The sequence below is a fragment of the Somniosus microcephalus genome, chromosome 6, assembly GCF_052327205.1.
Source record: "Somniosus microcephalus isolate GS21.2 chromosome 6, FLI_Smic_1.0, whole genome shotgun sequence".
Lineage (NCBI taxonomy): Eukaryota > Metazoa > Chordata > Chondrichthyes > Squaliformes > Somniosidae > Somniosus > Somniosus microcephalus.
Window position 1 is genome coordinate 12,824,738 of NC_140992.1, and position 72,089 is coordinate 12,896,826.

The 72,089-nt window shown below is 43.9% G+C and overlaps 2 protein-coding genes across 2 annotated transcripts in view; both read right to left on the reverse strand.

The window, feature by feature from the left end:
* Positions 1-12,669: 12,669 nt before the first annotated feature.
* Positions 12,670-30,365, reverse strand: LOC147115470 (extracellular calcium-sensing receptor-like). The gene is made up of 6 exons (XM_085989425.1): positions 30,157-30,365; positions 28,676-28,967; positions 26,144-26,977; positions 25,629-25,856; positions 13,681-13,804; positions 12,670-13,585 (listed from the first exon to the last, which is right to left on the reverse strand). Exons 1-6 carry the CDS (start codon positions 30,363-30,365, stop codon positions 12,672-12,674), a joined length of 2,601 nt encoding a protein of 866 aa, XP_085845551.1. The 3' UTR covers positions 12,670-12,671.
* A 39,103-nt stretch (positions 30,366-69,468) lies between these two features.
* The window catches only part of LOC147115471 (extracellular calcium-sensing receptor-like), an 18,230-nt gene continuing 15,609 nt past the window's right edge, over positions 69,469-72,089 (reverse strand). Inside the window, exons 4-5 of the mRNA XM_085989426.1 lie at positions 70,878-71,001; positions 69,469-70,460 (exon numbers count right to left, since the gene is read on the reverse strand). Of these exons, the coding sequence (XP_085845552.1) occupies positions 69,547-70,460; positions 70,878-71,001 (1,038 nt within the window). The 3' untranslated portion in view covers positions 69,469-69,546. The remainder of the gene's footprint in view (positions 70,461-70,877; positions 71,002-72,089) is intronic.

A 72,089-nucleotide genomic window follows, 5' to 3' on the forward strand; every position in this document is an offset into this window, starting at 1 on the left:
ACCCGTTGCCATGGAGATGAGGGCCACTCCCATGGGTGTAGAGGGGCCTGTGGTGGTGCATTTTGGACTTTCTGGCATCCTGAGCAGCTCTTGGTCAGGTCCTCAATTTGTTTATCAATTCCCGGCCACCACACATAAGCCCTGGCTAGGATTTTCATTTTTACCCCTCCCAGATGACCCTCATGAAGCTCATTGAGCATTCTGTCTCTCAACTTGGGTGGAATTACCACTTGGGATCCACACATCAAAGTGCCCCAGCACACTGACAGCTGTTTTCTCCTTGGCGAGAATGCTGGCAACAGTGAGTCACCATGTGCTGGCCATCCCTTCACCATCAAATCATAGACCCGAGAGAATGTCGGGTCATTTCGGGTTTCCTTCTCTATACTTGAGTTTGTAACAGGTAGACATTCGACTATGGTCACATGGAATATCTCAACAGGGTCCACTGCAGGTGCTTCCTCTACCATAGGCAACGGTAGGTGTGACAGCCCATCAGCGTTTCCATGCTGTTTCGTACCCTTGTACCCTATGTCGTACTGATGTGCCCCTAGAAAAAGTGACCATCTTTGCAGCCGTTGCGCTGTCATCACCCGAACGCCCTTCTTTGGGTTATAAATGGAGACCAGGGGCTGATGATCAGTCAGTAGGGTGAATTTCTGCCCGTGCAGATAGTGATTGAACTTCTTCACCCCCCACACCAGGCTGAGGGCCTCCCTGTCAATCTGGGCATAGTTACGCTCGGCTGAGGTTAACAAGCACGACGCAAAGGCTCTTGGCCTCTCTGAACCGTCAAGGAATTTGTGTGACAGCACCGCTCCAATGTCATAGGGAGACGCATCACATGCCACCCGAATCGGTAGTGTTGGGTTGTAGTGGGCCAATACTTCTTTTGAAGTGATTAGGCATTTACATTTCTGAAAGGCATGCTTACACTCATCACTCCACTCCCATGTTACTCCAGTTTGCAGCAGGGCGTTCAGTGGGTGCAGAATTGTAGATAGATTCGGCAAGAACTTATGGTAGTAGTTCACCAACCCGAGAAATGACCTCAGTTGCGACACATTTTCCGGTGCTGGAGCCTTGACTACAGCCTCAATCTTGTCTGGCGACTTATGCAACCCTTCCTCATCAATCATGTGGCCACAAAACGAGATTTGTCTCCTGAAGAACTCGCATTTGGGGCGGTTGGCTCATAGCCCATATTCCTGCAATCTAGTGAGCACCTGCTCCAGGTTGGCAAGGTGTTCACTGTCATTTTCGCCCGTAACCAGGATGTCGTCCAAATAGCACTGGGTCCCCAGGATCCCTTGCAGGACTTGTTCCATCGCCCTCTGCCAAATAGCCGGGGCTGATGCTACCCCAAATACCAGTCGATTGTACTGGTAAAGGCCTTTGTGAGTGTTTATCGTGAGGTATTTCCTAGATGCTTCTTCCACCTCCATTTGTAGATACGCTTGGGCCAGATCAATCTTTGTAAAGCGTTTCCCTCCAGATAGTGAGGTGAAAATATCTTCTATCCGTGGAAGTGGATATTGTACTGTGTGCAGGACTGGGTTCACAGTTACCTTGAAGTCCCCACAGATGCGAACCTTCTTCAGCTCCCCAGGCGTGCTGCTCAATGATTTCTTCATTACAGGAATGATGGGTGTGGCCCACTCGCTCCAGTACACCTTGGACAGCACACCCGAATGCTCCAGACTCTCCAGTTCTGCTTCAACGGCTGGGCGGATCGGGTACGGTACCGGTCTGGCCTTAAAAATTTCTGGGTTTGCGTTATCTTCGATTTTTATCATTGCCTTTCCCAAGTCCTTGTTGGAACACCTCTTTTGCATCAGTTAGAATTTTTGACAGTCGTCCAGGTGTGATGTCATCATCCTTTTTGTCAGTCACAGTTAGTGCCTGAATGGAATGCCAATCCAATTGTATTTTTTGGATCCATTCACGTCCGAATAATGGTGGTCCTCCATCTTGTAGTATATATAGATACAGTTTCTGTGTTTCCTTGCCGTTGTATTTAACTGGCACCCTTATTTTTCCTCTGGGGTAGACTTTTTGCCCCGTGTATGTCTTCAATACAATGGACGTGTCCTTTAAGGGTATCTGTGAGAATAGCCGCTCATAGTCTCGTCGATTCATGACAGTTAGGGCTGATCCTGTATCTAATTCCATCTTTACTAGGACCCTGCTATCATGAGGGTGACCCAAATGGTTCGGTGATCCTCCTTTGCGATCACATTGTGTAACTTTAGACAACTTAGTCTCCTGCTCCTGGAGTCATTATCACTCTCCTGATCTTCTGAACTACTGTCTGTCATTTTTTTTACTTTCTTGTACTTTTCCTTAGTAGTTCTTGTAGTGTTGGTTTTCTTTCCCGACTTGCAGACTCTTGCTATATGTCCCATTTTCCCGCATTGCCTGCATACTTTGTCCTTAAACCAGCAGTGCTTCTGATCATGGGTTGTTCTGCCGCAGCGATAGCACTTTTCTGCTCCATACGCCATTTCGTTAGTGCTGTATTCTTCTGGTTTCTGTTGTATTTCCGCAGCTCCCCGTGCTGCTACTTTGTAGGATACTGCCATGCTGAAAGCCTGTTCTAGCGTCAGGTCCTTTTCCGAAAGTAGTCGTTTCTGGGTTCCTTCACTCTGGAGCCTGCAGACAAACTTATCCCGTAAGGTGTCTGCCAGTCCTGCTCCGAACTGGCAGTGCTTCAATAACTTGCATAGTTCTGTAAGATAGTCAGCATTGTTCTCATCTTTGTGCTGGTTTCTTTTATGGAACTTGAATCTTTCTGCTATCAGCAGCGGTGTAGGGTTTAGGTGTTCCTGTAAGATATTAACAATCTCTTCAAAACTTTTCTCCATTGGTTTAGCTGGGGTAATTAAATTCCGCAATAGGCCGTACGTTCTCGCGCCCATCAAATTTATTAATACCGATGCCTTCTTTCCATTGGCCACCTCATTGGCATTGCAGTACACTTCAATTCTTTCCACATACATGGTCCAGTCTTCTACCTCATTGTCGAAAGCAGTGATACTGCCACTCTTCGGCATCTTGGGTGATTTAAAATGACACCTCCCGCACTTTTCCTTCTTCCCCAATGGAATAAAATGGCGCCTCTCGTGCTTTTCCTTCTTCCCCAATGGAATAAAATGGCGCCTCCCGCGCTTTTCCTTCTTCCCCTTGCTGCCACGCTGCTCCTAGTGTTCTACAGGGTAATGGTGGTGACCCACGGCTTCGGCGCATCTCACTTTTCCTTCCCCTCATTTTATTTTCTCTACGCTGCCCGGTCCTTGAGCACCGACCACGCCCTGTGCGCTCCACCCTCTCTCTCTTTCTTTCCTCCCGATGACGCTGCGTGGCCCTTTTGCAGAGCCGCTCGATCGAGCTCGAGCCCACCGCAGTCTGGAAGGGTCAGCGCACTACCTGCTACCAGCACGATTTGCTGGAACACCTTGACTGGGGAGCCAAGCCCAGCTCTCCACAGCCTCTCCTGCAATTCTCCGAACTCCGATGGATCCTTGGGCGGTTGCCCGCGGTCGACGCCCGTTGCTCTGACTTCGACCTCCAAGAAGCTTCTTCTCAGGGAAAGATCCCCGTGAGGTGATGTAGTACTGCAGGTGAGTTCGAACCTGCTCGTTGCCAGTGTAGTGTCCGAGTATCAATAATACACGGACTGCAGGAGACCAAATAAACAGGTATTTACTGAACAGAGGGTAAACTTAAGACTGACGTACAGAAGCCTGCTATGGCTTTTTATATAGGTGTGGTCACTGCCAGTACTGCAGTATAAATCAGTTCTTCTCTTAAAGGTACATACACAACAGTTGGTATGTCTCTTTTTTAATCGTCATTGATGATCCATCATCATGGTAAGTAAATTGATGATATTCTGTAAGCAGTCTCACAGGTATTTGTCTGATTCCCTCCTCTGTATCATCATCCTCCATGATGGGGAAATGCTCTACCTTTGCACATTGAATTCGATGGCATTGTAGATAAGGATAGTGTTTATTTATGAGTTGCTCGAGGAGGTATTTGCCTCACCCCCCTCTCGGCAAGTTTGATCAAGCTGTGTTTGAACATGTTTTTCCCTGGCATCCTGGTCTGTGGATGCTTCTACAGGTCTGATTGATATTTTAAGGTAATGTTTCATGTTTGGTTGTCCTATAATGAAGGAACAGGCCAGTTATGGCACCAGTCCTACATCTAGGGTCACCGTGATTCCATATATAATAATAGGTATCTTGTTAAAATTAATTATTTTGCTTTTGTCTTCTATGAATCCCCCTAATGATTTTTTTTTACAAATTGGGCTTCCCAAACCTGTCCACTTAGTTTTTACAATTGCAGGATTTATTACAGTGTAATCAGCTCCTGTATCAAACAAGGCTTACACTTGTGTGTTTGTGGACAAGTTTGCCAAGGCATAGGGGAATTCAAGAGGCCCTGGCTGGGTGCCAGGCCTTCAATTCTGAGATTTGTTATCCACAGGATCCTGGGCTTTGTTTGCTGCCTTATCTTTAATTATTTTAATTGATTTTTGTTCCTTCCTCTTGGGGATTTCATGATTTGCAGATCCCTGAGGGGGATTGTTGGACCGTTTACTTTCTTGATGATCCTCCCGTTGAGGTGGACATTCATTCTGCTGAGAATCTTTTTGATCCCCATTTCAGTTTTCCCGGTATCCTCCCATGGCTCTCTGATAGTTTTGGCCAGTGTAAAAGCTGTCCCCATAGGGAGTCCACTGTCCTTGACTTTCATTTCGAGGTCTAGCCCCTCTTCTATCCCATCTTTCTGGGGAGAAATCTGTCTCATATTCTGGGCGAGTTGGGGGTGTAAACCTTTTGGCCTACCCTCTTGGGGGTCCCGAGCCACGAGTTTGTGTCTGGGCGGGGTGGACTTGAGACTATACAGTCCTTGTTTCTGAGTACCAAAGGTACCTTCTCCAGTTTTTTTATCCTTAGTTTCTGATCTCATTATAGGTTTAGTTTGGGTAGACCTAAGTGGTCATGATTTAATTGGATAATGCGATTGACATTATCCCATCTTTGTTGGTTATCTCGATAATCGTTAGAGCACCCTCACAGGCAAGTTTGAGGGCTGTATTTTGATATTGATTGGCCAGGCAACCATAGACAAGGTCCCAATTATCCTGTGTAAGTACTTTGCCTAATCTGTAGGCAGCTACCAGCCCTTTATTTGTGGCTGTATTAGTGAGTATTTCCTTGATGGAACCCATTACATGCCCTCCCTGAGTCGCTGTGAGAACATAAGCATATATTTGAACCCAGTTGTTACACTGGTTTAATGGGGGAATTAAGTCTGAACTTAGTATCATTTACAGTAGTTGCCTCAGGTGTTGGGCATTCCAATCTAGGCAACAGGTTTCCAATTTATCAAGGTTAGTTAGAATCCAGCAGGTTTTTTCCAGGCTAGTGTTTCCCAGTCTACCACACATTGTGTAGATAGAGCTCAGTTTTACTTGAACTAGGGGTGCAATTTGTGGTTGCTGAGTTTGGTTTACTGGACCATTAATCATTGCACCTCCAGCATTTAGATAAGAGTGAGCTAGTGCCTGTCGGCATTGATTATAACGGATTCTAAGCTATCTATAGTTTTCTCGAAGATTGTTGTCATTTATTTCATCACGAGTTTGCCACCTTAACCGGAATGCATGGCCCCCAGGAGCATAGGCTGCTCCGGGACCTGCTATTCGGCCATGGTTGCAACCACCTTGTTGGGCACCGTTCACTAGACCTCCCAATTGTGCAGGTGTGCACCTTATCATTAAGGGATTTAGTGGATTTGGAGTATTTGTTTGATTACCCCACGGGATATTCGGTATCCCCTGGTTCTGGTGATCCACATTAAACGTGCCATGGGTTCTAATGACTCCTTCGGCATCAAAGCCTTCTATTTCAAAAATTAACACTTGGTTTTGTGGAGGTACAGGGATAGGATTATTTCCCCTAATAAAGCAATTGTTTGAATTTTCTAATAAAATGACTTGGCCAATTCTGACAGGGTTTGCAATTTCTTCAGGACCTAACCTCGGTTAGGGTTTAATTAGAACTTTATAAGAAATTTCTAGACCTGAATGTTATATTGAGGGAGTTCTGATTTAAGTTCTACAAGGCCTGATCAGGGTCTTGTCGTCTGTAGAGACTTAAATTTGGGTCTTAGTACCACTGTCAGTCAAACACTCCTCCTTTACTTAACCATCGATGAGATGGATATAAATATAAATATAAGTATAGGTTCTGTATCAACTCATTAACACACACGTTGGGTGCTAACTGAAGGGATAATTACTAGTCCTAGACCTTTTTGGGCTACCCCAGATCAGGTGTATTCCCCAGACGTTCACCTTCAACTAAAGTTAGAGATAGCTGAATTCTAAAAGATGCTTAAATGGGTCAAAAGTTCCAGATTATTTCTCTCTAAAGGAAAGGAATGACGTAAAAATGTTACCATCCTCCAGATAGCACTTTCAATTGTTTAACTAGACTGTAAACTTCTGGATATTATGAGGGTTCAGAACACCCCCCCCCGCAGAATTCTGCAACTCCTCACAAAATAATGTACAGGAATTGAGTTCGCGAGTTTAATACAGAAATACTATTTGAGATTATTTAAAACATATATAGATTTATTTAAGAGTCAACATACAGTTAACAGCTGTTGAGTCAATCACAAATTTAACAGTTCAAAATACAAATAGCTTACATTTCTTATTCTCAGGGATCCTTATTCTCAAATCTCAACATCGTACATTTTTACATTTCTATTATTCTTAATCCAGAATATCCACCAAAATCAAATTAAAATTCCTTTTTGATCCCTGAGACTCAGAGTTAAAAACTTACAGAGACTGCCTCTGAAGTTGAGAATCGCTTGCCATTCCCAGCGACTTCTGATTTTCCATCTAAAGAGCTCTATTTTTATACCTTTTTTTAGTGGTTTATCCTTTGAAGTTTTCTGCTGACATAAGCTAATTATCTCTAGTCATTCTTTGTTGAATTCTTTCTATTCTTACTGTCAATTCAACTATTAGCTTGCAGACTTCGCTCTGTTGTTTAGGTGTTACAAAACGTATCATAAAATGGCTACAACAGATTTATCTCTTTGATGTCATTTTTATCGAAGGTCATCCTTTCAATTTCTAAATCCCCACTGCTGTTTGAAAGCAGACGTCGTATCTACTAACTATTCCATTTTCAATACAAAAACCATGTGACTGCTTGGTGTCATCTACTGAAGTCATATTTTCAAAGTGTTCTGTTTGTACCTTTTATAACATGTAAATCAAAAACACTTCAACTAGGGTGTTTGTTTTCCTAGCCATCTTAGTTGGTTATATTACGGACTTATGTTTCCTGTCTTTCATTTGATGTTACTTTTAACAAAGACACATGTTTTTTTAATATTCTGTGTTTCTGTTTGAAGTGTCAGTTTTTAACACTTTACTTTGGCATTGCTATTTTGTTGGTTCCAAACTGCAGACATTCTGGAAGCTGCAACTTGCTGTTTCAATAGGGCCATTGTCTTAGTATTAACAATCAATTCCCATTTCAAAAGCTTGTGTGGTGTTTACAACTTGTGTTATCAACTGATCTTATCTCAAAAGCCTGTGTTCTGTTTGCAGCCTGTGTCGTTGAGGCTTTTTATACTTTTAAACCCAGTATGTCATGTATTAATAATATCAGAAATCTGATCATAGGATGGTGTATCTCTTGGAATATGGCTTTTTCCTTTACACCATCTCCCCCAGCAATATCCAAAACAGTAAACCTGTTGGATAGGGAGATGGACCCAGGGACACCTGCACTAGCTTTCTAGTCCATTATTCTGTCTAGCGGTCACCCATTCCCTTTCTGCCTGTGCACTCTTTACCTGCGGTGTGACCACCTTGCAAAACCTGCTATCCATGTAGATCTCAGCCTCGCGGTACTCCACAGTGACTCCAGCCACAGCTCCAAATCCAAAATGCAGATTTCGAGTAGCTGCATCTGGAGACACTTCCTGTGCACCTGTTTGTCCTGGACACCGAAAGTGTCCCTGAATTCCTACATAGCACAGGAGGAGAACTCCATGCTGCCGAGCTGCCCTGCCATGTCCTACCCTTAATGTAATCCCTTTACTTCATCTAAATTAAATAATATTAAATACACTAGGGAACTTACTTCACTTTACACATTACTTACACTAAACTAGAGACCTTACTTTTATTTTAACATCTGGACTGTGGAAATACTCACCAGGCCCTACTGACCAATCAGCTCCTTCCCTGGTTGTGACGTCACTTTAGCAGTTTTGCAGTTGTTGTTGTTCTTTGACTGCTCCTGTTCTCGGACTCTTTCCTTGGTGTAAAGTAAGAACCAATTCCTGCAGGGTGAAAAGTTAGGAAAAGCAAAGCCGAATGAAGTGAGCTCCTCCTTCCACTCCTCACCACCTCCCTCACTCAACCAACTCCAGCACTCTGTTAAAACCGCATTTAGTGTAAATCGCACTGCGAAGCCTGTTTTTATAGGCCCTTAAACAAAGGAGCTGGCTGAGCCCTGCTGCAGGAAAACCAGCTCAATCTAGTTTCCCTAATTAACTGCCTTCAGCTTCTCTGAATTGTAGGCCTTGTATATCCCTGTATCTCCCAGCTTAAGGCTGGGGAATTTAGATTTAAACAGTAATAGTAAATGTGAAACAAACAAAAGTTTCATTTTTAGAAAACAGTTAACACACCCTCACTCACCAAACTCCAGCACTCTGTTCAAACCACACTCAGCATGAACTTCACTGCAGTCAATTACAAGAGAAATGCAGAGAACAGCACGAACCATTGCACATGGCCTTCTTTGACCTCACACAGGCCTTCGATACTGTGAGAGATTATGGAGTCCTCCTCAAATTCGGCTGCCCTCAAAAGTTTATCACCATCCTCCGCCTGTTTCACAACATGCACGCTGTGATCCTGACCAACGTTTCCACCACAGACCCAATTCATGTACGGACTGGGGTCAAGCAAGTCTGTGTCATTGTACAAATGCTCGTCTCAATCTTTTTTGCATGCAATACTCCATGTCACCCTCAATAAGCTCCCCGCTGGAGTGGAGCTAAATTACAGAACAAACGGGAAACTGTTCAACCTCAGTCACATCCAGTCCAGATCCAAGGTTGTCCCATTTTCTGTTGTTGAATTACAGTATGCAGATGATGCTTGTGCCTCTGCACACTCAGAGATCAAACTCCAAACCATTGTCAAAACCTTCACTGAAGCATATGAGAGCATAGGCCTTACAGTGAACATCCATAAGACAAAGGTCCTCTACCAACCTATCCCCACTGCACAGTACTGCCCCCCTATTATCAAAATCCACGACAAGGCATTGGACAACGTGGACCACTTTCCATACCTCAGGAGCCTGCTGTCAACAAGGGCAGACGTAGATGAAGAAGTCCAACACCATCTTCAGTGTGCCAGTGCAGCCTTCAGTCGCCCGAGGAAGATAGTGTTTGAAGACCAGGACCTTAAAACCCGGCACAAAGCTCCTGGTCTACAGAGCAGTAGTGATACCCACCAACCTATATGCCTCAGAGACATGGAGCATTTACAGAAGGCACATAAAAGCACTGGAGAGGTACCACCAATGCTGTCTTCACAAGATCCTGCAAATCCATTGGCAGGATAGGCACAACAACATCAGTGTTCTCGCTCAGGCCAACATCCCCAGGATTGAAGCTTTGACCACGCTCGATCAGCTCCGCTGAATGGGTCACATCATTCGCTTGAGACTCCCAAAACAAGCACTCTACTCGGAGCTCCGACATGGCAAGAGAGCCCCAGGTGGGCAGAGGAAATGCTTCAAGGACATCTTCGAAGCCACCTTGAAAACGTGTAACATCCCCACTGACACCTGGGAATCCCTGGCCCAAGACCGCACAAAGTGGAGAAGCATCCGGGAAGGCGCCAAACACGTTGCGTCTCTTCACTGGGAGCAAGTGGAAGGAGCACACGTCAACCCAAGCACTGCAACCACCCACCCCTTCAACCACCCTCTGCCCCACCTGTGACAGAGACTGTGGGTCCTGCATTGGACTCATCAGTCACCTGAGAACTCATTTTTAATGTGGAAGCAAGTCATCCTCAGTTCCGAGGGACTGCTTAAGAAGAAGGCATTCTAAAGATCACAGGAAACTGCAGTTAAATAGGCCTTGTTTCATGCCAAGAATAGGATAACTGTGCCCTGGTAGTTAACGGGAAATACAGAGGAAACAATTGGAAGGAGTACAGAGTTAAATTCAGACGTCCACAGGCTTATATATGTAATTACTCATTAGAGACAGGAATTGTTCCCACGGGTTGGAGGGAGGTTCATGTAACAAGTCAGAAGTGGAATTTATAGGCCTGTTAGTCTAACTTCAGTTTTTGAAAGTTGTAAGAAGGGATCATTAGATGGATACTGCATGGCCACCTGCACATAGTATGGGTTGTTACGGAGTCACAATATGTCTTCTGGAAAATAAAGTTATGTTTCACCAAACTGTTTGAATTTGTGAAAAGGTAACTAAATAGATGAATGTTGACATTGGACTTGTGGAAAACTTTTGACAAGGTGGCTACACACTAGATTACTTAATAGGATAGAGTCTTGCAGGACAGATCCTGGATTGGATAAGGATTTCTTTTTTACTTGCAGGCAGGGTTTTTTTAATAATGGAAGTGATTCTGCATGGAAACTAATGGACATTTTCAGGGATCCGTGTTGGAACTGCTGCTCTTCATGATATCTATTATTAATCTAGATAAACGTTTTCCAGGCACTGCCCATAAGATCGGGAATGGCACGAAGAGCTAGTGTTAGGGAACTAAATGAGGAAAAAATACTACAATCTGATCTATATATGATGAAGCTATTTGTTGTGGTGAAAATAAATTCACATCTAAACCGTGTAAAAGTAGAAAGATGCAATTTATTATCAGAGCTCTGAGAGAAGCGTCTCAGAGCCCGCGGTCTGTGCGAGCACCTTCTCGTTCTCTCTTGGTTGGTACAGCTTTTTATTCTATTTTCATCCAATCACATTGTATTACAATAACCACCTGATCACATTGTATTTCAATAATCACCTGATCACATATGACTTATTTATTCTTTTCAGTATTAATAAAGGTTAGTTACATCTTACTATGCCTTTGGTCACAGGTCAAATTCCCATGACCCCTATATTCTGCTGTGTCTACAATTTTTAGCTAAAGCAGCATATTCTTTATCGCTTACGCAAAACACATATTCAGTCTTGTCCCACAACTGCATCTTATCTTGGTTTTGCGAAGCTTCTCACGCTGTTCTTTGTTTAGTTTTGCCTTTTTACGTAAGTCAATTTTTATTGTGATATTTCTTATCTCAACCTGGTTTCTTTTAGTTCTTATTCACTTTCACATGACCCCACTCCTTTGTCCTGATTTTAATTTTGCTGACATCACTTAAGTAGTGGTCACCTCGGCTGTCTGAATTCTGGGAGGGTTCATTTTAACCCCTTCACTGTTCTGCTTCTTATCTCTGCCCTCTGGATCATGATGTCTGGTTCTTCAAACTGCCAGACCACATTTGCTAGGCTGAGGTTCCTTTTTCCTATCTTTCCGACACTCAAAAACAACTATTGATATTCTATGCAAGCCATTTAGTTTCTTTATGTTACTAATCTAAGTTTAGCTGACACAGTTTATTAAATCTTTCTCACAGTTCAGCATTAGCTGTGTGTAGCCTGGTGGCTGTGCCTTATCTTATTCTTGTAAGGCTCCATTGTATAAAGTCCTTGAGCTGGGTAGACGTTTTATCTAGCCACCTGGCTTCTTCTCAGCTCTTAGTGATTTTGCACATGACCCCTCTCTCTTTCCTTTGTCTAAAGTAATTTGCTTGCCCTGCATTTTAAACACTGAGAGGATTTGCTTTTTAACCCTTTCACTATTCATGATGCTTAGTTGCATCAAAAAGTACTTGGGAAAACTTCGATGGACTAGCTGCTATTTTCATATGTATCCATATGATATATGAATGTTACTGAGGTTGTGTGTGGTGTTATTTTGTTACCGAGGCTGTTTGTGGGCTTGGTATCGATCTTGACTTTCTGCGATATTGTAAAGCTGGCGATCGCGAGTCTGGAGCCCGTTTTAGATCTCTCCCGATTATGATGTCCAACGGCTTTGCTTGTCAAAGTCAACCTATGAAGAATGCTCCCTAGGATAATGAACTAAGTTTTCATTAATTTCCCCGTCTTGTGTAAACTAATAAGGACCAATTTATTTTAAAACTTTTCCAATTTATAAACCAACTGAGCAAGAAGAAAATGACTCTGTCTGGAGCTAAACTGAAAACACTAGGCTAGAGGAGTATCAGCTTGTTGGAAGTGGACAGTTTGTCCTTAAGATGATCTAGAATATTTCAGCCCTATACCGGCCACTATAGCACATCACCTCCATAGTGAACACGATTCTGTACATAAATGTTTGGTACACAACTCCGTCTGTGTAACTGACAATCTACCTTAAAGAATGATGCGTTTAATAGGCAAGGTTTATGTACATTGACGGAACAATCATACAGCTCAACCATTGTATATGTACCAATAATAAGCAGTTAAGATGGAACATAGTACAGGTACAGATACAAAGAATTTCAGAGTTGCTCTGAAGGACCTTTGCCCATCATATGCTTCTTTGTGTTATTCTGCGGTTTCAGTAAGATAATATAACATTTTGGAGCAAAAATACAGACAAGCAAACCAAAGCTTGATGCCCAGATAGCAAACACTTCTACAGCCACAGTGTATTTTCCAGGAGAGCTTACATAAGCTGGAATAAAAGTTATCCAAACAGCACAGAAGATCAGCATGCTGAAAGTTATATATTTCGCGTCGTTAAAATTATCTGGAAGTTTCCGGGCAAGGAAAGCAAGCAGAAAGCAGACAGTAGACAGAAGACCAATATAGCTCGACACAAAATAAAAGGCTTTCAAAGACCCCACGTTACATTCCAAAATAATGATGTCTCTATAATAGGTACTGTTTCTCACTGGATAGGGGGGTGATACAGTTAGCCAGATAGTGCATATTAAACCTTGAATAAATGTAAGGATGAACACGCCTAACCGTTGCCGCGTTGGTCCAAACCAGTTCATCACGCTGTTGTTGGGAAGAGTTGCTTTAAAGGCTATCACAACAAGAATGGTTTTCCCCAAAATACAGGAAATAGAGAGTACAAATACAACACCAAACGCAGTACGACGCAACATGCAAGACCATCCGGAAGGTTCCCCAATAAAGGTGAGTGAGCACAGGAAGCAAAGCATTAGAGCAAAGAGAAGCAGGAAGCTTAGCTCGGAATTGTTAGCTTTAACGATAGGAGTTTCTCGATACCGGAAGAATATAGCAGCAGCAGCCAGTGTAAAGCACACTCCCAGTAAAGCGAGTGTCACTAGCACAAATCCCAGAATCTCTCCAAAGGAAAGAAATTCAATCTTCTTGGCAACACATCGATCTTTCTGTTGATTGGACCAGTATTCCAAAGGACACTTCATACAATCTCCGGAATCTGTAAAATAAAATTGTATTAGCTCCCGCTTTTTATATGAAAAGCGCTTGTGACCACTGAATCACCAAGTACACGGTAAATATGATTGAACATACCTGTCGTATTACTGATCTCACCATCGGCGCATTCTGCACAGTCAAAACAACATATCGGCTGTCCTTCCCTGTTTATTTTTCTTGTTCCAGGAGGGCAAGGTTCTGTGCAAATTGCCTGCGGAACCTAAAGCATAAGAAAACATACTTGTTATCAAATATATCGAAAATTATAATTCAAGGAAACTGAATAATTATTTTCAACTCCTCGCTTCTGGGGCTTTTAGTAGACATATATTTATTAGATAGAATTAAATAGTATATGTTAGTATTGACAACACAGCAATCGGCCATTTGGCCCAACACATGCAAGCCGATGCTTAGAACATAAGAACATAAGGAATAGGAGCAGGAGTAGGCCATTCGGCCCTTCGAGCCTGCTCCGCTATTCAATGAGATCATGGCTGATCTTCTGCCTCAACTTCATTCACCGACCCTATCGCCATATCCCTTGATGCCCTTATTGTCAGAAATCTATCGACTGCTGTTTTGAATATAGCCAATGACTGAGCCTCCACAGCCCTCTGGGGTAGAGAATTCCAAAGTATCACCACCCTCTGTGTGAAGAAATTTCTTCTCATCTCACTCCTGAATGGCCTACCCTTTATCCTGAGGCTGTGGCCCCTGGTTCTAGACACCCCAGCCAAGGGAAATATTCTCCCAACATCCATCCTATCAAGCCCTGTAATAATTTTGTATGCTTTAATGAGATCCCCTCTCATTCTTCTGAATTCAAGAGAAGGCAGGCCTAGTTTCCTCAATCTCTCCTCGTGTGACAGTCCCGCCATCCCAGGAATCAATCTCGTGAACCTTTGTTGCACTCCCTCTATGGCAAGTATATCCTTCCTTAGGTAAGACCAAAATTGTACACAGTACTCCAGGTGTGATCTCACCAAGGCCCTATATAAATGGAGTAAGTCTTCTTTACTCCTGTACTCAAATCCTCTTGTAATGAAGGCCATTACAACATTTGCCTTCCTAATGGCTTGCTGCACCTGCACATTCACTTTCGGTGACTCATGTACAAGGACACCCAGGTCCCATTGAGCATCTGTATTCCCCAATCTTTCACCATTTAGGAAATACGCTGCCTTTCTGTTTTTTCTACCAAAGTGGATAACTTCACATTTATCCACATTATATGCCATCTGCCATGTTCTTGCCCACTCACTGAGCCTGTCGAGGTCGCTGTGATGCCTCTTCACATCCTCTTCACAACTGACACAGCCAGCTAGCTTTGTATCATCAGCAAATTTGGAATTGTTACATATAGTCCCCTCATCCAAATCATTGATATAGATTATGAATAGCTGGGGCCCAGGCACTGATCCTTGCGGTACCCCACTAGTCACAGCCTGCCATCATGAAAAGGAGCCATTTATCCCTACTCTTTGTTTTCTGTCTGTTAACCAATTCTCAATCCATGCTAGTATATTACCTCCAATTCCATGTGCCCTAATTTTGTTCACCAACCTCTTGTGTGGGACCTTATTGAAGGCCTTCTGGAATCCAGATACACCACATCTACCGGTTCCCTTCATCTAGTCCACTAGTAGCATCCTCAAAGAACTCCAATAGGTTTGGCAAACAGATTTCCCTTTCAAAAATCCATGTTGACTCTGCCCAATCTTACTATTAGTTTCTAAGTGCCCAGTTATTGCATCCTTTATAATAGATTCCAGCATTTTCCCAACTACTGATGTGAGGCTAACATGTCTGTAGTTCCCCGTTTTCTGTCTCCCTCCTTTTTTAATAGTGGGGTTACATTTGCCATCCTCCAATCTGCAGGAACCTTTCCAGAATCTATAGAATTTTTGGAAGATGACAACAAGTGCGTCCACTATTCCAATGGCCATCTCTTTCAAAACACTAGGATGTAGGTCATCTGGTCCATTGGATTTATAAACTTTTAGTCCCATTAACTTTTCTAGTACTGTTTTTATTTACTAATAATAATTTCTTTAAGTTCCTTATTCTCGTCAAACCCTTGGTTTTCTCGTATTTCTGGGAGTTTTTTAGTGTCTTCCTCCATGAAGACAGAAACAAAGTATTTATTTAATTTCTCAGCCATTTCCTCATTCCCCATCATAAATTCTCCCGTCTCTGACTGTAAAGGACCTACATTTACCTTCGACAGTCTTTTCCTTTTTACATACCTATAGAAGCTTTTACAATCCGTTTTTATATTTTTCGCTAGTTTGTGGTCATATTCCATTTCCCCTTTCTTTATCAATTTCTTCGTCCCCCTTTGCTGATTTCTAAAAATATCCCAATCCTCAGGCTGACCGCTTTTCCTGGCAACTTTATTTGCTTCCTCCTTTGACTTAATACCAACTTTAATTTCTTTTGTTAGCCATCATTGGATCACTTTTCCTTTTGGATTTTTATGCCCTAGAGGAATACATGCTCCACACAAGCCTCCACCCACCCTTCTTCACCGAACATATTCTTCTAAATAGTTCTCCTTCACATGCTGATCTAGCTGCCCTATAAATGCATCTATGCTGGTCACTTCAACTACTCTAACCACTTTCTCCTGAATTCGCTATTGGATTCATTAGTGATAATTTTACATTTATGGCTCCTAGCTCTGGTTTCCCTCGCAAATGGCAACCTCTTCTCTATGTCTAACCTATCAACCTCTTTCGCAATCTTAAAGACATCTATCAGTTTTCTCTTTTGTACAAAAGAGAGCCCCAGCCTGTTAATCATTTCTGATATGTATAACCTGTCAGTTCTGACATAATGATAGTAAATCTTTTTTGCACCTTCTCCAGTGCTTCTATATCCTTTTTTATAAATTGCCGACCAGAAAAGTTTACAATACTCCAAGTCTTGTCCAACAAATGTTCTATAATAGTTTAAAATAATTTCTCTGTTTTTCAATTCTATCTCTCTAGAAATGAACCACAGTGTTTTTATTGCAATTTATGGCGTTATTTACCTGCATTGCTAATTTTAGTGATGTGTGCATCTGTACTACCAGATTCCTCTGCTCCTGTGCCCCATTTAGACACTTATTTTCCAAGGAGTATGTGGCCTCCTTATTCTTCCAACCAAATTGTACCACCTCATACTCATCTACATTGAAGTTTATTTGCTAATTACATGCACATTCTGTAAGTTTATTAATGTCTTCCTGTTTTTTTCCCACAGCCGTCCTCTGTATTTACTACACCCCCAATTTGGTGTCATCCACAAATTTTGAAATTGCACTTCTGATTCCCGAGTCCAAATCGTTTATCTAAACGGTGAACAACAAGGGGTCTCAGCACCGATCCTTGTAGAACAGCACTTCCAACATTTTGCCAGGCTGAGTACCTAACTTTAACCCCTACTCTTTGGTTTTTTTAAGTAGCCAGCTTGTTAACCATTCTGCTACTTGTCCCCTGACTCCAGGTGTACTGGCATAAGTCATGAGCCGACTATGCGATAACTTATCAAAGGCCGGTTAAGAAGTGAAATGGTATGTTGGCCTTCGTAGTGAGAGGGTTTGAGTACAGGAACAAGGCTGTCTTGCTGCAGTTGTACAGGGCCTTGGTGAGACCACATCTTGAGTATTGTGTGCAGTTTTGGTCACCTTATCTGAGGAAGGATGCTCTTGCCATGGAAGGAGTTCAGCGAAGATTCACCAGGCTGATACCTTGGATGGCAGGAATGATGTATGAGGAGAGATTGGGTCGATTGTGCTTATACTCGCTGGAGCTTAGAAGAATGAGAGGGGATCTCATTGAAACTTACAAAATTCTGACAGGACTGGACAGACTAGATGCAGGAAGGATGTTCCCGATGGCCGGGGAGTCCAGAACCAGGTGTCACAGTCTAAGGATAAGGGGTAAGCCATTTAGGACTGAAATGAGGAGGAATTTCTTCACCCAGAGAGTGGTGAACCTGTGGAAATCTCCACCACAGAAGGCAGTAGAGGCCAATTCATTAAATATATTCAAGAAGGAGTTGGATATATTTCTTAAAGCTAAAGGTATCAAGGGGTATGGGGAGAAAGCAGGAACAGGGTACTGAATTTGGATGATCAGCCATGATCGCATTGAATGGCGGAGCAGGCTCAAGGGGCAGAATGGCCTACTCCTGCTCCTACCTTCTATGTTTAGAAAATCACAATACATTACATCTGCGACATTTTACTTATCTGCCCTTCCTGTTACTTTTTCAAAGGATTCAATATAGTTGGCCGAGCATGACCTTCCCTTTTGAAAGCTATGCTGACTACTCTTTAATTGGAGAGGAACTCGGCAGGAAAAATCTTCACTGGCCGGATTTATATCTAGCACAAAAGAAGATGGTTGTGGTGGTTGGAGGTCAATCATCACAGCCCCACGCCATTGCTGCTGGAGTTCCTCCAGGCATTGTCCTATGCCCAACCATCTTCAGCTGCTTCATCAATGACCTTCCCTCCATGATAAGGTCAGAAGTGGGGATGTTCGCTGATGACTGCACAATGTTCAGTTCCAGTCACAACTCCTCAGATAATGAAGCAGTCCATGCCCGCATGCAGCAAGACCTGGATGACATTCAGGCTTGGGTTGATAAGTTCAGGAAACATTCATGCAATACAAGTGCTAGGCAATGACTATCTCCAACGTCTAACCACCACCCCTTGACATTCAACAGCATTACCATCACCAAATCCCCCACCATCAATATCCTGAGGGTCACCATTGACCAGAAACTTAACTGGATCAGCCACATAAATACTGTGGCAACAAGAGCCGGTCAGTGGCTAGGTATTCTGTGGTGAGTATCTCAGCTCCTGACTCCCCGAAGCCTTTCCACCATCTACAAGGCACAAGTCAGGAGTGTAATGGAATAGTTTCCACTTGCCTGGATGAGTGTAGCTCCAACAACACTCTCGAAGCTCGACACCATTCAGTACAATGTGGCCCACTTGATTGGTAGCTCATCCATCACCTTAACCATTCACTCCCTGCACCACTGGCGCAGTGTGTAACATCTACAAGATGCACTACAGAAACTCGCCAAGGCTTCTTCGTCAGCACCTCCCAAACCCGTGACCCCCACCAGCTAGTAGTACCAGTTCAGCAGGTGCATGGGAACACCACCACCTTCAAGTTCCCCTGCAAGTCACACACCATCCTGACTTGGAAGTATATTGCTGTTCCTTCATCGTCGCTGGGTCAAAATCCTGGAATCCTCCAGTACTGTGTGAGTACTTTCATCATACAGACTGCAGCAGTTCAGAAGGCAGCTCACCACCACTTTCTCACGGGCAACTAGGTTTGGGCAATAAATGGTGGCCATACCAGCGACGCCCACATCCCATGAACGAATACAAAATCAGTTTCTAAATGCTTTTCTATTACTTCTTTGTGTAAGAATTCCCTTATCTTTCCAACCATCGATATTGAGCAAATAGGTTAATAGTTCCCTGGGTTTGGTCTGTCTGCTTTTTAAGATAGGAATCACACGAGCTGTCTGCCTATCCTCTGGCACTATTATCTTTTCAAATGATGTTACATATATATATATATATACACATACATGTACAGGTATATAATAATACCTCTGCTCTCTCTTCTCTAATTTATTTTAATATTTTTGAATGCAATCCATCTGGAGCAGGTGCATTACCCTCTCATAATTTTGATTATTTTATAAATTGTTGCCCCATTTTCTGTGTTAAATGTCTTTATATCTTTACTGATATCTTCTACTAATGTCATGCCCACCATATTAGTCTCCCTGGTAAACAACAAGGCAAAGTAATTAATTAATATTCCTGCCATTTTGCTGTCACTAACTGTGAGTTTATCCTATGTATCCCTTAGTGGCCCTATCCCTATCCTAGTATTTATTTTGTTATTTATTTGTCTGTAGAATACTTTATTATTTCTTTTATATTCCTTGATAATTTAATCCCTTAGTTACTCTATGCCTTTCTAAAAGTTTGTTTTAATTATTTCCTAAAATTTTGGTATTTTCACTTGTGAACCTCTCCTTTGTTTTCCATGTACTTAGTTTATGATTTTTTTAATGTTTTCAAGTTTAACTTCAATTCTTTTTCTTTTTATTCGTGCCTGGGATGTGGGCGTCACTGGCAAGGCCAGCATTTATTGCCCATCCCTCATAGCCCTTGAGAATTTTGTGGTGAGCCACTGCCGTCCATGTGCAGAAGGTATGCCCACAGTGCTGTGAGGGAGGGAGTTCCAGGATTTTGAGCGAACAACTACAAAGGAATGGTAATATATTTCCAAGTGATGATGCTGTGTGGCTTGGAGGGGAAATTGGAGTTGATGGTATTCCCATGTGCTTGCTGTCCTTGTCCTTCTAGGTGATAGAGGTCGTGGGTTTGCAAGCTGCTGTCATCTTGTACACACTGCAGCCACGGTGCACTGGTCATGGAGGGAGTGAAAGTTTAAGGTGGTGGATAAGGTGCCAATCAAGCGGGTTGCTTTACCTTGGATATTGTCGAGCTTCTTGAGTGTTGTAGGAGCTGCACTCATCCAGGCAAGTGAAGAGTATTCCATCACACTCCTGATTTGTGCCTTGTAGATGGTGGAAAGGCTTTGGGGAGTCAGGAGGCAAGACTTTCACCACAGAATACCCAGTCTCTGAGGTGCTTTTTTTGCCATGCTAATTATGTTGCTGGTCCAGTTAATTTTCTGTTCAACAGTAATCCCAGGATGTTGATGGTGTGGGATTCGTCAATGTTAATGTTGTTGAATCTCAAGGGCAGTGGTTAGATTCTCGCTTGTTGGAGATAGTCATTACCTGGCATTTATGTGGCGCGAATGTTACTTGCCACGTATCAGCCCAAGCCTGATTGTTATCCAGGTCTTCCTTCACAGTCTAAGGATAAGGGGTAAGCCATTTAGGACAGAGATGAAGAGGAATTTCTTCACCCAGAGAGTGGTGAACCTGTGGAATTCTCTACCACAGAAGGCAGTTGAGGCCAATTCATTAAATATATTCAAGAAGGAGTTAGATATATTTCTTAGGGCAAAAGGGATAAAGGGATATGGGGAGAAGGCAGGGACAGGGTACTGAACTTGGATGATCAGCTATGATCTCATTGAATGGCGGAGCAGGCTCGAGGGGCCAAATGGCATACTCCTGCTCCTATCTTCTGTGTTTCTATGCATGAGGGCATGCACTGCTCCATTATCTGAGGAGTTGTGAATGGAACTGAACACTGCAATCATCAGCGAACATTCTGACTTCTGAATTATGATGGAGGGAAAGTCATTGATGAAGCAGCTAAAGATGGTTGGGCCTAGGACACTGCCTTGAGGAAAACTTGCAGCCATTTCCTGGGGATGAGATGCTTTACCTCTACCAACCACAACCATCTTCCTTTGTGCTAGGCATGTCTGCAGCCAATGGAGAGCTTTCCCCCTTATTCACATTGACGTTAATTTTATTAGGGATCCTTCATGCCACATTCAGCCAAATGCAGCCTGGATTCATCCATGGTGTATCATTACTGGCTGGATTTCTGTTGAATTTCAGTGTATTATCTCTCTCCTGGAGTCGATTTATCAAAGTTTTAAATGTTTCCTACTGCCATTCTATTTATTTTTTTGTCAGTAAATGTTTAAAGTTTATTTTCCCTTCCGTCATCGGGATTTGTGTCAAAGGACTGCAAGCATCATCTAGCATTTGTCAATTACTATTCGTGTTTATGTTTCTCACAGATATTGTAAAATAAAATCCTTTTCAGTGAAATGTTATTATGAAATGAAGTCTCAACCATAATTCACTGGTTGCGGTATTGCCTTTGAGTCAGAAGTTTGTGGGGGCAGAGTCCCACTCCAGAGACGTGAGCACATAATCTAGGCTGACACTTTAGTCCATTACTGAGCGAGTGTTACACTCTCCGAGGTGCTGTCTTTCAAATGATAAGTTAAACCGATGCCTGGTCTGCCCTCTCAGTTGGACGCAATAGATCCCATGCCACCATGTAAAGAAGAGCTGGGGCGTTCTCCCCGGTGCCCTAGCCAATATATATAAATCAGCCAACATCCCTAAATTCACATTATCTGGTAATTATCACGATATTCCTTTTTTCTTCGTTCATGGGACGTAGTCGTAGCTGGCAAGCTCATCATTTATTGCCCATCCTTAATAACCCTTGAGAAGTTTGTGGTAAGCCGCCTTCTTGAATCAGTGCAGTCCGTGTGCACTAGCTAGGCCTCAGCTGGAGTACTGCATGCAATTCTGGTCATCCCATTACGGGAAAGATGGGATAGAGGAGATTTACAATGATGTTGCCGGGAGTAGGGAATCTTAGCTGTGAGGAAAGACTGGATAGGCTGGGTCCGTTTTCCTTGGAAAAGAGGAGGCTGAGGGGAGATCCTATTGAGGTGTATAACATTATGAGGGTCATAGATAAAGTGGATAGAAAGGACCTATTTCCCTTAGCAGCGCAGTCAAAAACCAGGGGGCACAGATTTAAAATAATTGGGGGAAGGTTTAGAGGGGATTTGTGGGGAGGTGTCTTCACCCAGAGGGTTGTGGGGGTCTGGAACTCACTGCCTGAAAGGGTGGTAGAGGCAGCGACGCTAGCCACATTTAAAAAGTACTCGGATGTGCACTTGGGATGCTCTGACCTGCAGGGCTACGGACCAAGAGCTGCGAAGTGGGATTCGGCTGGATGGCTCTTTGTTTGCCAGTGCAGACATGATGGGCCGAAATGGCTTCCTTCTGTACTGTAACTCTCTATGGTGAAGTTACTTCTTTGCAGCAGTTTGTACAACACATTTCAGAGGGCAGTTACGAGTCAAGCACATTGCTGTTGGTCCAGAGGCACATGTTGGCCAGAGGGGTTTTTACAAAAATCTGGTAGTTTCTTGTTCACCATTACTGACACTAGCTTTTTATTCCAGATTTATATAATTAACTGAATTTAACTTCCCCAGCTGTCGTCGTGGAATCATTCATCCACGTCTCTGGATTACTAGTACATTAACGTAATGGCTATGCTGCCGTACCCTAATATAAAAGATGTTTCACAGAATCACAGAAACCCCACAGTGCAGATAGAGGCCATTTCGGCCCATCGAGCCTGCACCGACACATATCCCACCCGATCCCCAACACATATTCCACCCTATCCCCGTAACCCCACGTATTTAATCCCCCTAACACTAAGGTTCAATTTATCATAGCCAATCAACCTAACCCGCACATCTTTTGGACTGTGGGAGGAAACTGGAGCACCCGGAGGAAACCCACACAAACACGAGGAAAATGTGCAAACTCCACAGACAGTCACCTGAGCCGGATTCGAACCCGGGTCCCTGGCGCTGTGAGGCAACAGCGCTAACCACTATGCCACCGTGCCACATATTAGGTTTGCTAGCAAAATTGAAACCCATGGGATAAAGGGGGCATTAAGTACCTTGGATGCACAATTGGCTAAGGGATAGAAAACAGAGAGTTGTGGTGAAGGCTGTTTATTTGACTGGAGGGAGGTATTCGGTAGAGTTCCCCAAGGTTCAGTACGCGAACATTGCTGTTTTGATATACATTGATGACTTGGACTTGGGGAAACAGGGCACAATTTCGAAATTTGCAGATGACACAAAACTTGAAAGTGTAGCAAACATTGAGTAATAAACTCAAGAGGACATAGACAGGCTGGTGGAATGGATGGAAACATGGCAGATGAAATTGAATGCTGAAAAGTGTGAGGTGATACATTTCGGTAGGAAGAATCAGAAGTAACACGACATGCTAAATGGTACAGCTTTAAATGGGGTGCAACAAGAGACCTGAGAGGTTATGTGCAAAAATCTTTGAAGCTGGCAGGACAGGTTAACAAAGCAGTTAATAAACATATGGGATCCCGGCATTTTAAATAGTGGCATAGAGTACAAAAGCGAACAAGTTATGCGAAAGCTATATAAAACACTAGTTTGGCCCTAGCCGGAGAATTGTGTCCCATTCTAGGCACCACACTTTAGGAAGGATGTGAAGGCTTTGAAGAGATTTGGAGAGACTATAAAAAATTACTATAATGGCTCCAGGGATGAAGGATTACAGTTATGTGGATAGACTGGAGAAGCTGGGATTGTTCTGCTTAGAGTAGAGAAAGCTAAGAGGGGATTTCATAGCGGTGTTTAAAATCATGAAGGGTTTAGATAGAGTAAAAAGAGTGAAACTGTTTCAAATGGCTGAAGGATCGATAACCAAATGGTAAAGATTTAAGGTGATTGGTATAACAACCAGAGGCGACATGGGGACAAACATTTTTTATGCAAAGTGTGATTAGGATGTGGAAAACACTGCCTGAGAGTGTGGTCAATACAAATTCAGCAGTGGACTTGAAAAGGGAATTGGATAAATAATTGAAGGAGAATAAATTGCAAGGATGTGGGTAAAGAGCAGGGGAGTGGGACCAACTAGATTGGTCTTCGAAATAGCCAGTGCAGACTTAATCGGCCGATTGGCCTCCTTCTGCGCTGTACTGTTCTATGATTCTATGATTGTAAGAGTAGAGGAGTTCTCTCCATGTTCTAGCCAATATATACCCATCAGCCAACATCACTAAATACAGATTATCTGGCCATTATCACATCAGTGTGCGAAAATTCACTGCCATTTCCGACATTTCAAAATTACTTCATTAGCTATCAAGCGCATTGAGATATCATGAGGTCGTGAAATGCTATGTAAAGCAAGTTCATTATTTCTTCCTTTCTTTCTCTTTTCTAATGAGATAACATGGGCAAGCTGTGGACCACGTTCCTTCATTATTGCTGTGAAGTGGTGGTACATGCAATATATCAAATGTCATTTTGAGTAATATATAATTTTGTGTATTGTTGTTTTATCAGTTGTGCAATTGATTATCTAAATCTTCGGGACAACGACTTACCATTACATTATGCAATTATCATGATTTGTGAACTCCAATGCTCCAATACTGAGAGACTGTGGCCAAGAAAGCATGATCCAATTTCAACTTTGTTTAAAAAAGATGAGAAATTGTTAGCTGTGAGCATAGCTTGAAATCAGTAGAATTTAGTGCAATTTTGTAGAACATATGGGCCAGTACTTTGCTGTCAGCGGCGAAGCAAAGGCGCTCACTGCTGACCCAGAAGTAAGCTGCCCACAAAGATCGTGTGATCTCTGTGGTGAAAAGCTCGACTTTTGTGATGTTCAGCTGAGTACAATGTGAGATAATGGGGATCCCCTAGTGTGACCTGCTGTTACGTCAGCAAGATGCCTAAGCAGTATATCAGAATGCAAAATTCTCACAGAACCAGAAGTGAATAAGCTCTTTTATGCTAACTTATTAAAAATGCTATATAGAGCAAAACATATATTGGGGCTCTTGCATAGGGAGAAGTTAAACCTGAAATAAAGGTGGAAAAACTTTAAACAATATAAAAAAAGTTTGTAAAAAATTTAAATTTTTTTAAAATGGAGAAATTTGACACTCCACAAAACAAAAAATATGTTTTCCCTGATTTAGCAGTCAATACGTTGACAAACCCCAGTTCTACCTAATCCAAAAGGGTCCAACTTTTAATGGGTTATTTAACAGCGATATTATCGCGGAAAAGCGAGAATCGAGTGGGATGATTTCAGAGAGACTGCATTAGAAGTGGAAAATTAAAAATGCTCTCCAACAGTTAATTGGATGTCATATATTTGAGTCGCACAGAGAAATCACTGTTAAACAACAGCATTTTCAAGATCTTCAAAAAGTTACTTTGGGAAGAACAGAAAGAGATAAAGAAAAAAAGGAAAGACGAATGCCCCTTGATGTGACCCAGAAAGCCACTCAGTTGTACTAAACCAGGGAAATTACCGATGAGCTATAAATGTCGGCCTTGCCAGCGACGCCCACATCCCAAGAATTAATAAAAAAACACACACACACACACACACACAACTGTTTTCCATTTTGCAGGTATAAAGCTCGCAGATTAACACAGCTTTGCCAACAAGAGTCGTAAGGAACATACCTTACTTCCAGCGCTGCTCCACACGATATCCCCGATATTCAGGTCAAATTCTTGCCCTATAGGTGCTGAACCATCATAATAGCCAATGTTTACAATTTCAACTGTACCCTCCAAATTCCTTTGCAAATTTATTAATTCGTATGTTGGGATTGGATCACCATTTCCATCAAAATACACAATTTCTCCAGTCCGAGTTGTAAAATTTACTGTGTGTAGGTAATGGAGCAACTACAGAAGAATGATGGAAGGCATGTCAGTCTTTGGTTATAAGCATGGTTTAGGTGCTCGTAGACAATACATACATTCAAATTAATTTATATTAACTTAAAAACGAAATGCTGGTCATGTAGGACAAGTGAATCAAAACCCATTAATGAATAAATAACATTTGGGGTCTAACCATTCATTATAATTCACATGTTTCTGGAACAACCATCGCTTCAAAACTATCATGATCTCTATCGACATTGTAGATGGGTTCTGTCCGTCAAAATAAAATATATATGTTTTCCTACCTGCCACGGCTCAAAATTTGAAATATGAGCACATGTGCTATTCATAAAGGGCCCATTGCCTTCTTCACAGGACAGCAGATCGTGAAGTGCATGAGCAACAGCATAGACGGCTTTGTACACGTGGTAGGAACTTCCGTCCATTATTGCTGGAAGATATGCGTTTTCTATCCCATCCAATTGTTCTTTCCCTGTGCATTGTCGCACTTGAAATGCAGAATTTGTTGACTTTGTCTTATTGTCCGTCCTTAAAGAGCATGTGAATATAGTTTCCCAAAACTCCTTCACCAACATGTTGTCACGAAACTTAGCGGGGTGAACTTGCAGAAGGTAATCTCTAAGGCCTGCGATCTCTGTCCTGCGGGTTGCTGCACCGATTGTCCCAACGAGAAATCTTGCGCTTTCTTCAGGCGGGAGTAAATCTTCTGTAACCCACCCTTCGCTTCCAATCCACTGTATCCCGGTTACATTTTGACGCAAAATTTCCTTAAGTAAAACTCGCATATCTCCTGTATCAACAAAGGCCACCACGACCCTTGTAGTCGCCTGTTTGATCACCTCAACTACTTTGCTTATTTTCTCCGCAGGATCGGTCCTGTAAAATGATTCAGAGTACGCAATGCAAACCCCAAATTTTTGGACGTGTTCGACAAATTCTTGCATTCCAAAATTACCGTAATCAATGTTACTTCTAACTGTCCCAATCCAAGTCCAGCCGAATGTTTTCACGAGTTCAGCGAGAAGTTTGGATTGATAATTGTCACTTGGTATAGTTCTAAAAAATGTGGGATATTCTTGCTTATTGCTGAGGCAGGCACAAGTAGAGAAATAACTAACCTGCATAGAAAAGCATAAACATATGAATAAGTTGCACACAGTAAAACATAAATATTTTCACTGTTCTTTGCATTAGTTATGCATAAAAATATACTTTACTACAAGCTTTCCTGCACAAAGCGAGCTAGTTGATATTTACGCACACTTATATTATTAAAATGTTCAAAATGTAATTGGAATTAAAAGAACCATTTTCAACCTGTTGCAAGCATTAAAACAAACGAGGAGGTAAAAAAAAAGTTCACTGGGCTGGATTGTAGTTATACCATAATTACATTTGGGAAGATTTTAACCCTGCGAAATTGCTAAGGAAATCATAGGATGATACAGCTAGTAGGAGGTCATTCTGCCGATCATGCCTGTACCGGCTCTTTGGTAGAGATTTAAAATTAATCCCACTTCCCTGCTCTTTCCCCAGAGCCCTGTATTTGTTCCCCTTGAAGTGTTTATCGAATTCACTTTTGAATATTACTATTTAATCTGCTTCCACCACCTTTTCAGGCAGTGCATTCCAGATCATAACAACTCGCTGTGTGAAAAACATTTTCTCATGTCACTCCAGTTTCCTTTTGCAATCACCTTCAATCTGTGTTCTCTGGTTACCGACCCTCCTGCCAGTGGGAACTGTTTCTTCTTATCAACTCTATCAACACCTTTCACGATTTTGGACACCTCCATCAAATCTCCTCTTAAACTTCTCTGCACTAAGGAGAACAACCTGAACTTCTCTATTCTCTCCTCATCCCTGATACCGTTATAGTAAATCTCTGCTGCTCCCTCTCCAAGGTCTTGACATTATTCCTAAAGTGTGGTGCCCAGAATTGGAAACAATACTTCAGCTGGGGCCTAATCAGTGTTTTAGAAACATTTAGCATAAAATCCTTTCTTTTGTACTCTATTCCTTTATTACAAAAACAAGGATCGCGTATGGTTTTGTAACAGCCTTCTCAACTTGTCCTGCCACCTTCAAAGACTTGTGTGCGTACACACCCAGGACGCTCTGTTCCCGCATGACCTTTAAAATTGTACCATTTAGTTCATAATTCCTCTCTTCATTTTTCCTACCAAAATGTATCACTTCACACTACTCTGTGTAAAATTCCACCCTCCGTGTGTCTTCCCATTTCACCAGTTTGTCTAGCTCCTCCTGATGTCTGTTAATATCTTCCTCACTTTTTACTACATTTCTGATTTTCGTTTCATCTGCAAACTTTGAAATTATGCACTGTATTTCAAAAAGATCAGTGGTCCCAACACTGACCCCAGCGGGACAACACTGCACACTACTCTCCTGCATGGAAACCACCCACTCACCACTGTTCTCTGCTTTATGTCCCTTTGCCATTTTCGTATCCAAGCAGCCACAGTCCCTTTAATTCCATGGGCTTCAATTTTGTTAACAAGTCTATTATGTGGTAATTCTTTAAAAGCCTTCTGAAAGTCCATATCCACAACAACAACCACACTACCCTTGTCAACTCGCTCCGTTGCTGCAAGAAAGAACTAAATCGTCTATTTACGATTTTACTGTCGCTATACTTTGCGACCAGAGCAATTCTTCGAGCACATCAAATACTCGCATTGACACGGCATCCAACCTGTGACTTTGTTTTAGTGTTCGTGGCTGACCTCCATTTGGCATAAACTAACCGAAGATACCGCCTTAATCAAAATGCAGTCGAATATTTGTCACGTTACCATCGGAATTCCGAAAGACCCAATTGTCCTTGCAGCTACTATGGAGGACGTGGATATATCACAACCAATAATAGCCGCGACATTGGAGGAACCTCTACATTCCGGGTAATCAATGAGTTCTTGTTCTCCATTGACCAAAGCGAGCGCTGCTTTTGAAGCAATCGCGGAGGACGAGCAGTCATCGTGGATCTTATATCCCAGAGTGATATTCGGAAGTAGGGTTTTATTCTGGTTTATTTCCTTAATTGCAAAAATCATGGTCTGCTCCAAGCGAAAGCTTGCCAAGTGAAAACTGCGAGATATACATAAAAGGACATGATACATAATTCAATCAGGTATTGCATGAATATATTAACACAAAATATTTTCGGTCTTGTGAAGCTGTATTCTAGCAACAAATAAAAATCTTCATGCAATAACGACCACCAGATGGAATTTTCTCTGTCTAATCAGAGTAACGATCGGAAACACATTCAAACGGCGATTGATATTCTAGTGGCATTGCGATACATGGAGGCACGAAATAGTATCTGTAACTAAATAGTTGTGAATTTAACGTAATGGAAAGTGTCATCGTTACACTTGCTAAAATATTTTTTTTTGGCAATCCTTTATTAATGTTCTCCGATTATGTGAGTATATCAAGGATAAACTTCAATTTCAATACATATCTTCGCAATAAATACGATGCGATCAGTGCAGAAGTAATGCGTCAAATATCTAAGAACATCATAAACAATCTATTTATGCATACGCACGTCAATAAGACAAAAATAATGCATTTAAACCAAGCACAATAGTATTTCGTCTGCGTTTCCTACATTGTCATTGACACGGGATTAACCTTACATGAAAATAAAAATAATTAGCAACGTTTCCTTTTTCTGACAGGTAAAACGGAAAGTGCGTAAGATTTGAGAAAGTGACACAACGATCAACGCGAAACAGTTAACAGCTCAGTGGTATGTTTGCAGACACCAGTATTTGTTTTTAGCTCCAATGTAATTAAATGACTTCCGTGCCTGTACAACACGTAGTCTTGTTAAGAACTGCAGGTATTTCTCTTCGGTTGTACTAAGGACACAGCGATTCAGACTGTGCATGGTGTTTAGCACATACTGGGTTTCACAGCAACTGCACCAGCGTGTCAGACATGTTTTAATACACCCTTGTCGATCATTGTTCAGATTAAAGTTACAGACAGACACAGACACTTAATTAACCAGCTCCAACAATATCAGCGCTGTCACACAAAGCACATCGATGTACGAGAAAGACAATTCTGAGGAAATTAATTTCCGATTCAAATCTTCTGAAAATAATGATGCTATAATCAAAGTTAAAACTATTTTAACGCGCCAGATGATAAATTACCCACCGAACCCAGATATTTCAAACTGGCGATAGAGTGAAATATGTTTTTTTTTGTAGATTTGTGCAGCTTATGAAGTGGCAGTTGTCCACGGCTAACCTAAACTTACCTTCGGCATTCTGTTTCGGTCGGAGTAATGGTAAATGAATGAACGCCCTGAATCGCATCTAAATGCACGGTAAATATTCCACCCAGGATGATATCCCCATCCTCAGATAAATCGGGTAAATCATGTTTTGCTCGACGCTTACAGACGATTCCATCTGTTTCCCGCGTCAACACATAAGATAGCAACAGGAAAATCAGAAAGCGAGCCATTGCTTAATTTCAAGGGACCTGTCACCCGGTTATTTCTGACTATAACAAGATGCACCTATATGTGGGCGCATATTTATTGATACGATTACGTCACAACTAATGGATTGGCAACTTTGCAGCGAATAGAATTCACAGCTGATACAAATAGGCGATGGTCTAAATCCCAGCAGAGAGTCAACATTTTCCGATGAAGCTTCAAGCAGTTCCCCAGATAATGCCAAAGGCTTGATGCTGCTTATGTTTGTCACCAGATAAGTCGTTTAGATTAAAGAATATCTTAGCATCCTTTTACCTCTAGCAACCTAAGTGAATTCAAAGCTAAATCGTAAATCAAAAACAAAATAAAGGAACATATTTCAGCAATTGAGGGGATGAAGATCAGTATAACTATATTAAATTGGGAACGGAAGCACAGTGCTTATGTTACTATACCAGTAATGCAGGGGCCTGGATTGATTCAGAGACGGGAGTTCAAATCCCACCACTGCTGCTGGGGAATTTAAATATAGTTAATTAAATAAATCTGCAATAAAAAGCTAATATCAGTAATGGTGACCACGACACTCAGATTATCATAAAGGCCCATCTGGCTCACTAATGTCCTTTCACGGAAGGAAATCTGAGGTCCTCACCTGTGCCTGTATGTGACTCCAGACCCACAGCAGTGTATTGACTCTTAACTGGCCTCTGAAATGGCCTTGCAAGACATTCAGGCATAACAAACGGCTACGAAAATCAATAATAAGAACAAAACTTGAAGGACCACTTGGCATTGACCTAGGCACCGGATTCTGACACGGCAATGACAAACCCGCACAGTCGACCCGGCAAAGTCCTCCTCACTAACATCTGGGGAATGTGCTAATATTGGGACAACTGTCACACAGACGAGTCAAGCAGCAGCCTGGCATGGTCATACTCAAAGAATCATAGTTTCTGCCAATGTCTCAGAAGGAGAAACTTCTTCACTCAGAGGGTAGTAAATCTATGGAATTTGCTACCCCAGAGAGCTGTGGAAGCTGCAACATTAAATAAATTTAAAATGGAGATAGACAGTTTCCTAGCAGATAAGGGAATTAGGGGCTACGGGGAGAGGGCAGGGAAGTGGACGTGAGTCTAGATTCGGATCAGCCATGATCCTATTAAATGGCGGAGCAGGCCCGAGGGGCTGTATGGCCTACTCCTGCTCCTACTTCTTATGTTCTTATGTTCTAAGTGTCCATCATCATCAGAGGTGGTGGCACAGTGGCATACAGTCGGGAGTGAGCGGCACGGGGAGTCCTCAACATTGACTTCAGACTCCATGAATTCTCAAGGCTTCAGGTCAAGCAATAACAAGAAAACCTCCTTCTCATTACCACATACCACCCTACCACAGCTCATGAATCAGTGCATGTTGAACACCACGCTTAAAGTAGCACTGAGAGTAGCAAGGGCACAGAATGTACTCTGGGTGGGGGACGTAAATGTCCATCAACAAGAGTGACTCGGTAGCACCACTGCTGGCCGAGTCCTGAAGGGCATAGCAGCCAGACTGGATCTGGCAATAGGTGAGAGTACCAACACGAGGGAAAAAAGATCTTTACCTCATCCTCAGGAATCTACCTTTCACAGCTGCAACTGTCTATGACAGCATTGGTAGCAGTGACCACCGCACAGTCATTGTGGAGAGGAATCCCGTCTTCACACTGAGGACACCCTCAATCTTGCTTTGTGGCACTATCACCGTGCAAAATGGGAAAGATTCAGACCAGATCTAGCAACTCAAAACTGGGAATCTATGAGGCGCTGTGGGCCATCGGCAGAAGCAGAATTGCATTCCATCACAATTTGCAACCTCATGGCCCGGCATACGCAGCATGCTACTCATACGACCAAGCCAGGGGAGCAAAGCTGTTTCAATGAGGTGTGCAGAGGATCATGCCAGGAGTAGAAAAAGGTGTACCTAAAAATTAGGTGCTAACCTGGGAAAGCTGCAACACAGGATTACATGCATGCTAAACAGTGGAAGCAACATGCTATAGATGGAGCTAGGCAATCTAACAATCAACGGATCAGGTCCAAGCTCTGCAGTCCTGCACATCCATTCATGAATGGTGGTGGACGTTCGGGAGGAGGAGGCTCCACCAATATCCCTATTCTCAATGATGGTGGAGCTCAGCTCGCAAGAGGAAAAGACAAAACTGAAGCGTTCGCAACCATCTTCATCCAGAAGTGCCGAGTAGATGATCCATCTCGGCCTCCTCCTGAGGGCCCCAACATCACAGAGCCCAGTCTTAAGCCAATTGGATTCACTCCACGCGATGTCAGGAAATGGCTGAATGCATGGCATAGAGCAAATGCTATGGGCCCGGAAAACATCCCAGCTGTCGTGCTGAAGACTTGTGCTCCAGAATTAGCCGTACCTCTAGTCAAGCTGTTCCAATAAAGCTACTACATTGGCATCTTCACGACCATGTGGAAAACTACCCAGGTGTTTCCTGTCCATAAAACTCAGGACAAACACAATCTGGCCAATTACCGCCCCATCAGTCTACTGTGAATCATCAGCAAAATGTGGAAAGTGTCCTCGACAGTGCTATCAAGCAGCACTTACTCACTATTAACCTGCTCATCGATGCTCAGTTTGGGTTCTGCCAGGACCACTCAGAACGAGACCTCATTAGAGCCTTGGTCCAAACATGGAAAAAAAGAGCTGAATATCGGAGGTGAGGTGAGAGTGACTGCACTTGACATCAAGGCTGCATTTGACTGAGTTTGGCTTCAAGCAGCCCTCGTAAAATTGAAGTCAATGGAAATCAGTGGGAAAACTCTCCAATGGCTGGAGTCATACCCAGCACAAAGGAAGATGGTTGTCATTGTTGGATGCCAATTATCTCAGCCCCAGGAACATCACTGCAGGAGTTCCCCAGGGTAGTGTCCTGGGCCCAACCATCTTCAGCTGCTTCATCGATGACATTCCTCTGTCGTTAGGTCAGAAGTGAAGATGTTTGCTGAGGACTACACAGTGTTAAGTTCCATTTTTAACTCCCCAGATAATGAAGCAGTCTATACCCACATGCAGCAAGACCTGCATGACATTCAGGCTCGGGTTGATAAATGGCAAGTAACATTCGCACCACTCAAGTGCTAGGCAATTAATATCTCCAACCAGCAAGTGTCTAACCACCGGCCCTTTGCCGAATCCCCCACCATCAACATCCTGGGGGTCACCATTGAGCAGAAACTGAACTGGACCAGCCATTTAAATACGGTGGCTATAAGAGCAGGCCAGAGGCTGGGAATTCTGCGGCGAGTGTCTCACCTCCTGACTCCCCAAAGCCCATCCAGCACCATTCGAGACTCGTCAGATACTGATGCAGTCCGTGTCTATATGCAGCAAGACCTGGACAACATTCAGACTTGGGCTGACAAGTGGCAAGTAACATTCACACCACACAAGTGCCAGGCAATGACCATCTCCAACAAGCAAGACTCTAACCATCTCCCCTTGACATTCAATGGCATTACCATCGCTGAATCCCCCACTATCAACATCCTGGGGGTTACCATTGATCAGAAACTGAACTGGACCAGCCATATAAATACTGTGGCTACAAGAGCAGGCCAGAGGCTGGGAATTCTGCGGTGAGTGTCTCACTTCCTGACTTCCCAAAGCCTTTCCACCATCTACAAGGCACAAGTCAGGAGTGTGATGGAATACTCTCCACTTGCCTGGATGAGTGCAGCTCCATCAACACTCAAGAAGCTCAACACCATTCAGGATAAAGCAGCCCGCTTGATTGGCACTCCATCCACCACCTTCAACATTCACTCCCTCCACCACCGGCGCACTGTGGCTGCAGTGTGTACCATCTACAAGATGCACTGCAGCAACTCGCCAAAGCTCCTTCAACAGCACCTTCCAAACCCGCAACCTCTACCACTTGGAAGGGCAAGGGCAGCAGACGCATTGGAACGTCACCACCTACATGTTCCCCTCCAAGCCACACACCATCCTGACTTGGACCTGTATCGCCGTTCCTTCACTGTCGCTGGGCCAATATCCTGGAACTCCCTTCCTAAAAGCATTGTGGGTGTACCTACACCATATGGACTGCAGCGGTTCAAGAAGGCGGCTCACCACTATCTTCTCAAGGGCAATTAGGGATGGGCACTGAATGCAGGCCTAGCCAGCGACGCCCACATCCCATCAATGAATTTAAAAAAAAGTCACTGCAGTGTGTGCTATCTACAAGATGCACTGCAGAAACTCGCCCACATCATAGGAGCGAATAAAACAAAATTCTGCCGCTGATCAAAGCCACATGTTCTTTTTCTTTGAAACACGACAGGAAACTGAGGCCAGGCATCTACGGCATCATCTTGCGAAATTTATTTGACTTTAGATATATGTGCAATACTCATATTTAGCTGCTTTGACATTTAATTCAGGTCTCTTTTAAATGACTGCTCAGAATCCCGTTGAACAAACAGTATAACACATGACCATTAATGTTACCCGCTATATCTAGCAGTTCCTATTGAAGGAATGTTCTGTCTTGTTCCTATTTCAGAGAATAAAACAGTTGATCGTTGCCTATAATATGGCCCTGTGCTTGACGTGGAAACTGCCTGAATTCTGAACAAATTAAGGAAGTCCTTCAAACAATCTTATGCCTTATGCGCCTCTTAACCACACACCCTTACTGAGCACGTTAAGAAAGGCAAGCGGTCCTGTGCAGCGTTGACATGAGTAAAGCATAGTTTAATTCTGGCACAAAGCTGGTTACTTGCTAAATACATTTCCCCCTGCATGGTAGTGAGCGATTAATAATATTTCTTTATTCATAACCAATGCGTAAAACTTCGGAATGTGGACGTAACTTTTATCTTCCTTATTTGTGGAAGGAAATTTATCCCACATTCTGTTTTTGTGGCTCTTTCCCCCCCGTCTGGGCCCCTAGCTTGTGATTATTACATTACTCTCTATCACAGAAGACTGCAGGGCATTGCCACGGCTTCTAACTTCACGCAGCCGTATCTCTCTTCAAAGAAACTTTGCGTATAATTCCGGATCAAGTAATAAATGCCGTTTATATCGTGCGTCAGCAACTTCTCAATCCAAGATATCCATCTCGCTTGAGTGGCTTCTTCTTCTTATCGTGTCCACGGACAGTCTATACATAGCCCAGCTAGAACTGGACACATTTTTGCGCCTTGTTGTTGAATTCGGCAAGATCTGCAACAGTACAGGGTTCCTCTAATGATGGACATTGCAGGAGATGTTGCATAGTCTGTGCCTCAGTTCCACATTCACAAGTTGTCGGGCTGGCTGAATATCCCCATTTGCCTAGTGACACCTTTGAGCAACCTACACCGGTCCTAACTCTGTTAAGGCACTTCCAGGTTGCCCAGTTGCAATTAGCTCCTGGGGGAAGGCTTTCATCAAGTAAAATTTCCATCGCTAGGGGTTGTTCAAGACTGGCAAGCCAGTCTTTCCACAAGGCGATGCGGGCTTCAGATGAGGTTGATTGTAATGGAACAACACTGTTCATGAAGCTCTTTCTTGATTTTAGGCGGCTGGGTGTAGGTGTATGACAATGCAGGGGGTGCCTCTCATCTGATGTTTGACGGAGTCATTCTTTCTTGCTGGCAAGAACCAAGAAAGCAAATTGTACTTATCGGGATAGAGGTTCGTCGATGTCTCGCCAAATTACGGCGGGAGAACGAATTACACGCTGCGGAAATTCGTTACTTTTTGTGTTTTTCTACCCCAGTTCACAACATTTTAGGCATACTGAGGGTAAGATGTGATAGGGCAATAGTATATCGACGTTAGTTTTGGGAGCATTGCTATGGTTATGGCTTAGGCTTTATTTTTGATGAAACTTTCGCCATCTTCTGCTCCCCTGTCTTGAAAATGGTGACGTGTTTTGTTGTAAATGCCGCTGGAACATTTCCAATTTCATCTGGTTGGCCAGATTTCATGTCTTCTTCCCGACAATCATTTTTGCCTCGCCTGATCGGCCAGAATGAGAAGGCAGTGCAGTTCGCGTCATTGGGTGACCAGTAGGGGGAGCGGTTCTGGATGATTTCCTCTCTCAGTCCGGAGACACGCAGGACAACAGGCAGGATTTGACCCTGGATATTAAGCGAGTTGCAGGAGATCTTTTTTCTTCCATTCTATAGACAACTAGCTGGGGAGCCCCGCGTTGCGAGGGCAATTTTGGGGCGCGAGGGCAATTTTGGGGCGCGAGGGCAATTTTGGGGCGTTTGGTCTCCCTGCCCATGTGTCCCCCCTCTCCCTGTCATGTCCTCTCCCTGTCATGTCCTCTCCCTGTCCAATCCCTCCCTCCCCTCTCTCCCTCCCCTCCCCTCCCTCCCTCCCCTCTCTCCCTCCCTCCCCTCCCCTCTCTCCCTCCCCTCCCCTCTCTCCCTCCCCTCCCTGTCTCCCTCTCCCCCCCCCACCCCTCCCCTCCCCCACTCCCCTCTGTCCCTCTCTCCGGCCCATCCCCCTGCCTAGCGCCTGAGGTCCGGTGCCATTGCTGAGGTCCCCCGCGTATCGCGCGGCTGATGGACGGCCGCTGCGGGCGGGCGGGCAGCGCATGCGAGGTGAGTGTGGGCGGCGCATGCGCGGTGAGTGCGGGCGGCGCATGAGCGGTCAGTGCGAGCGGCGCATGCGCGGTCAGTGCAAGCGGCCCGCGGGAGCCGGCAAGGCCGTTAGCGAGCGGGAAACTTCGGGCGGCGCGCCCGCGCTCCGTCCGCGACACCTGAGAGGGGGAAGTAGAGAGAGACAGAGAGGGAAGAGGAGAAGGAGAGAGAGGGAAGAGGAGAGAGGGAAGAGGAGAAGGAGAGAGAGGGAAGAGGAGAAGGAGAGAGAGGGAAGAGGAGAAGGAGAGAGAGAGAGGGAAGAAAGAGAGAGAGAGAAATTTTTTCAGCTTCAGGCCCCGAGTCCCCCCTGCGCGAGGGTGAGGAGGAGGGGGGGGGGGGCTGCTAAACACAATATAAAACTCAAATAAATTGTTAATTAATTGCCTAACACATAATTGAAATATTTACCTTAGTTCCCTAACACACAGAAAGTGTGGGGGAAAAAATCGTGGAAAATCAAGATGGCGGCCACTCACCTCGGTTCAGAAGGATAAGGCCCGCCCACACACGCACCGATTGGTCGACCGGTCAGGTCACCGAAGCGTAGGATTGGTCAATCGTCGAGTCACTCGACACTCAACTGTAGGAAGACCTCGACGTCACACGGTCGCTAATGAGATGCTAATGAGCGGAACGCTGAACGTTTTTGGGATACCGCGGGTGGGATTTTTGTCCGGCCGAAACGTAAATACGCCTATGACCGGTCCGGAATCGCAAGCTTTCTTTTGAGGCGACGCGCGCGTCGGTACGCTCTGTAACTTCCAAACGTATAGATGCCAGGCGGACAGACAGACAGAAGAGCCGCTTTATATATATAGATGGGATAGATCTTGGCTTTGTGCGATAGTGTTAAACGGGTGATAGTCAGTGGCAGTCAATGCAAATAAAATGCGAGAGAGAGATGTGAAACGGCAGCCGACTCGCTCTCATCCGTTCTACATTGTCACACAAAATTAATATTACACCCAATGGCAGGCTGAAAAATCGGAGTCAATTTCCCCCTGCACAGAAAATTTGACAGAAACCCATGAGGCCGCGGCTACTTTCCTCACAATAAGGTCACTGGCGATTGTTCTGTCACCTAGAATTGTTTTACAGTCCCATTTTTTCTCGTTTATTACTTACCGCAGTTGTTATGTTTTCAATGAATTTTGCTTCTTCGGGGCATCGTTATTGGTAGAAGCACATAAAGGTGTAACCAAGGATGGCAATTATCACATTGCCAAAGCCTTGTAACTGAGAAATGTGAATTTAACTCCAGTGCGGTACTGAACAAGTGCTGCACTGTAGGAGCTGCGGTCCTTAAGATGAGGTTTTAAGCCAAGTCCCATCTGCCCTTTCCGGGGGATGTGAATGACCACATGCCACTATTTCAGAAAAAGCAGGGGGGTTCTCCCCATTGTCCTGGTCAATATTTATCCCTTAATCAACATAACTAAAACAGATGATCGGGCCATTATTGCATTGATGTTTGTGAGAGCTTACTGTACGCAAATTAGCTGGTGCTTTCTCTACATTACAAAAGTGACTACACTTCAAAAGGATTTCATTGGCTGTAAAGTGGTTTGGTACGTCCTGAAAGGCATTGCAGAAAGATAAGTTTTTACTTTCTATATATATTTGAAAGGCTTCCGCTGAAGTTATCGCTTGTAAATTGCGGTAATGACCACTTACTTTACTAAATTCAGTCCTTTCTTTGAGTATGAATGCACACAACTTTAGATACTATCTGATGTATTGAAAGGAGAATAAATTGGAATTTAAGGAGTATTGCGTCAAAAATATTTTAGTCCTGATATTTTATTTATAATTAATTCCCATGTTCGGCTTATTTGGGGAAATGGTGCAATAGCATGCTGCTCCGAGTTCATCAAAGTTGCAGTCAATGTGTAAGTTCCTTCTGGTTGCAAGCACTGACAAGCACTGCGCCAATGTGGACGGTTGCACGCAGGCTCTTAAAGACTCCCTCCATATGCTTCTTCTTCTTCTTCTCAGGCAGTCGCTCGGAACCGAGGATGACTTGCTTCCACGTTAAAAATGAGTTCTCAGGTGACTGATGAGTCCAATGCGGGACCTACAGTCTTTGTCACAGGTGGGGCAGACGGTGGTTGAAGGGGCGGGTGGGTGGGGTGCTTGGGTTGATGTGCGCTCCTTGCGCTGCCTGCGCTTGGCTTCCGCTTGCTCCCGGCGAAGAGACTCGAGGTGTTCAGCGCCTTCCCGGATGCTTCTCCTCCACTTTGTGCAGTCTTGGGCCAGGGATTCCCAGGTGTCGGTGGGAATGTTACACTTTTTCAAGGAGGCTTTGAGGGTGTCCTTGAAGCGTTTCCTCTGCCCACCTGGGGCTCTCTTGCCGTGCCGGAGCTCCGAGTAGAGTGCTTGTTTTGGGAGCCTCGTATTGGGCATGCGGACAATGTGACCCGTCCATCGGAGCTGAGTAAGCATGGTCAGAGCTTCGATGCTGGGATGTTGGCCTGAGCAAGAACACTGACGTTGGTGCACCTATCCTGCCAATGGATTTGAGGGATCTTGCGCAGGCAGCATTGGTGGTACCTCTCCAGTGCTTTGAAGTGCCTGCTGTACATGGTCCATGTCTCTGAGGCATACAGCAGGGCAGGTATCACTACTGCCCTGTAGAGCATGAGCTTAGTGCCGGGTTTGAGGTCCTGGTCTTCAAACACTCTCTTCCTCAGGCGACCAAAGGCTGCACTGGCACACTGAAGGCGGTGTTTGACTTCGTCATCGACTTCTGCCCTTGTTGACAGTAGGCTCCCGAGGTATGGAAAGTGGTCCATGTTGTCCAAGGCCTTGTCGTGGATTTTGATAATCGGGGGGCAGCACTGTGTGGTGGGGGCAGGTTGGTAGAGGACCTTTGTCTTGCGGATGTTTAGTGTAAGGCCCATGCTCTCGTATGCTTTGGTGAAGGTGTTTATGATGGTTTTGAGTTCGACCTCCGAGTGAGCGCAGATGCAAGCATCGTCTGCATACTGTAATTCGACGACAGAGGATGGGACGACCTTGAATCTGGACTGGAGGTGACGGAGGTTGAACAGTTTCCCGTTTGTTCTGTAAATTAGCTCCTCTCCAGTGGGGAGCTTACTGAGGGTGAGATGGAGCATTGCAGCAAGGAAGATTGAGAAGAGCGTTGGTGCGATGACACAGCCTTGCTCGACCCTGGTTCAAACGTGAATTGCATCTGTGGTGGAACCGTTGGTAAGGATCACGGCTTGCATGTCGTTGTGAAGCAGGCAGAGTATAGTGACAAGCTTTTGAAGGCAGCCGAATTTGAGGAGGACACTCAATAATTCCTCACGGTTGACAGTGTCGAAGGCCTTTGTGAGATCAAAGAAGGCCATGTACAGTGGTTGGTGCTGTTCCCTGCATTTCTCTTGTAATTGACGTGCGGTGATGATCATGTCCATTGTGCCTCTTAGTGGGCGGAATCCGCATTGCGACTCTGGGAGGAGCTGTTCGGCCACTGGGAGAAGGCGATTGAGGAGGATTCTTGTGATGACTTTCCCTGTGGCAGATAGCAGGGAAACTCCTCTGTAATTACTGCAATCGGACTTGTTACCTTTCTTGAAGATGGTCACAATTATGGCGTCTCTGAGATCCCCTGGCATGCTCTCCTCCTTCCAGATAAGAGAAATGAGTTCATGAATGGAGGGAGTCGCAGCACGCAGGGAGGTTCTCTTCCCTGCCAAATGCAGAAGAGACCTCCCAGGTCACCAATGCAGCCTGGTTGCACATTGCACAGGAAGGCAAAAGCAGGGATGTCATCAGGAGACCCTGGCTTCGGTCTCGCCAACCTTTCAATGATCTCATTGGATCATGAAACGTTACTGCAAAGCCACACTCAAACTCATCCTGCTGTGCTGATCAACACATCCTCAATCACTCTGCCTTCCATACCCTTCTCGTGCACATCCTTACACCAACTTATCTTGCACCTCCAACCATCCCTCTCTATCTATATTATCCCTTCCCCATCTCAATAGCCACCACTCAAACTCATCCTCATTCTACTGCAAGCATACCAACTAACAACACATCAGGGCAGGCACTTGAGAGGTTTAGCCAATGACCATGTGAAGTTTCTAATAATGTGTTGTCGTACAGTGCAATCTATATTTTCCACACTTCGCCTTATTGGACAGGTCTGTGCGCATCTTGAGAATTGTCTAACTGAGTTCCAGTGAACGTTGAGACATAACTTCCCCCCCCCCCCCCATTGCGATACGTGTGCATGGAATGGCTTGGACATTAAAGGGATGCTTCACGGTGCTGGTATGGGATCTTGTCAAGCTGGTGCATCATGTGGCAGCCAGGGTTTACAGCGTAAAGTGAAGTAAATCTGGCCATGTTGATGCCATTGCTAGCCTCCCAGGCAGGATTTTTGTCAGGGGCTTACACCCTGTGACCTGTGCAGCATTAGGTGATGTAGGCGGTGAAGGTTGGTGTTATTGTAGTTGCTGCTGTTGTGCCTGGTGAGGTTGATGTTGGGGCTGATCATGGAAGGAATCAGAGGAGCAAGGTGAAACAGTTTCAAGGGCAAAAATGTTGCTGAAATAGATGGCAGCTGCAGGTGAGATGACAGAAATAGCCTGTCAATGGTGATAGAGGTTCTTCCAATGAGGTGGCACTGGACATACAGTTGGCGCTAAACACGTGCAAGCTAATTAAATTTCTATGGCCATGAATTTAATGGAGAAGGAAGGATGGGTGCGGGTTACAGTCTCACCCCCAGCTGCCTCCGCTCTGCAGATCTGATTTTCCCTTGACTGGCATTGTTAAGCCCGCCCTGCGGGTTGACCAGCCAATTAACAGGAAGTGGTCTGATGACGTCATCTGAAAACATAGAAACATAGAAACATAGAAGATAGGAGCAGGAGTAGGCCATTCGGCCCTTCGAGCCTGCTCCGCCATTCAATGAGATCATGGTTGATCATCCAAATTCAGTACCCTGTCCCTGCCTTCTCCTCATATCCCTTGATCCCTTTAGCCTCAAGAAATATATCCAACTCTTTTTTGAATATATTTAATGAACTGGCCTCCACCGCCCTCTGTGGCAGAGAATTCCACAGGTTCACCACTCTCTGGGTGAAGAAATTCCTCCTCATTTCAGTCCTAAATGGCTTACCCCTTATCCTTAGACTATGACCCCTGGTTCTGGACTCCCTGGCCATCAGAAACATCCTTTCTGCATCTAGTCTGTCCAGACCGGACAGAATTTTATAGGTTTCGATGAGATCCCCTCTCAATCTTCTAAACTCCAGTGAGTATAAGCCCAATTGACACAATCTCTCCTCGTACATCATTCCTGCCATCCCAGGTATCAGCCTGGTGAATCTTCGCTGCATTCCCTCCATGGCAAGAACGTCCTTCCTCAGGTAAGTTGACCAAAACTGCACACAATACTCAAAGTGCAGTCTCACCAAGGCCCTGTACAACTGCAGCAAGACATCCTTATTCTTGTACTCGACCCCTCTTGCTACGAAGGCCAACATACCATTTGCCTTCTTAACCGCCTGCTGCACCTGCATGCTTACCTTCAGCGACTGGTGCACAAGAACACCCAGGCCTCTTTGCACTTCCCCTTCTCCCAATCTATTGCCATTCAAATAATAATCTGCCTTCCTGTTTTTGCCACCAAAGTGGATAACCTCACATTTATCCACATTATAGTGCATTTGCCATGTTTCTGCCCAATCACCCAACCTGTCCAAATCGTACTGGAGTTTCATGACATCCTCCTCACAGCATACCCTCCCACCCAGCTGTGTGATCTGCAAATTTGGAGATATTACATCCAATTTCCTCGTCCAGATCATTAAAAGATATTGTGAACAGCTAGGGTCCTAGGACCGATCCTTGCGGTACCCCACTAGTCACTGCCTGCCACTCGGAAAACGACTCGTTTATTCCAACTCTTTGCTTTCTGTCCGCCAACCAGTTCTCTATCCAAGTCAATACCTTGCCCCCAATCCCATGTGCCTTAATTTTGCCCGCTAACCTCTTATGCGGGACCTTATCGAAAGCCTTCTGAAAGTCCAAATACACCACATCCACTGGTTCTCCCTTATCTATTTTACCAGTTACATTCTCAAAAAATTCCAGTAGATTAGTCAAGCATGATTTACCTTTTGTAAATCCATGTTGACTTTGTCCGATCCTGTCACTGCTTTCCAAGTGCTCTGTTATTACGTCTTTTATAATGGACTCTAGCATTTTCCTCACTACCGATGTCAGGCTTACCGGTCTATAATTCCCCGCTTTTTCTCTGCCACCTTTTTTGAATAGTGGGGTAACATTAGCTACCTCCAATCCATGGGTACTGTTCCAGAGTCTATCGAGTTCTGGAAGATGACCAGCAATGCATCTACTAAACGTGTCATCTGCCGGTTTCCTTAAAGGGACCATGCATAACTTTATTTTGACAGCTGATTTTTTAGTCTTTGGCAGCATTGAGGTGCTGAAAACACTGACAATCACTGCTCAAAGGTGAACTCTTGCACCCAGGCTCTCCAATGACTCCCTCCATATCTTTATGGAAGGAGTCACAGTATGCAGGGCAGTTCTCTTCCCTTCCAAGGGGGGAAGAGACCTCCCCAGGACAGCAAATTACCTTGCACCTCCACCCAACCCTCTCTATCTACGTTATCACTTCCCCATCTCACCAACCACCCTTCTATTAAGTCACCCCTCAGCTTCCTCTTTTAAACAGAAAAGAGACCCAGGCCGCTCAAACGTTCCTGTTAGGTATAACCTTGCAGATCTGGTATCCTGCTTGTAAAAACAAAATTGCACCCTCACAAGTGCCTCTATATCCTTTCTATAATATGGCGAGCAGAACTGTACAAAGTTCTTCAAGTGTGGTCTAACCAAGGTTTGATTCCATCCCACACCAGCACCGCGATGCATTCCTTTCATACACAAACCATTCCATGCACACTCATCACTATAGCGGGATGGGGTTGGGGGGACTTATGACTGAACAGTTACTGGAACTCAGTAAGACTTTCTCAATGTGCACTCAGGTCTGTCCAATAAGGGGCACTTTTTGAAATAGAGATTTCACTGTATGACAACACATTACCAGAAACTTCACATGGACATTGGGTAAACCTCTCAAGTGCCCACCCTTGTGCGTTGTTAGTTGGTATGCTTGCAGTAGAATGAGGGTGAGTGTGAAGGGTGGCTGGTGAGATGGGGAAGTGATAAAGTATCCAGTGCCGCATGCCAAGTCCAGCCTGTAGCACTGCCGGTAAGAGGTAAAGCCGGAAACTTCAATGCCAGGGAGATCGTGACATCAGTGAGTGTGCAACACTAACTGACCACCCGATTTGCAAAAATTATTCTCGTCACCTACCTCACCACCTGGAGTAAGCACTGACAGGTAGAGCTGGCGTGCAGCTCCAGGAGGCTGGCTCCAGGGATGTTATTTAAAGGTAAATCAGTAATCACTTGCAGCTGTCAGGTTAGTGCAGCTTCAGTGGTGTTTTGTTAGTTTAACCCACTGCAACAGTTTAATTCAGTAGTTTCAAGGTTCTTTTGTAACAGGAGTCTTCTGACAACTAAAACGTAGCTGCATTTATTGTTCAAAGATTTAAACTGTGATACTTAGTAACATTAATGGGCACTGTACTTGCAGTCAACTATGCCTCCAGGATCTACGATGGAGGGAGTGGAGGCAGCGGGAAAGACTGGAACATGTGCCCAGAGGGAGGAGGATGGACATCAGGCCTGTCAACAGGAGGACTTACCCGACGAGGGTATTCTGAGAGCACTTCTCCTACCTCCAATTAAGCAAGGAGCAGTGTATTAGAAGGCATTGCTTCACCAAGAAGGTGGTCACAGAACTCTGGCACCACCTGCAGCCAGACCTCCAGCCTAAAACCCGGGTGACCTCGACTCTTCCAGTGACATTTTTTCACCAGTTGACCCATCCAGTCTGCAACATCTCACAGTTCGCTGTCCATCGCTTCATCTGAGTGGTCACAGAGGCTCTCTACAGTAGGAGAAAGGATTACATTTCCTTCCCCATCACCAGAGAGAAGCCGGGCGAGCGTGCATATGGTTTTGCCAGGGCAGCGGGATTCCCATGGTGCAGAACGCCATTGACTGCACCCACATGGCTTTGCGGGCACCTTATAAAAATGTTGAGATCTTCTGTAACCGCAAAGGCTACCATTCACTTCATGTGCAGTTGCTCTGCGACCACGCACTGCAAATCATCACCATCAATGTCCGCTCTCCTGCCTTCATCCTGTGCCAGACCGGTGTGCCAGGGCTCTTCCAGCCACCATGTCAAGCATTTTGCTGGCTGATGGGAGACAAGGGCTAGTCGCTCTCCAGCTGGCTCTGCAAGCAGAACACTGCCCAGCACTCATATAATCAGAGCTATGCTACCACCAGGAACATCATTGAGGAAACCATCGGTCTGCTGAAGCAACGGTTCCACTGCCTTGATCACTCTGGAGGAGCGCTCCAGTACTCTGCTGAGCCATTGTCTCAATTCGTGGTAGTCTGCTGCATGCTCTCCAACTTGGCCATCATGAGGGCCCAGCCTTTGCCACCAGGGATTGCGGGACTACCTCAGGAGGAGGAAGTGGAAGATGAGGAGGACAATGAGGAGAATGATGAACAGCAGCGAGGTAGGAGGCAGCCACTCAATCGGCCTTCTGGAAGGGCTGTCTGTGACTGCTTCATCAGACTGTGGTTCGAATGAATTAAACCCTACACTTGGATCACGGAAAATTAAGCAGTCTGACTGCTGAGAATATATTCACATGTGGCCCTTATCGCCTCTTATTTATTAATGGTCCCTTTTCATTAGCCATAGACTTCTGTACAAAATCTCGGATGTTTTATGGAATGCAATGTGGAAAATACAATAGCACTATTTCCGGTCAAGATAACCAAACGATCAGAGATGAAAATTATGTTAAAACATGCCAAACAATGCTTTGGATCTATTGAGGTAATGCCTTACGCTGATGCAAACAGGCCTTGCAGCAGTTTGCATCAGCCATAAATTTTCCGTACATAATTTCTGGACATTTGATGGACAGTTAGCCCAATTCTGTACCAGCAATGCAGATGGCAAGTTCGGGATTTTGCTCAAAAGGTCTGAGAATACGTCGGTATGCCCACCGTAAATTCTGGCCCATAAGCTTCCTTCGTAATGTCCCAAGAAATGAGTGAGCTAGAAATATAGCAATTCATTCAATGTGGGCGTGAAAGTGGTGAACAAAGAAATGCATTATGACCGTGGTAAGATTGATCCCCACTTGATTAGCACAGGAAGTGATCTCCTGTGCCACATGTTTCCTGAAACCAATTCCTTTGGCGCAAAATGCGCTGGAGCTTCATCTTATTGTTGCAAGTAAGTATATGTGTAAATAAGTGTTGGTGCAACTTTTCCCTCCATTTCACATAGAACAGCACTGTTTGCTCTGACAATGGACTTCTTAAATGAGTAGGTGATTTATGTATTTCTTACTTTGTTTATTTATTTTGATTTCATTCAATCTCTTTGCAGAATCCAATTGTCATTCAATCTTCCACCGCTCAGAACAACATAGCCCAGGAAACTCAGGATGCAAACTACGAAACCTTCTTGTTTCACGATTCCGACTATCAAGCCCTGACGTTTAAGTGATTTTTTTTAATTTCAGTGCGTATCAGGATATACAAATCTGGATTTGAGACACCCTTGATAGTATCTCAATATATATGCTTCCATCTTTGACAAAAAAAAAGCATGCTTCTATCGCAGTTTTCTTGAAGTCCATACAAAGTAGATGAAATGGTAATATTATGCCTGTCATGTAACTTGCAGCTTTTATTAACAAAATTTATTAGGTCTTAGTGTAAAATCAAAGCAGTGAATTTCCCCCGCGGCTTCTTACACCGAAGTTACGGTAGTTGAAAATCATGCAGAAATTCAACCTCAAGCTTTTAGCGACATTGGGGATGTTACAGCCAAGCAACCTCACAATTTCTTCTGCATCATATCAACGAGTGGTGCTCCATACAAATCTGTTTACCCCGCAGTCCCATCATCCCGTCTGGCATGATAATCAAATTGGTTCCAGGCATATCCGCGACAATGCCATCGGATTTTGTTTCCTCTCAGAGTTAAGATTAACAAACGTGACAAGGATTTGCACCATAAAATAAGAAACGATCATTTGAAATCTATAATCTGAGGGAGTGACTCATTGCTGAGGTACAGGTACACGGAGAACAATCCTAATGCACCTCACCCAACTTCGACATTCTACACAAGTGAGTATGGTGCTTAGAGAAATCGAGGCAATTGATGATTACAGTCCCACATACTGAAACAAGAAAAATACTAAAATATGCTTGCACCACGCTTCTTGATGGGTTTATAAATTGGGCCTTGCAAAGTATTTTCATATACTATAGTCAATTATTTTGCATAGTACTGGTTACAACGTTTAGCTCTATTGCACATCGAAACTTTGGGTGGAAATGCATGTGTATGTGAGCCTAGAAACATGTGTAATCATGTGTAAAGCAAATTTCCGATGTAGTAGATCGTAGAAACATGGGTGCAAGTGTTTTATGCTAGTAAGTCTGCTACGCCTGAAATGCTTCACTCTTTTCCATAGAAACATAGAAACATAGAAGATAGGAGCAGGAGTAGGCCATTTGGCCCCTCGAGCCTGCTCCGCCATTCAATGCAATCATGGCTGATCATCCAAATTCAGTACCCTGTTCCTGCTTTCTCCCCATATCCCTTGATCCCTTTAGCCTTAAGAAATATAACCAACTCCTTCTTGAATATATTTAATGAATTGGCCTCTACTGCCTTCTGTGGTAGAGAATTCCACAGGTTCATCACTCTCTGGGTGAAGAAATTCTTCCTCATTTCTGTCCTAAATGGCTTACCCCTTATCCTTAGACTGTGACCCCTGGTTCTGAACTCCCCATCCATCAGGAACATCCTGCCTGCATCTAGTTTGCCCAGTCTTGTCAGAAGTTTATAAGTTTCAATGAGGTCCCCTCTCATTTATCTAAACTCTAGCGAGTATAAGCCCAATCGACCCAATATCTCCTCATACATCATTCCTGCCATCCCAGGTATCAGCCTGGTGAATCTTCGCTGCACTCCCTCCATGGCAAGAACATCCTTCCTCAGATAAGGCGACCAAAACTGCACACAATACTCAAGATGTGGTCTCACCAAGGCCCTGTACAACTGCAGCAAGACATCCTTGTTCCTGTACTCAAACCCTCTCGATATGAAGGCCAATATACCATTTGCCTTCTTAACCGCCTGCTGCACCTGCATGCTTACCTTCAGCGAGTGGTGCACAAGGACACCCAGGTCTCGTTGCACTTCCCCTTCTCCCAATCTATTGCCATTCAGATAATAATCTGCCTTCCTGTTTTTGACACCAAAGTGGATAACCTCGCATTTATATTGCATCTGCCATGCTTTTGCCCAATCATCCAACCTGTCCAAATCATCCAGGAGTTTCTCGGCATCATCCTCACAGCACACATGCCCACCCAGCTTTGTGTCATCTGGAAACTTGGAGATATTACATCTAGTTCCCTTTTCTAGATCATTAATATATATTGTGAATAGCTGGGGTCCAAGGGCTGATCCCTGCGGTACCCCACTAGTCACTGCCTGCCACTCGGAAAAAGACCCGTTTATTCCAACTCTTTGCTTTCTGTCTGCCAACCAGTTCTCTATCCAAGTCAATACCTTGCCCCCAATCCCATGTGCCTTAATTTTACATGCTAACCTCTTATGCGGGACCTTATCAAAAGCCTTTTGAAAGTCCAAATACACCACATTTTCTGCCTGCCTATGGATTCCTGTATCTGATCACAACTCGGCTCAATATTATGGCTTCTACCACAGACAAAAGAAGCATGCATGTGAATGTCTTGCAATTCGGCTGGTTCAAAATGCTGGTTCAAGCACAGAATTATTTTGTAGCAGGAAAGAAAGTTTTTTGTTTTTGAGTTTATTGCAATATTTTGTGTTTTTTTTTGTCAGAGACCTGCACCACAAATTTCTGTTCCTTTTGCATTTTTAAGTTATTAATGAGTCAAGTTAAAGTTGAAATATTTTAAGCATTTGATGTTGTTAAACATAGATTAATAGAATCACAGAATGATACAGCACGGAAGGATGCCACTCCACCCATTGTGCCTGTGCAGGCTCTTTGAAGGTACTATTCAATTAGTTCCATGCCACTTCTTTCTCCTCACAGCCCAGCAAACTTTCCTGCTTTAAGTGTTTATTTGATTCCTTTTTGGAAGTAATTATTTAATCTGCCTCCACTATCCTTTCAGACAGTGCATTCCCAATCATAACAATTTGCTGTGTATTTTTTCCCTCAAGTAGCTTTTGGTTCAATTGCCAATTAACATAAATCTGTGTCCTTTGGTTAGTGACCCTTCTACCACCAGAAACAGTTTCTCTTCATTTGCTCTATCAAAACCTTCATGATTTTAAGCATCTCTATTAAATCTTCTCTTAACCTTCTCTGCTCTAAGGAGGACAACTCCAGTTTCTCTAGTCTTTCCATGTAACTGGAGTCTTTAATCCCTGGTACCATTCTCGTAAATTACCTCTGCAAACTCTATAAGGCCTGCAGACTTTTCCAAAAGTGTAGTATCCATAAATAGGCCACAATACTCCAGCTGGGGCTTAACCACTGTGTCATAAAGATTTAGCATAACTTCTTTGCTCACTCAATTGAAACCTGGCGGATGAGCAGTTAAAATTGCCCTAGATATTACCTGTCCGAAAGCTGTCCTTATCAAAGCATCTGCAATTTTACCTGCTCTCCTGAGCAGGCACCAAGGTCTCGTGCCCAGAGCCAACAGGTCCTTCTTTACATATGCATGCTGCGGCCCTATGACATCATTGAGTCCCGACTATAATTTCTACTCAAGCCTGAGTGGGGAATCCACCAGAATTAAAATCAGGGCCACAATGCCTCCAATTAGAAAGCCAAGGAAGCCATATTCCTTCGTAACAGCCTTCTCAACTTGTCCTGCCACCTTCAAAGACTTTTGTACATTAATATATATCAAAGAGAACAGTGGTTCCAACAACAACCTCTGAGGAACACCACTGCATGTTTCCCTCCAGTGTGAAAAACAATTACTCACCACTAATCTCTGCTTTCTGTCCCTTAGCCAATTATGCATCCATGCAGCCACTGTCTCGTTAATCCAAAATGCTTAAATTTTTCCAACAATTAAAACCCTTTTGAAAGTCAATATACACAACATCAACCGCACTAACCTGATCAGTCCTCTCCATTAATGCATCAAAAAATCAATCAAGTTAGCAAAACACGATTTGGCTTTAGCAAATTCATGCTGGCTTTGATTTGTTAATCCATATTTTTCCATGTGCCAATTAATTTAGTACCGGACAGTCTCTAAAAATGTCACCAGCACCATTCAAATGTAAATTAATTTTAATGACGTGATAAATCTTAATTACGGCTTAGCACCTATCTGGTACTGAAAATTTGCTTCAAGACACTTGAGTCTCATTCCTTCAGATTTTAATTATTGTTGGAAATTTTAAAATATTAAAATAATATTTGTTTCTGCTTTTTCGTTCTGTCTCGTTTATCTCTATCTCAGTCCATTCTTTCTTTCCCTCTCTTTATTTCGGTTTCTAAACAAAATTTGGCATTCAATTAAATATTCGAGCTTACACATGCTGATTTAGAATCTGCAGTCTAGTAATTGGATATTACCATGAAATGGGCAGTGTTAAAACTAAATAATGTTAGGCTGCGCCACCAGAAAATAATCTAGGTAGCACGCAAAATTCATGCTCACTCTTCATTAACGTGATTTTAGTCATGCTTTCAGTGCTGAAACTAATGCTCATTGGCTTAACGCTCAACAAGTAGATGAATATCGGGGCCAGTCTAATTCACAATCATGTTTGCTACAGGTTTTTTCTTAAAGCGGAGGTGCATTAATGCTGCAGCAGCTCATTGTCAGGATGGTTGAGTTTTCAGCTGCCCCAGCAGCAAACTACTCGCCCTCCAAGTTCAATATATCCTTCCTGAGCTGCATAGAATCATAGAAATTTACAGCACAGAAGGAGGCCATTCAGCTCACCATGACTGTGCCGGCTGAGAAAGGGCTATCCAGTCTAATCCCACTTTCCAGCGCTTGGTCCGTAGCCTTGTAGGTTGCAGCACTTCAAGTGCATATCCAAGTACTTTTTAAAAGTGAGTCGACTTTCTGCCTCTACCACCCTTTCAGTCAGTGAGTTCCAGACCACCACTACCGTCTGTGTGAAAAAAAAATCTCCTCAAATCCCCTCTAATCCTTCTACCAATTACTTTAAATCTATGCCCCCTGGTTATTGATCTCTCTGTTAAGGGAAATAGATCCTTCCTACCTCCTCTACTCCTAATTTTATACACCTCAGTCAAGCCTCCCCTCAGCCTCCTCTGTTCAAAGAAAAGCACCCCAGCCTATCCAATCTTTCCTCATAGCTAATATTCTCCAGTCCTGGCAACATCCTCGTAAATCTCCTCTGTACCCTCTCTCGTGCAATCACATCCTTCCTCTAATAAGGTGACCAGAACTATACACAGTATCCTACCTGTAGCGTAACTAGTGCTTTATACAGTTCAAGCATAACCTCCCAGCTCTTATATTCTATTCCTCAGTTAACAAATAAAGGTATCCCGTCTGCCTCCTTAGTCACCTTATCTACCTCTCCTGCTACCTTCAGGGATCTGTGGACATGCACTCCATGGCCCCTCTGTTCCTCTACACTTTTCAGTATTCTACCATTATTGTTTATCCTCTTGTCTTGTGAGCCCTCGCCAAATGTATTACCTCACACTTCTCAGGATTGAATACCATTTGTCACTTTTTGCCCACCTGACTAGTCCATTGATATCCTCCTGAATCCTACAGCTTTCGTCGTCACCATCAACCACGCGGCCAATTTTTGTATCTTCTGCAAACTTCTTAATCATGCCCCCTACATTGAAGTCTAAATGATTGACATATATCACGAAAAGCAAAGGACCTTGCACTGAGCCCTGTGGACACGCACTGGAAACAGCCTGCCAATCACAAGAAAACCTGTCTACCATTACCATTTACTTCCTGCCAGTGAGCCCATTTCAGATCCAACATGCCACTTTGTGTTGGGTCCGATGTACTTTTACTTTTCCGGCTAGCCTGCCATGTGGGACCTTGTTAAAAGCCTTACTAAAACCCATATAGCCTACATCAAACATGCTACCCTCTTCGACCCTCTTTGATACTTCCTCAAAAATTCAATCAAGTTAGTCAGACATGACCTCCCGTTAACAATCCATACTGACTGTCCTTGATTAATCTGTGCCTTTCTAAATGACGAATGATATTGTCACTCAGAATTTTTTCCAATAATTTGTCTACCACCGTGCAGTCCTCAGAAGTGAATTATGTAATCTAAAATGGGTCTAACCAGAGTTTTATGTATAACTTCCGTACTTTTGTATTACAGCACCCTTGAGATAAAGACCAAATTTTCATTTGCCTGCTCTACTTCTGCCCGGGTTGTCCGACGAAGCTCTCAGCCCAGATGCCTGCCGGTATCAGTATACATGTCACTTCTCCTTCTGGAATCCGTCGCCCTCAAATCCAACAGTGCCATTTGCAAACCCAACAGAATGCCCATGCTGGTCCGCTGTCAAAATCAAAAAGATTGACAGCGGGCTGATAGCCCGCTCTGAACCCGCCTCCCAGTCAGTTTCCCAAGTGCCGTAATTGCCTGCGCTTTGCAGACACATCACGAAGCATCGGGTTATTCAATTGTGCTTATTAGGAGGGTATTTAAAATAATTAAATCCCCACTTTACGAATTACAAAGCATTTTCTCGGGGATCACGCCAGGTAAGTATGTTGGGTTCTGAACAACTCTCCATTTCTTTCAATAGGCGACAGTTGCAAAATGTTTTAAAACCTATCACTTTACAGCTGATCACTTTCCAATCTCAGAAGCTTCAACCTTCAGTATTTTGAAGAGATTTTTCAGCCTTATGCAGTTGGGACGTATTTTGCAGTAAACTCTCTATTCACTGCCACCTCCTTGCAACATCATATCTCACGCTTGATAGATTGCTTCTGTCATCTCAACTTCACCTGGCATCTGAAACATCAGAACGGGCACGATTTATGCTCTCTCACCTTGGTCCTCAGAATCAGATGAAGGTCACCCGCAGCAGCAGCAGAACCAGCCTCACCAGCAGCTTCAACAAGAGCGCCAAATTTCTCCACTACCACCCTGGTACAGCACAGGGCATCAGCACAGGGCTGCACTGCACCAGAGTTCATACCCCCAAAACAGGGTATACAGGCAGAGGATGAGCTTCCTCAACATGACGGAGCAGTATTGCTGAAGGAGGCTCAGGCTCGCTGGTCGTGCCAGGTCGTCGCTGACATTTGTGCTTTGCTGGAGCAAGACCTGCAGCTCAGAGGAAGGGGTAGACACCCCTTACCAATGGCTGTCAAAGTCACCCTTGCCCTCAAATTCTTCACCTCAGGCTCCTTCCAGGCATCTGCAGCAGACCTTTGAAGCATCCCGCAGTGGGCCGCACACAAATGCATCACACAGGTGACCGATGCACTCTTTAACACATCAGCAAATTATATACATTTTGCCATTGATGAAGCTAGTGTTGATGAGCGTGCACTTGGCTTTGCCGCTCTAGTTGGATTCCCATGGGTGCAGGGAGTCATCGACTGCCCACATGTGGCCATCAGAGCAACCCATCACAACCATAGGAAGATTATCATCCATGTGTGCGCTAAGTTCCCTGGCATCTGCCATGACTCGTACATCCGGTGCCTTTCCAACATCCTTCAGCTCTTCACACCGCCAAACAATCTTGCTGGCTGGCTGCTTGGAGACCAGGGCTATCCCCTGAAGATGTGGCTCATGACACATTTGAGGTGGCCAACCAACGAGCCTGAGGGGCATTATAATCAAAGCCACATCTCCATGAGTAGTGTCATCGAGCAGACAATAGGCTTGCTCAAAATGCACATCAGATTCCTCGACAGATCTGGAGGAGCCCTTCAGTATGCATCAGACAATGTCTCCCGAATAATCATGGTGTGTTGCACCCTGCACAATATAGCGCAGCAGCGAGGAATAGTACTGGATGAGGAAGACGGCACTGAGCGCACAGCCTCATTGGAGGATGAGGACGAGGAGGCGAACCATAAGGTTGTTGATGAGGATGAAGAACACCTGGACGAGCCGGTGGTCCCATTGAGACCAATATGTGATCACGTTGCTGCCCATCATGCCAGGGTTACCCATACCAATGGCACATTTCAATAACTTGATGCAACTTATACATGTGGCTGCCACCCGCATAAGCAGGTGTGCATCAACCAACACCAACACCATGCAGCAGTCACACAATGATTTGTCCCTTGTTCTGACTCTCACCACCATTGTTGGGTGTGAAATGAGCCCTGAACATTCACTCTGCCACTTCCGTTTCCTCACACAAATTTGCCAAAGACCTCCAATTGTGACAATTACATGACTTATTAACAGCACAACATAGAATGCTAACATGACATTGATAAAGAAAGGCACACCCGAGTGACTACCCTTGTGACTATTTGTGTTGGCTCTTCCTTTTCCGGGTGTTTCTAAGCCGTGCTACCCCTGCGGCTTCAGCAGAGGTAGAAGCAGCCTCCTCATCTCTGTGCTGCACCTGTTTAGATGCCTTTGGCAGTCAAACCTCTGTGTTTAGGAGCCAATGATGGCTCTGCCAAAGTCTGCTCCTCCTGCGACTGTGCATGCGCAGACCCGACCATAACTGTCCGGGGCTCTGACGAAGGGACTGGCAAGGTGGTGGACGTCAGAGCACTTGGAGCAGAGCCCCCACTTCCATGTCCCCGCCCACCATCATCCCTCTTATGGGCCACCCACCCTTCCCTGCTAGCAAATCGCTGGAGAGCTCCATGCTGCACTTCACTGGGGCCATGAGGGCCCAGCCTCTCTCCTGCAAAGAACGTCTATGAGCCTCTGGTTTCTCTCCTCCATAGATGCCCGTCTCTCCTTCATTGATGCCCATCTCTCTTCCATAGATGAGCATCTCTCCTGCATAGATGAGCTTCTATTTTGAAGAGAAACCATGTTCTCATGTGACTGGCGCTATGTCTGCTCCATGCAGGTGGCCATCCTATTCATGGAGGAAGTTATAGTTGCCAGTGAGTGCACCATGGTGTTGCTCATGCTGGAGATGGACTTCTCCATTCTCTGCACACTCACAGTCACCGCGGTCTCAAAACCAGTCAGAGCCTCCTGCACCTGTTCCTGCAGCTCCAGGATTGCCCTCATTCTGGATGGCCCCCGAGGGTCAGCTTCTGCATGCAGCTGAGCAGAGCTAGGAAAATGCTGCGCCCTCCAACGAGGAGTCTCTACTGCTGTCAATGTCTCCACCATCTGTTGCTGCTGCTCAGTTGTGATCTGTGAGACACCAGGTGACAACACTACTCTATCTCGCGATACAACCACTGAGGTGTGAGACTCTGCACTAATGCTGGGTTGCGTTGTCTGAGGTTATGCTGCACCGTCAGAAGCAGACGGCTCCTCTGAGGAGTCTTCTTGCTCTTGCTCCTGGACATTTGTTGGGTCGGTGGGGGGTGGGGTGCTCTTGATGGACCTGTCGGAGAGTGAATCCATCAGTTAGATATACAGGTTGTCTACTGCACATAAATACCATTATCCACATGATGACCTTGTCCTGACATCACACCCGATATGAGGCAATGATGAAAGGCATACAATTGTATGGAAATTCATTCTGTCACCAGTTTCTTCTACTGAGCCCCTTTCTCTTTTCCCCACTTCCGGAACAGCCACAACTCCAGCAATCTCCAGTGCTGCCTCCTCTGCACTCAGCAGATATGACACGGTTTGTGGACGCCCTCCTCACGTACTCCCCCTCTTCCTCTTATTGTGGGCTATCTTTTCCTGTAAGCAGGGAAAGAAGTGAAGTTTCAGTGAGACTGATGGTATGAGTGTAAGGATTGGAATGGCATAAAGCTTTACACTGGTAATTTGATGGAGTGGGTTGGCAAAACCAAGTTGTCTCCTTTTGTGTTGCTATTTGCTGTCATTGCATAATGATGAGGCTCAGTGTGAGGGCTGCATAGTACGATGGCGACCTAATAATGTAGATAGATTTAGAGGGATGGATGAAGGGATAAGGGATGTTGGGCTGTGTTGCATTGTGCAGGAGTAGGGGTGGCAATGTAGAGTGGTACGAACGTGATGAGATGCACAGCAGCATCAAGGTAATAGTGGCTTAATACTCACTATTCCTGATCTTACTAGATCATTGAACATCTTGCGGCACTGCACCCAGGTGCAAACCACCACTGACAGCCCCGTAACCTCCTGCGATATCTGCAGCCACACTGCATTTGTCTGCTGGCAAGGCCTCTTCCTGTCATCTGCAGAGAAGAGAACCTTCCTATTTGGTCTCACTCCCTCCACAAGATGATGGAGGGACTCATCTGTGGAGCGAGTTGCTGCCCATTTGTGCTGAAAGCTCATATTGCAAAGACTCAAAAACTGATAGCACTGAATGCTATCAATTTGCAACAGACAGTAAATGGGACCATGGTCCCTTTGACTAAACCTGCAATAATTCCGTCATCTGGCGACATCACCAGATCCACACCCTTTAAAAGGTGTTGGGGAACATGCAGTCCGCAAATTTAATGGAGGAGGCGGAATGGTGGCAGGAGAGCTGGTTTCCGGGATCCGTCCCGTTCCCAGCTGCAGCCTCTGTAAACATAACTTTTCCTTGATTGGCCACGCGAGCTTCCCATCCAATTAACAGAAAGCTGGTCTGTTGATGTCATTTGAAGATGCGTCCTCAGCCAGTTTCCTTAAAGGGACCATGTCCACATGAAGTTTGACAGTTGTTCTGTCAGTGTTTGCCAGCATTCAGGTACTGCAAACACTGACAATCACTGCACAAAGGTGAACGCTTGGACCCAGGCTCACTAATGACTCCCTCCATATGCTTATGGAGTGAGTCACAGCGCGCAGGGAGGTTCTCTTCCCTTCCAAGTGTGGAAGAGACCTCCCCAAGACACCAACTTACCTTGCTCCTTCCACCCAACCCTCTCTATCTACTTTATCACTTCCCCATCTCACTAGCCACCCCTCACACTCAGCCTCATCCTACTGCAAGCATACCAACTGACAACACGCTAGTGTAGGCACTTGAGAGGTTTAGGCAATGTCCATGTAAAGTTTCTGGTAATGTGTTATACAGTGAAACCTCTTTTTCCAAAAGTTAACCTTACTGGACAGATCTGAGCACACCTGGAGAAGTGTCTTACTGTGGTTCAGTGATTGTTCAGTCATAGCTCCCACGCCCCGCTATAGTGATGAGTGTGCCTGGAATGGTTTGGTCATTAAAGGGTTGCTTCAAGGTGCTGGTGTGGGATCGTGTCAACCTGGCACATCATGTGGCAGCCAGGGTTTACAGTGTCAAGTGAAGAAAATCTGGCCATGGTTATGCCATCACTGCCCTCACGTGCAACAATTTTGTCAGGGGCTGATGCCCTGTGTCCAGTGTAGCACCAGGTGATGGCGGAGAAGGTTGATGATGTTGTTGGTGATATAGGTGTGTCTGGTGATGTTGGTGCTGGGACTGATCGTGCAAACATTCGGAGGACTAAGTTCTGATTATTTCAATGGTTCCGATGTTGCTGAAATAGATGGCCGATGCAGGTGAGATGTCAGAAGCCTTCTGTCAATGGTGAGAGAGGTTCTCCCAGTGAGGTTTCACTGGACATGCAGTTGGATCTAAAAACTTGTACGCTAAATAAATCTCTATATGTATTAAAAATGCAGTAACCAACATTTTATGCTCTCTGAAACTCACTATCTGTAACATGGTATCCTTTACACCACTTCTGCAGTTGGCAGCTTTTCACAAACATCAGGGCAGCCAAGTTGAGATGGCGTTTTCCCAGCGGGTAACCCTTGGGGGAGAAATTAAAATTAGAGGTAAGCCTCAAATAAGTCTTAAATTGTCTCTGAACAAGCCATTTAACGAGCTAAATTGTATCCCCCGCCACTTAGTGAGGTGTCCGTTCTCCGCTGACAGACCTGACACCTGGGAGACTCGTTTAGAGGTGGGTTGACAGCGGGTTTCCATCTTGAATGAGTACAGCAACTCAGGTATGATGACCCACGCCGCTAGTTACCAAACGACTCACTGACATAAAAAGCCATGTCCAAGAGATAAGGAGAATGGACTGAGGGTGGATAATTTAGATTGTAGACGATAGTGCAAAATGCGCAATATTGACTCTACCACCCGTTAAACACCTCTCTCGATTTTCATTTCTATTCACGTCAATAGAAGTTGACAGAATGATACTGTAAAACTAATTGAGCTATGGGAAGAACCTTTCAATGGAAAAGGAAATCGGGCTGGTGTATAACGGGCTGACAATCCACTGCCACCTGTTTTGTGCCCCCACCAAGTTTTACAGTAACATCATTCAAATCAACGTAGATCAGGCGTTTCTAATCCAGGCTGTGCTCCAGCCCATGGTTAAATTGAACATTACCCCTATTATTTTGTTTCCATAATGTATTATGTAGTGTCAACGAGTTAAACATAGGATCAAATCAGATTTAGTGGTCATGTGTTTCATTGCTCTTTGTAGGATCTTGCTCCAATCTACTTGGCTGCCCTGTTTGCCTAACAAAGACAATGGCCCACAAATTGTGGTATAGCTATGGATTACGCCGCCGAGCTCAGAAAATAATACAAACTGACCTGGTGTGAGGCCACTCACGTAGACATGCTGTTCCGCGCTGCAGAGTTGTGTACACCGTATTACCTCACGTAGGGCAGGAGCGCAGCGAACAGCCACACTTGCTATCCAGTCAGTTGTCTACCGGTTTTCAGCTTTTCTGGCCGTTGGCTTGTGGTTTTACTATTTCTGCATTGCTTTGATCTACAGTGACCTCCAACTTGCATCAAGTTAGCCATCACCTTTCTGTATCGCTACCAACTCTCATTCCTACAGCAACGACTTCCATCCTTGAACTCACTGTTCTTCAAATAGCTTCTGGACTTCACTCACCTGCTCTGTACAGTGGTTCTTCGATGCTCCATAGCGGCCCCACCCTGCTTATCTCGGCTTTGTCCTTCCATGGAACCTCTGACTTTAACCCTGATCTCACTACTTTTATCCCCAACCTATTTTATTGTTTACCAAGATATACGTATTCCATTAATTATTACATTCAAACAGGCCTAAGTAACCTGTGCTTTTCCCATGTACATTCACGTGCACACTTTGGCTGTCACTTCGGACACGAGCCATTCCACTTTCCCCCCCTATTTTCCTTTTTTCTCTAAACCTCCATGACCACTCTCTCCTGTCGTCAATTTCCTTTCATCTCTCCTCTCTCAGATACACTGCCCTCCCAAATCTCGACACCAATCATTCATTACTCGTCGACCTACCTACTCTCCTGCCACCGTTCCCGGCTTGACTCCCTCTTAGATAAGCCTACAGCTTGCCTCTGTACTTGCATTGGAATACTACGAAGGACCCACTGAGGCACGCGTCGGTGCCACCTTACGAGCAATAACTCCCATGCTACTCTCCCGCCAACCTTCCTGAACAGTGCACCAACTGGGGGCAAATCTTGCCAATCACCTCCCCATCCAACTCATCCCCCCCCCCCAGTGCTGACTCTGTGGATGCTGGCAGTGGGGCAGCCATCACCTACCCTCTTCGCATCTCCTTCCAGAATATCCATTCACTTGCGAACAAGGCCCTTGCCATTCATAAGCTTAATGTGTATGATTGCATCGGCATCATGGCCCTGACGGAAACTTGGCTGAGTGGTGGTGACACATTAACTATAAATAAAGCCTCCCCACCTGGTTATACCTTCCCCCACTTTCCCCGCTCAGACCACCGTGTTGGCGTTGTGGCTCCCATCACCAAATCACACCTTGGTCTGTCCCCTTATTCCTCTGGCAATTTCTCCTCCTTGGAGCATCTCACCTTATTCCACCACTCTCACCTCAATTAAAATTATTGTTCTCTACCGCCCACCCAAGATCCATAAAACATTTTTTACTGAGATATCTTCACTGCTGTCATCCCTGACCCTCTGCACCAAATGACTTCTCATCCTCGGTGATTTCAAACTCCATTTCAATTTATCATGCTCTCTCTTCTCTGAGTTCACTAGCCTCCTACCCTCCCTGAATCTCTCCCTCCATGTAAACTCCCCAACCCATATTCATGGCCACCCCCTCGTACTTGCTATCTCTCATGGCCTCGCTACTCCCATCATGTCAAATGCAGATAAGGCCATCTCTGACCACTTCTTTGTATCGCTCTCCACCCACGTCCCCCTTCCACCTCCCCCCAACCCTATTTGCTTCTGTGTCCACCCCTGAAAAAAAATTCCCTGCCAACTCTCTTACAACTGCACTTATGAAATCCCAACTGTCCAGCCTTTGGCCCTCCATTCACCATGACAATTCTCCAGTTACCACACGCTGACCATCACCTTTGATGCCCGAGTCCCTACTAAAACAATTACTCGCTCTCACCCTGGCCGTTACCCTGCTCCTATTAGGTCCAAGGTATGCAGACTTGAACAGATATGGTGGACAATTGGTTCAGCCATTCACCACCAGATCTGACTGGACCAAATAAAGCATTATTGGATCCTGCTCTCGTCTGCCAAAATTATTCACTATTCCAGAATCATTCTGCAAAGATAAACCCCGGATCCTATTGTCTACTTCTAATCATCTTTTTAAACCCCTCTCCCCTGTCTCATCCACCCTCACCTCCGATAACAAATGTGAGGAGATCAAGGACTTCTTTGTCTCTAAGATTGAGACCATCCGTTCAGTTGTCTCTGCCACTTCCCTTCCTTCCCCATGCCCACCGGGCCAAACTCCCTCTGAGGTTCACCCCTGCCCTGGTCCTGAACTCACATTTTTTTCAGGTTCCCTCCAATCTCCCCTCATGAGCTCTCCATGTTCATCTGTCCAAGAGACCCACCTCCTGTTCCCTCGATCCTATTCCCACCAAACTCCTGACCACCCAATTTCGTTTGCTGGCTCCGATGTTAGAATCGTTAACAATGTTACCTTTCTCCTCAGGTACTGTCCTGCCCTCCCTCAAATCTACCATTGTCACCACTCTACTCAAAAAAAAAACCTTGACCCCTCCGTCCTTGCAATCTACTGCCCCATCTCCAACCTACCTTTCCTCTCCAAAGTCCTTGAACATGTTGTCGCCTCCCAAATCCATGCCCATCTTTCCCGCAATTCCATGTTTGAATCCATCCAGCCAAGTTTCTGCCCTTGTGACAGTACCGAAACGGCTCCATCAAAGTCACAAATGACATCCTTTTAAGGCTATCATTTAATATCCTGTCAAAGGTCCATTAAATTTACAATGGATTGCGATTCGACATCACTGAAAGGCTTTGGCAATTATCTTTTCAATTGACTGTACACAATGCACGTTGCACACCAGCTGTTGGGTAGCTTTAAATGTATTATCTAAAATAATTAAATATTATAATCAACCACCACCTAGACGGAAGGGTGTGTTGATGTGAGATGGAGGACACAAGCACAGTCACAAGATTGGTAAATGAAATACAGCAGTTAGCTGTGTTTTATTTTTAGAAAATGGGGAAAAAGGTTCACGTCTGTCAAAATCCAAAAGCATACGATGTTCAAAAAACAAAATGAAGAACAAAACCATCACCTGCTCTGGGTGGTTAGGAAGGCAGTCCTTAAATCAATTTCCTCCAAAAAAAACGCTAAGCCAGGGTTACTTTACCACTGGGTCTTTCTCAGCCGGTCCAGGGATCATATTAGGCTCTCAGAACTAAACAATATTCCACCCAGGTTCAATAGTAAACCTCTCTGTGGCAGCAGCAAGCTGGTTTTCAACAGCAGTCTTGGCTTTGTCCTCAGGTCCTGGCCCCGGCCCCGGCCCCGGCCCCGGCCCCGGCCCCGGCCCCGGCCCTCTCCTCAGGCACTGGCCCTCTCCTCAGGCACTGGCCCTGAAGGGATGCACTAGTTTGCCTTTTGAACTCCTGAGCTAATGGGTAGATTTGCCTCAGGTGTGTTGGAGGTGGGTGTGGCCTTCACCTGAATTGGAGTCAGAGGGGGACTTTGTCTCCATCTGGTGGCCACATACCGTCCATCCACCACAAACCGCCCCCATAGCTCACATATCCACCCCCTCAACTCCGTCCTCCGGGAAGGGGTGCAGGCAGACCAAAGGGCCTCCTCTTTTCTGCTTTTAATTCATCCTCTATTTTTTCGGAGTTTTCTGTTGCTGGTTTAAAACAAAGCACCTGTCCTTCGAGTCTGGCAACATTTTGTTTAATTTGTTAATATCCATGATATACTCCTCCATGGAATAACTGTCCATTTTCCAAAATCTATCAAATTCTGACCAGGCCTCATAGGCACTTAACAGGTCATCTTTCTTGTACATTTTATCCACGAATTCTATTAGAAAGTCAAGACCATCATCATCATTCAACTGAGTGGCATCCAATTCAGGAAATACCTTACTTCTGATTTTACTTCATTCCAGAAGCAACAACACCAGCATGTCTTGTTTTCTCTTTGGTAGAGCAGTAACCGGTATCCACATATCAACCTCATTCTTCCACTGGTCATACACTTCAAGCTCCAAGAACATTGGCAGGTAGTCATACTCGTTTTAAACTTGCTTTCTTCCATTTTCCACTATGTTTCCAACCTTCACCTTTCTTTGGGTTAGCAGTCAATTGGTCGGGTTGAAGCCATCCTGCTGCAACCCGAATCAGTTCATACATCTGACTTCTTCGGGATTCACCAGGTTGGAACACCCACTCACAGAGTTTCTGTGCTTGAATCAGTGGACTCAGTTCATACCGCCAAAGTACTTCAGAAGTCAGTTGTCCATAATTAGCTGCAGCGTCGCTGTCCAGGTCTAGATACGCTTTTTGGGCGGGACCAATGAGAAAAGGCGCCAAGAACCCGGCCCATTGCTCCAGAGGCCATTTCCCCTCTTTGCAGTACTCTCAAAGGCCTGTAGGTAGGCCTCTATCACTCCACCAAAGGGTTTTCAACAATGTGTGCTTTGTCCTCCCAGCCACCAGACGGCTAAAGCCAGCATTCGCCACCATATGTAATCAACCACCACCTAGACTGAAGGGTGTGTTGATGCGGGATGGAGGACACAAGCACAGTCACAAGATTGGTAAATGAAATACAGCAGTTAGCTGTGTTTTATTTTTAGAAAACGGGGAAAAAGGTTCACGTCTGTCAAAATCCAAAAACATTCAACGTTCAAAAAACAAAATGAAGAACAAATCCATCACCTGCTCCGGGTGGTTAGGAAGGCAGTTCTTAAATCAATTTCCTCCCAAAAAAACACTAAGCTAGGGTTACTTTACCACTGGATCTTTCTCAGCCGGTCCAGGGATCATATCAGGCTCTCAGGACTAAACAGTATCCCACCCGAGTTCAATAATAGACCTCTCTGTGGCAGCGGCAAGCCAGTTTTCAACAGCATTCTTGGCATTGTCTTGGCTTTCTCCTCAGGTACTGGCCCTCTCCATAATTAGCCGCAGCGTCGTTGTCCAGGTCTAGATACGCTTTTTGGGCGGGACCAATGAGATGATTTGCTCAGGTGTGTTGGAGGTGGGTGTGGCCTTCCCCTGATTTGCAGTGAGAGGGGGACTTTGTCTCCATCTGGTGGCCACATACTGTCCATCCACCACAAACCACCCCCATAGCTCACAATATCAAAATGGTTTATTTCAAACATTTTGAGGAAGTATAAATGAATTGTTCCAAATGCCCAGTTCTTACTCATACAATTGAAATGCAGAAACCATTGATAATTTAAAATATTGTCATATTTTATATTTTTAATATATTTAAATGTTGCGACTAGGTACATGTATTTTATTGCGAAGTGATACTAGAAGCCTTAACAATCCTTTGAAATGCACTGTGAAATCGATGGAGTGACCACACAGAGCCTATCCCCTCTGTTGCAAAAAAACCCTTTAAATCATAGGGTATGTCAAGCGGTATGTGTTCAGTGCAAGTAGTTTGTATCTGTGGGTGAATTTCTGGCAACAGTATCATTTCTAGATCTCACTGCTTAGATCTCAGCTGGAGTCCATATATTGCCACCCTACTTTAGGAATTTTACTTAAACTTACTAAGTAATTTGCAGAGTTTGCACGTTTTAGGGTAAAAGTTTTATTGCTAACAACTATAGCTGCCGCTTTATTTCAATTTTCAATACAAATGGGTTCCTTTCACAATGGAACAGGCTCCTGCACCGGCTTTCACTAACCATAAAATTAAAAATAAGTAAATGTAGGACAGTTGGTGGTCAATCAGCCCAACTCTGCAACAGGAATGAGTATTCACCTGTCAGTGCGGATCATCCATCAAGAGTACCTTGACAGATTCTAAGTTTGGAATTTAGTGCATGTGCAAGCTGAAATCCTGAACTTGCGATAAATTTCAACGGTGGTGTGATGGCATATTCTCAGAGTACACTGTCATATATACCACAAAATCTGCCCCTGGGGACTACAATTCATAGCGAGGAGGTTATACGCCACCTTTATAAATCACTGCTTAGACCTCAGCTGGAGTCCATATATTGCCACCCTACTTTAGGAATGATAACAAGGCCTTCGAGAGGATGAAGAGGAGATTTACCAGAATGGTACCAAGGATACGCAACTTTATTATGTCAGAGGCTGGAGAAGCTCAGATTGTTTTCTTTACAGTCGAGAAATTTATTGGGAGATATAATAGATTTCTTCAAAATCCTGAGAGGTTGTTTCTAGAGTTAATAATCAGATACTGTTTCCAGTGATGTTTGGGTCGGTAACCTGAGGACAAATTTAAGTTAATTGGCAAAAGAACCAATGGGGTGATGAGGACAATATTATTCACACAGGAAGTTGTTATGATCATGCATGAACTGCTTAAAAGTGTGGTGGCAGCAGTTTCAATAGTAACCTTAAAACGGGAATTGAATACTTGCATGAAGGTGGCATGGGAGTGGGGAGACTTGCAGGGCTATGGGAAGCAGTAGGGGGTGAGCCAAATTGGCTAACATTTCAAAGTGCCTCCACCGGCAAAATGGCTCGAACGATCTCCTTCTTTACTGTAAGATTCTATGACAGCAATTCATTGGCTGTGAAGCACTTAGCGATGCCATAACGAAACGAAATGCACCAAGTACTTTGTCCTTCCTTCTCAATTTCTTCATTAAATACAAAAATAAAGCATAAAAATAAACTAATAATGTTTCAAAATATGTGAAATTTAATGAGCCCTCTTACATGCTTTCCTTGCAACAAATATTCCGTAATGCCGTTATAGACATCGCGAATGGCCTTAATTATTTGAAAATGTATTTTATGTTCCAATGGAAGATTTATGAATACTGGATTTTAAATTACAAGACGGGTCAGATGTGCTTAGCAAAAACTTTGCCCATGATATGTTTCTTCAGCAAGATAATGTAACATTTAGGAGCAAAAATACAGATAAGCAGGGCAAAACTGGAGGCCAAAATTGCGAATATTTCTACAACCACAGTATATTTTCCAGGAGAGCTTATGTAAGCTGGAATGAAAGTTATCCAAGCTGCACAAAAGATAAGCATGCTAAAAGTTATATGACTGGCTTCATTGAAGTTATCTGGAAGCTGTCTAGCTAGAAATGCAACCACAAAGCACACACAAGACAGAAATCCAATGTAACCAAGTACACAGTAAAAGGCTATTGCTGACCCTATGTTGCATTCAAAAATGATTATATCCTTAAAATAATCACTGTTTTTCAGAGGATAAGATAGCGATGTAATTAGCCACACAATACACCTTAAACATTTTACAAGTGTAAGAAGAAAAACAATTAAGGGTTGTTGTGCTGGTCCAAACCACTTCATTGTGTTACTATTTGGAAGGGTTGCATTAAATGCCATTACCACAACAATGTTTTTTCCCAAAACACAAGAAATATAAAGAACAGAAATAATACAAAACGATGTGTGACATAATGTGCAAAACCAGACTGAGGGTTCTCCAATGAATGTTATTGAGCACACAAAACACAGGATTAATGCAAAAAAAGAAGGAAGCTTAATTCCGAATTGTTAGCTTTAACAATGGGAGTATCTCTATAAAAATAGAATAAAGCAAATACACTTGTTGCTAAGCAGGCTCCAAGCAATGCCAGTGCCATTAGAATGATTCCCATAATTTCTCCAAAGGAAAGAAATTCAATTTTCTTTAGTACGCATCGGTCTTGTTTTTCATTGGATCGATATTCCTTGGGACATTTAATGCAATCAAATGAATCTAAGAAGAGGTAAGTTTAAATTATTAGAAAAAGTAAATCTGAAAAAAAAATGCACGAAACATTTTATGTAATTGTTTATTCTTACCAGTGGAGTTACTAATTTCACCGTAAGGACATTGTATACAATCAAAACAACAAATCGGTCGTCCATTCCTTGCGGCTTTTCGTGTTCCATGTAGACAACTTTCAGAGCAGACTGCTTCTGGAACCGGTGAATAACAGCAATAAAAAACACTTGCATTTGTATACCGCCTTTAACTTAGTAAAATGCCCCAAGGCCGTTTCAAAGCAGTATTATCAATAAAAATTTGACACTGAGCCCCGTGAGATATTAGGGTAGATGACCAAAAGCTTGGTCAAAAGTGTAGGCCACAATTTTGCCGGCGCTCACACTTCAGAATGACTTCATTGGCTGTAAAGCGCTTTGGGATGAACTGAGGTCGTGAAAGGCGCTATACAAGTGCAAGTCTTTCACTTTTCTTTTCATAACTGAAGTCCCTAATCGCTTGTACCATTCTAGTAAGTCTCTTCTTACCCTCTGTAAACGCAATGACATTCTTCCTCAAGTGTAGTACCCAGAATTGAATGCAATGTTGCAGATGAGATCTAACCGTTGTTTTATTGAGGTTTAGCAAGCCTCTGACCTGCACTTACCTAGCGCGCCGGCCTTTGTGCTGTGGGCCCGTGTGGGATTTCAATCCTGGGCATGCTCCAACTGCCAGCGCGCAGTGCTTGCGGATCCCAGGGGCGCAGTTAGTTCGAAGCGTCCCCTGGGATCACGTGGGCCATGGAGAGCCAATGGTAGCTGGGAATCTGTATTCATAGATTTGACAGGAAGACCTGTCAAATTTATGAATACAATTCAGCCCCAAAACATAACTAAAACTTCAAATAAATTTTTAAAAATCACATTTTTAAAATAACTATAAATTACATAAAATAACCAGTTTAAACAATAATTTAAATTTTTGAAAAAATGAATTACAGTTTCTAACAGGGCTAAAAATAAACTTAACTTTCTTTAAAGTATTAAAAAATAATAAACCTGTGGAAAAATGTTTTAATTTTACTTAATTCACCACTTACCTTGTTAAAAGCAGGCCTTGTGACTGCTTTGTAAAAGCATAGCTACTGGAGACTTACCCTCCCGGAGAAACCTGGAAAAAAATGGAAGTTCCAGGCTTACACGTTCGACCTTAGAACCTCTTCCTTTAAGGGAACGGAAGTTCCGGTTTCCCACGTATGCGCAGTGCATGCACGAAACTGGCACTTTCGTTGGGCCTACGCATGAGTTTCCAACGCGTACTCACCCATGGGGATCCGAAGTTCTGACCCAATGTTGTAATGCAGGAAACATGGTAAAGAATTTGCTCACGGCAAGCTCCTACAAGCAAAAATGTGATACATACTAGATCATCTGCGTTAGTGACGTTCATTGAGGGATAAATATTAGCCGGGTCACCAGGAGAACTCCCCTGCTCTTCCTCGAAATAATGTCATGGAATCTTTTTGTTCTAACTGAGAGGGCAGAGGGAGGCTCGGATTAACATCTCATCCAAAAGACAGCAGTTCTAACAGCGCAGCACTCCCCCAATACTGCACTGGAATGCCAGTCTAGATTATTGGCCCAGAAATTAGGTTTGGGGGCTTGCCACGCGTGCAAGCCCCCGATGTGCACTCACCCGGCGCGCCAACATCTGAAGCCTGGGCCTGCTTGGAATTCCTGTCACTGGCCCTGTTCAGATGTCGGCGCGCTGTGCTTACCTGATCCAGCGGCGTAGTTAGTTCGATGTGCCGGCTGGGATCAGGTGAGCACTGTGCAGCCAATCAAGGGAGGGGAAACTTCATTCATGAGATTGATAGTAAGAACTGTCAAACTCATGAAAAGTACCGGCGCCCAAAAGACTAGTTTAACTTTAAATAAAAATTTAAAAAGCATCCCAATAATTAAATAAACTATAAATAACTTTAAAAACTATTTTAAACAATTAATCAAATTTTTGTAAAAGATAATCGGGTCTAAAACTACACTTACTGTAAAGTCCTTAAAAACAATAAAGCTGTGTAAAAAATGTTATAATTTTAAGTAATAGACCACTTACCTTAAAGAAGGAAGTCCTTACGTCTCTTTTTTACATTCGTAAAAAGGAGAGGCCCTTACACACGTGCAAACCTGTCAAAAAGAAGGAAGTTCAACGCGTGCGCGCAGAGTCCTGCACGCACGCGTTGGACCTCTGAACCCCTTGGAGGAAATGTCGGTTTCCCGCGCATGCGTTGTGCATGCTGAAATCCGGCACTTCCAACGGGCCCACGCGTGAGTACCCCGTCCGTACTCACGCGTTCGGACCGGAATTACTGGCCCAGTCTCTGGAGCTGGACTTGAATCCATAATGTTCTGACTCAGAAGTGAAAGTGATAATCACTGAGCTATTGCTGGCATCTTAAGGCTGCTTTATACTCTCTTTAGTCTAATATAAAACAGGGAGATTTGGGCTTATAGACACGAGATCATATGTCACTCTCAGAAGGTGAAAACCATTTCTTCCGATAAAAAAAAGCTTTTTGCTTCAAAGGCACATCCCGGTTTCCAATGCGACACAAACAAATGTTGTGCCATAGCCAGCTTTCTAACTAGAAACTAAATGGCGGAAAAACAATATTTTCAAAAGGGGAAGCATCATTTTTCAGCACATTGCATACATTGCTAAAAATAAAATAAAATTGTTCCTGTCAATGTCTGCTAAGTTTTGTATAAAAAACTAAAGTCTAGTTCCACTCTCTGCCTCCTTCATTGATTGTCTCCCAAGTCTACTCTATCCTACTCCCCACCCATTCCTGCTCTGCCCCTATCCCTAGCACATCCCCACTGTGAAAGAAGAAATGAGATGTATTAAAAAAATTCCTAACTGAATATTATTATATGCAGCCACAATTTTCAGACTCAATTTTATTGCTTCAAAGCAAAATATATACATTTTACAAGCAATATATATTTAATTCTAATTTTAAAATTCGTATCAGCAAAATAATGTTAGCAACATTTACTTTACTACTGCAAAGCTTTGGAGGAAAAATTAAAGGTCTTTGGAAGCCATTTTATCCATGATGTGCTTCTTTGTATTTTGTTCTTTTTTCAGCAGGATAATATAACATTTGGGAGCAAAAATACAGACAACCAGTCCAAAGCTGGATGCTAAAATCGCAAACACTTCCACAGCTACGGTATATTTGCCTGGGGAGCTTATATAAGCTGGAATGAAAGTTATCCATACAGCGCAGAAGATTATCATGCTAAAAGTGATGTGTTTAGCTTCATTGAAATTGTTTGGAAGCTGGCGAGCTAGAAAAGCAACCACAAAACACACACAAGACAGAAATCCAATGTAACCGAGTACACAGTAAAAGGCAATTGCCGATCCTACATTGCATTCAAAAACAATTATTTCGTTAAAATAATCACCGTTCTTTAGAGGATAAGGAGGTGATGTTCTTAGCCAAACCGTGCATATTAAGCACTGCACCAGTGTAAGAACACAAACAGATAGGCGTTGTTGCATAGGTCCAAACCACCTCATCATGTTATTGCTGGGAAGGGTTGCATTAAATGCCATCACCACAACAACTGTTTTAGTCAAAACGCACGAAATACAAAGGACAAAAGTGATACCAAATGCTGTGTGACGTAATATACAAGACCAGACGGAAGGTTTTCCAATGAATGTTATTGAACACAGAAAACACAAGATCAATGCAAAAAGAAGTAGAAAGCTTAACTCAGAGTTGTTAGCTTTAACAATAGGAGTATCTCTGTAAACATAAAACAAAGCAAGTACACCGATCGTTATGGAGGCTCCAAGCAATGCCAGTGTCATCAAAATAATCCCCATCACATCGCCAACAGAAAGAAATTCAATTTCCTTTAGTATGCATTCGTCTCGATGCGAATTGGACCGGTATTCCCAAGGACATTTAATGCAACCTGGTGAATCTAAAAGAAAGCAAATAAAAATTCATAGCAAGTTAAATCTAGATAAAAAACGCAGTAAATATATTTATATTAAATAATTGAGTGTTTAAAAGCATGATTTCCTCTGGTTCCTCTTTGTTAGCAGCACAGTAAACATAGCAAGAACATGTTCAATGTTTGCATTTCAAGGAAAACTGTAAAGATTTCTTAAATTACTCACACTGGTTTTCCTTCACTTTTAGGATTCAGAGGAAATCATCTTTCATATTTACTATATCACCAGCACACAAGGACAACAAACTATCCCCCTATATTCTGACGAGGTGACATCGACCTGAAACATTAACTCTTTTTCTCTCTCTACAGATGCTGCCTGAACTGATGAGTATTTCCAGCATTTTCTGTTTTGATTAAATTATTCCCCTTGTTCGTTCTTACCAGTAATGTTGCTAATTTCACCATCGGCGCATTGTATGCAATCAAAGCAGCAAAGTGGTTCTCCTTTTCTTGTTGCTTTCCTCGTCCCACGTGGACAGCTTTCGGAGCAAACTGCTCTTGGAGCCTTAATATAAAGAAAAGATGCACAAAGTTCGATTATTTGTTTATTACGTGATATTGCAAAATTAGCTCAATTTCTTAAGGAAGCTGAGTGAGTGAGAGAGAGACCAGGAAAGTACAGATCTGTTAATTTAACATCATTGTGGTCAAGTTATTTGAATCAATAATTAAGGACAGAATGACTGAATACTTACAGAAATTTGAGCTGATTAGAGAGAGCCAATGTGGAGTTGTAAAGTATAGGTCATGTCGAAACAACCTAATTTAATTTTTTGAGGAAGTAATTAATTTATGAGTAAGAGGAATGTCTATAGATCTAGTTTATTCGGACTTCCAATAGGCACTCGGTATTGTTCCACATAATAGACTGCTAGCTAAAATTGAAGCTCATGGAATTGTAGTCAAATTATTGAACTGACTAAGACATTGTTGAGGCGGTAGTGGACAAACAGTAGGGGTATTGGGTATGTACTTGAATTTGAAAGAAGTGACTAATCGTGTCCCACAAGGATCTGTGCTGCGGTGTCAATTATTCATTATTTTTATTAATGATTTGGATAACTTAATACAGAGCCATATGTCCAAGTTTTCTGATGAAAGAAAGATTGGTAGCATAGTAATTGGTTATGATCAGAACATAAAATGACAAAGAGACATAGATAGATTCAGTGAGTTTGCAAAACTGTGGTAAATGGACTTAAACGCAGGTAAATGTGAGGTCATCCATTTTGGCCCAGTAAAGGACAGCTCCTAACTTTTTTTAAATGAGGAAAAGCCCAAGAACATTGGGGGTCCTTAGAAATTTAGGGGCTCCTGTACACAGATCATTAAAATGCTGTAGTCAGGTATTGGAAATAATCAAATAGGCTAATGGAATGTTAACATATACAAATAGAGAACTAGAATATAAAGGCGAGGTGGTTCTGCAACAGGTATACAACGCCCTGGTTTGACCACATCTGGAGTACTGTGTACAGTTCTGGGCACCACACCTTCGAAAGGGTGTATTGGCCTTGGACGGAGTGTAGCACAGATTAATCACAATGTTACCAGAGCTCCAGGAGTAGATTAAGAGGAGAGATTACATAAACT

What these genes read in the sequence shown, in the direction of transcription:
- LOC147115470 (XM_085989425.1), bottom strand. Translation starts at nt 30,365, where the DNA reads ATGGCTCGCTTTCTGATTTTCCTGTTGCTATCTTATGTGTTGACGCGG. An exon ending in GGTCTTTCGGAATTCCGATG is followed by an intron (nt 26,978 to 28,675) that starts GTAACGTGACAA and finishes TTTTCTATGCAG; the next exon opens with GTTAGTTATTTCTCTACTTG. An exon ending in TGAGATCAGTAATACGACAG is followed by an intron (nt 13,586 to 13,680) that starts GTATGTTCAATC and finishes TTTATTTTACAG; the next exon opens with ATTCCGGAGATTGTATGAAG.